Raw genomic sequence first — 72,089 nt, 5'->3', positions numbered from 1 at the left:
TGGCGGTTATATGTGCGGGGTGCTACGATCGTCGCGTTTGCTTGATCGTGTGTTTTTGTGTTTGCTGTTGTGAAGTAGGTCGCAGTTAGCGTGCACAGAAGTGCCTGAAGATACCTTGTGTCATGCTGCAAACTCGCCGTATGCGTGGCGCGCCAGGCAAATGTGGCCCAACGATTTTATGCCGTGGAGTGCGGTCTCTTTGTTCTCGTTCTGAAAAGTTAGGTGGACGTCGCAAAGAAATAATGTGTGTTGGCGTGCCTCAGCTCGTCCACTACGCAGCGGCATGTATGCGGGGAGTAACATCGTCGACGCAGCACCGGCAACTTGGAGAGCGCTTCGCAACCGCGTCGTACCATTCAAAATGTAAGTAATCATGCTGGCTAACTACACGCGTGTTGTGTGAGCTTCTCGTGTGTGCATAGCGTGCGCGAGCGTATGAAATAGAAGTCCCGCGACAACAGTAATACCTGTGCTGATGCTTGCTGAACGCTGGTTGTCAGCAATTAGTTACGCAAGTTTATTGCTTCGATGCGAAATTGAAAATCTTGATAAGCGTTTTCTTCCGATGAGAAATATAACGTTCGAAAATAATCGTGTTCATCATGTGCGTGCGGCGCGTGAGCCCCCGCTTTTCTGCTGAAGTTGCATAATAACGACTCATTTGCCTCTTCACCGATTCTTATTGCAATGATGTTTCCTTGCTTACATGGCAAGGAAACTTGTTTCATATCTATTTGTCCAAGGAAACTTGTTTCCTTGCCTCGACGTTGTAAATAATATCTGCTTACGAAGTTTTCGGTTTACGACAGTTTTAGAGAAAAAAAATTAAGCAATCACAGCTTGCTACTAGTCCAACTTACTTTTTAAGACAAGATGTTTTGACATACCTTATACGTAACTAAACATGACAGGGGAAAGTTAAACTGAGTCATGAAAAAAAATGAATTGTTTTGTAAACAAACATTTCTTTGCTATGTGCTGCTGCGTGTCAATAATTTTACTGTGATCAAAGGGTCCCCATTATCAAGACATTCATCAGTGACTTCTACTTTGTGCTCGGTTGCCACCCTGCAATAATGCAAACATTGTTTTTGTGACTATATTTAGATGCTCCATGCATGTCTAGACAATTTGACAGCTTTATAAAGCTGTGTGCCTCTGCTATAAGTTAACACAGAACTTATTTTATAGTGGCGAGGCTGTGACCCATAACAGTGCCCACATAACGGAGGAGCCACCAGACCCCTTGGCCATGCCTGCCGTAGTGCAACGTGTAATCTGGATGGTCGGGTCAGGTATGTATGTATGTAGTGTACGTGTTCCAAAAATAGCATCTTGGTATCATTGTGGATAATTTAATCGACATTAGTCAACACAGCTTACTAAATAGGCCAAATATTTATGCACCTTGCTGTTTATTTGTGTTCATAGCTGTTATGCACACCTTATTGTGTTCTATATAAAAGTAGACCTAACATGTCTTGATGTTAAGTATTTTTGCTTGCATCAATCGCTTGGCTGCAAGTTACATTTTAATTTTGCTTAGTACACACTATTTATCACTTTTCATTTTGGTTTTCTTGTTTTGAAACTGTTTCCTATGCTGTAGGATTTTATTTCCGAATTTTTAGTGTTTACACTACACTCTTGTGCAGCTTCTGCGCATATAAGAATTCAAAGTGTAATGGCCAAGTATGTCATAGGTGTAAGCACACAGTGTGCTTACCATTGTTTAACATTCAAATTCACGATTATTTCTGTCTTGTTCCAAGAATAACTGCCACTGGAAAATACACATTTGATGAGCTCAAACTTCTTGAAATGATACATTAAGACCAGTATTCACTGTGCTGCAGTTATTACAGTTCTGAAGTGTTTTCTAGTAAGCTTGCTTTTTTCTCTCCCATTTTTTAATATTCTTGGCAAGCTATCCCCATTCATGCAAGTAGGCATTGTAGCAGTTGCAAGTCTATGTCCAGTTACATTATTTTTCTCTTTTTTTCTAGTCAATACAGCATAGAACACATAGCTAACTGGTAGGTAGTTAATTGTATTGATGCTCTATTATTAAAAAAGCACACTATTTCGCACATGTCTGCTTGCTCTTGCCATGTTTGCTGGTTATTGCAATGTTGCTCGTCAAATGAATTTGATTTCAACTACACCATACAGAACAGTCTTATTGGCTTTAGTGTAATTTTAATAGTGACAATCAACCAACAAGCCCTAATTCTACAGCTGTCAAGAAGTATTTCTAATACTTTGGGGTCCCTTTCCATATTTTCTGTTTTATCCTGTGTATTTGGTCAGCACAGTGGGCATTCGGTCTATTCATTCTGCTTGGCGCTGCTCAGGTCAGAATATGTTCAACCTGCAAGTCCAAATTATAATGATATGTGTACGACTTCATTTACTGGCTGGATGAATTGAAAAAGCATTATATCTAATTCTAAGAGTATTTTTCTGAAAAATACCAGTGTCTAGAACAAGCATCATATGCACTGTAAGCTCTTATAGTTTTAAGTTAGGTAGGCAAATATCTATAGGTATGTATACTTGTGCATATACTTTCTACATATTGGCTAGTGTTTTAGCTACACGAAACAGCCTATGTTGTCACTACTCTCAAGTCAAATTTATGGTTGATGCGCCGCTTGTTTTTGTTGTGCACTTACACTTCTGTGGTGTCTTAAGCACTGTAGATGCCTGACAGCTGAAGTATTGCAGCAGTAGACAGTTTTAGTTTAGCGTACGCTATGTCATTGCGTATGATATAAAATAGCGGGTCATCACTGCGCATGTGCAGAACGCTATCCGACCGATAGCGTATGCATGCTATTTCTCAGATTTAGCATTACCGTCTGTGCGTGGTTTACGTTAAACATGGCGGTGGTCCCCTCTGCCCGCTTCGAATTGAATTTGGCTTGGCTTTTGCAGAATTCGCTTCGTTCGTAGCAAATGACTGTGTAAATAGCTTTCGCTTACCATCAGGCCGCTTTGACAACAGTGTAATATGGTTAACCTTGTGGAGTTTTCGAGATCGCTTCTCGCTTCGAACGACACGAAGCCTAACGAGGGAAACCGACATATATCAGCGCCACCTGTCAGTGAAGTCGAGAGATAGGTGCGACGATGGCATATGACCTCTGAGATCGGAAGATCTCGCAGGCTAACTAAAACTAATAAATGTGTGCTGTTTAGTGTACGCTGTACTATAGCGTATAGGCATACGCTATTAGTTGCATATGCTATACTCAAACTGTCTAGTGTCGAAGGTAACTGGCACTTACTATTGCTACAGTATGCCAACAGATACCTATCACCGTATTTGTGCATTTTCTAAGAACCAGCCGTGTTTGCTAGGTGAAATAATAGTGTACGTATGAGTTTGCCGGTCAGTTCATGTAACTTTTCAGGATAGAATTTACATGGGGAGGAAAAGGGTACCATACAACATGACTGCGGCTAACTGACCATTTATTTTGATGGAAGGATTAAAAATAGCAACACTGGATGTGTGCTTATTTTGTGCACAATTTCGTTCAGAGGGAAGGCATAAGTTGTAATATAAAAGCATAAAATCACAATAAATGGTATTTGTGTAAAAAGGAAAGTAAATATGGGGGGGGTGCAGACTAACTTCAATCACTTGTCATCTAGTAAGGACGCCTTTTATTTCATGAATTGATCATGGGGTCTAGCTCGCATGTCTTGTTTATGTGGCATGCCTCACTGATCTGTCGTGTGAATTTTTCACCGTAGGTGAAAACAGATGATCTTAATCCAGTCTGAAGTCCTTTCGCGGCAATGCACGGCCAAACTGGACGAGCAAGCTGGTCTCTTGAGTGAAATATGGGAATTTATTTGGCACCTTTAGTTACTGGCCAGTCTGCTCGTTATACATTTGACCAGGTGTGAAAGAAATACAGTGAGCTGCCTCTCATACACACTAGACAAATTTGGTGGTATCTTTAACCAAGCAAACCTCCCTTGCCTGCTCGCCTTTCTGAATTCACTTGTGAACTGTCGTGCATATCCTGCCTACTTTATTTTTCACTGGAAATGTGCATGCATAGCAGTCCACATGAGAATTGAGGCTTGCTGAGTTAAAGATGCAACCCAATTTGTCTTGTGTTCGTCAGGGGTAGCAGTCTGTTCCTTTGATCATGTATATATTCAGTCAAATGTACATGGGGCAGACTGGCTGGTGCCTCAACATGTGCCCAGGAGAGCACCATAATTCACTCAAGGGAGAAATATGTTCGTGCCACTTGATGATGCACTAACACGACTGGTGCTGCACGCCAAATTTCGATTGTTCATCTATGGCAACCAATTGACCATCAAAATCAGTGACGAATACCACATTAAGGAAATGGGACATGTGTCAGTTGTAGAGATACAAGCTCTACTTTGGCTATCACTAATTGCTGAGAGGGTGATTAGAGACAGTTACTAGGACAGCTCTTCATCTGGTTGGCTGGCACAAACTGTATCTGTTTCTGCACTGCAAAAAGCTGACTCTACTTGGGCTCACTGAAACTGCTCTTTAAAATAAGCTTGAAACAGGGTAAGCTATATAATTTTGTTTGCAGCCCCCCCACTAATGCCACTGGACATACCTGCCATTTCCGGTTACATTTATCGCACGGTTAGACATATTTATTTTTGCTAACAGCACTTATTGACATAAAACCGATAGCCTATTGCACAAGCAATAAAAGCACATCAAAACGCTTGAGTAATGTCAAATTTAGGTAGGTTCATGTAAACAAAGCAAATTAATTGCTTTAATAAGAAAGTTGTGCAGACTGGGTAGGAATAGAACCTGGAGTGTGAAAGGAGCATGCTTCCCTTACGCCATGGCAGCTCTTTGGTTCTGGCTGACTTAAGGTGTGCCTAGTGCGTGTCACACTGTGCACGTGACATTGCAGCCATTTGGTTGACTAAAGGTGCTTTCACGTTCCCACACGTAAGCAGTCTTAATGTGTCTCTGCCATCTTTTATTGCAGGTACACCTAGGAAATGTTGTATACATTGGCAACGATAACTGGGGCCTGCTCCAGTGCCATCGCCGGGATTCCCTGTTCTGCAAAGAACTGGCATAACTGATGTGGGGAGCCCTGGCGCTCGGCGTAGGAGCGTCACAGGGGCTCCTTGTCGGTGCTTGAAGGACGGCAGTGCTGTTGAGAAGCCGACATTGAGCCCCGATAAATTGTAAGCTGTGGGTAGTAAGTATCATTCACATTTTTTCAAGTTTTGTAATGTTTGTAACAATGCATGTATTGCACCGAAATGATTAACTTTTCAGATGCATTTGATGCATATCTTTCAAAATGTGGTGCCCCTGAGGAGAAAAAAATCATCTTCTCATGCTTGGTTTTGGCCGAGCGGTTCAATCGAGTGACAAAGTTTTTCGCGTTTAGGTAGCCCAAGAAAAAACAAAAGCAGAATTAACAAACCAGCTTATTTCTGGCTACTCATGAGTTGCATTTCTTTGTTTAAAATTGCCTGCGAAGTGGCGCTAACCTACTTATCAGGTCCAGAATTTTCTATTAACACCGCTTCCAAAAGCTCGCGTTCTAATTTGGTTTTTCCACGGCCAGAACTTCCGTATTCGTCATCCGCGGATAGCAACGACAACTTTTGCGGTGTAGAGCAATATTCAACCCTTCTCCCCATATGCAACACCTGTAGCGTAGTTGTAGCTGGTCGTTCAGGCACTGAATTGCAGTGCAGATGTAGGCAACAACAGAAGAGTCAAGACGAGAGACATGCGGCAACTCTTTAACAAAAAGCTTTATTTTTGCTGGCCCATGTTTATAGCCGTCAGTCACTGCATTGCACATGCGCAATTCGCACACTTAGGAAGAAAGTAAACTCTGTCTGACAAGTGTACAGAAGGTGTGCTGATACACACAGAGCCAAGTCGCGAAATATTTTCAGCCTCAATTATTTTACGTGTTAGTTGATCACTGCTTCTGCTGGAAACAGTACACTGAGCAAACGATGGTTCACAGTCACACGAACTGCAGTGACATTCAAGCCTACTGTCACGCACATTTTTCTTGACATTGTATAAGTGTTCTCTGAGCCGGTGATTGATACAGTGTCTCATTTGACGTATATACTGTTTACCACAAGGGGGATACAATAAACCACGTTGCTAACACAGGTGACAAACGGAATTTGGTGTTTTGTTGCATATGTGTGGCGTGCTGTGACATTGCCTTTGATTACACAACTTTAGAATGATATGCAATTTTCTTGATATTGTGAGAGCTTATGAATGTAGGGTATGACGGCCAGTTTTATGTCTGTCAGATGCAGTGAACACTTGACCTCTACTCTGAAAAGCGCATGCACCGAGTGGTTGCCATGTGATCACTCCATCTGACAGACTTAAAGTGGCTGTCATACCATACATTCATAAGCTGTCTCACAATATCGTGAAAACTGCAGATCGTTCCAAAGTTAAAGTTGTCTTCTTCGCACCTCAGAAGCTTATAAAGTTGTGTAATCAAAGGAAATGTTTCAGCGCAGCACACAAGTGTAACAAAAAGCACAAAAATATGTTCGTCACCTATGTTATCAACATGAATAACTGTACGCCTCTTTCTTGTGGTAAACAGTACATAGGCCAAACAGGACGCTGTATCAATGACCAGCTGAGAGAACACTCTACAATGTCAAGAAAAACGTGCATGACAGTTGGCTTGCATGTTGTTGCAGTTCATGTGCCTGTGAACCATTGTTTGCTCGGTGTACTGTTGTCAGCAGTAGCGGTGATCAACTAACACGTGAAATTATTGAAGCTGAAAAGATTGCGCGACTTGGCTCTGTGTGTGTCAGCATCTGTGCACTTATCAGACAGAGTTGACCTTCCTAAGGGTGTGAATTGCGCGTGTGCAATGTGATGAGTGACGGCTATAAACATGGGTCGCTGAAAATAAAGCTTTTTGTTGGAAGTCAGCACACGTCTATTGTCTCGTCTTTTCTGTCAATATCTGTGCTGCAATTGACCAATATGTTGTACCAACAAGTCAATTTTATCACTCACTCATTGGAACTTTCTTTCATCACGAATGAAATGTGTTTTGGTACCGTGGTAGAGCATTCACATCATTTGTTAATTTTTGTTTTCTTCAAAGACTGAACTGTATGTAACAAGCAGCCGTGGCATTGCAAGGAAGCTTTATGTGAAAGGAATATATTGATACTAACGTCTTAACTGCTTAGCGCAATAAAGGAAGTTGTGGGCATTGTTTTTTGTGCTTTCCTTGCTCTTGTGTCCAAACTTACAGCTATAATGGTTAGGTTTTACTGAAATTTTGCTTTTTGATGTTTTGCATTATTCTCCTGTGTAAAGTCACTATTGTTTGTTTCACAGTTATGCGAAGCTTAAGTTGTTTGTAAGCATTTTTACAGCCTGTTTTCACAGTAAACATGGCTTACTTCAGTGTTTCAGATGGCACTTTATAGTTTGATGTAATTGATGTCTCTGCAGGTTACCGCATTATTGGCTTGGAAACTAGTGAGGTCTGGATGCAAGTGAAGCTACCGAGGGAGGCATGTGTGCATCACTTGTGCTGCTGGCCATCCTCTGCAAAAGTGATGGCTGGCTGTCAGTGCTTGGATGACTTTCTGTTACTCTACGCCTTGGGCTGTGTTGACTACTTCACACTTGCTGCCATGTCTGCAAGTTACTGTGTTGTGTTACTTTGTTGTGTTGTTGGTATGTTACTGTGTTGTGTTGTACATTACAAAGTGAAGGAGGACAGTATTTGTGCTTTTATTAAGAAGTATAAATTGTGTTCTGCCATTTAAAATAAGGGAAACTCGACAAAAAGCAAAAAATTTCGAAGTCTGACCTACATGGGAAAGCAAAATATATTGTGTTGTAGTTGTAGCTGTTAGTAGAGTCTTAATATGCGATAGAAGACCTTGATGTTTAATAGAAAATATATTTAAGTGTGTTATCAGTGTGTTATCAGTTTTTAAGTTACTGTTATATAAGTGTCATTTGTTTGCCAGGATGATGTAAGCAGACAGTAAATAAATGCATGGTTTGACATTATAACGAGGTTTGTCTATGGCATTCACTATTATTTAAGTTGGACCAATGCATATTCATGGGTGCATATTCAACCACCACATATTCCTCCTGCACAAACAATTCCTACATACTAGCATTTGTTCTTAGCAGCTGATGTTGGCTATTATGCAATTTCTTGAAAGCACATGCAGCTACCGACACATGATTTTTAGAGCAGTAAGTCGGAAGCAAAGACTGATTTTTTTCTGTGGTCTAAGCTTAAATGATATGTTTAAGGAAATGAACATTTGTGGAATATATTTACTTTCCTGCTGCGAGAACCTTTATACGAGAACCTCTGCACATTGGACGTGCATGCTGCTTCTCTTGCTGTTATAGCCAAAATGAAAAATTGTTCTTATGAACCACTTCGCAGCTTTGCATTGTGCACTTTTACTTGCAGTTAGCATTTATATGCTTGCTATGGACAACAGCAAGACAAGTCAGGCAAACCACCATGTGAAACACTTTAAAGATTCTGGCTTAGGGCACGTTGGTACTATATATAGTGCAAGACAGATGAGCTGCCTGTACAGCAGTGCTGTCAGCATTACACGGCTGACAGCACCGCAATCCCTTAAATTTATAGTTGCTTGACAGATAATGCATTCTAGTAGTTTTCATGTCGTAAGCAAGAACTGGTGAAAACAGCATTATTTTACGTATATAGTGTATCTTACCACAAGGTAAGGTACACAGATATCTTGGTAAGCTACACAAGATATATACGTAATAGATGCTGTTTTTCACTAATTCTTGTTTCACATTTTCATGCATATGCAACATGAAAACTACTAGAGTAAATTATCTGTCAAGCAAATATAAATTTAAGGGTTTGCGGTGCTGTCAGCCATGTCATGCTGACAGCACTGCTGTTATGCATGTCTACAAATATTCTGCAATGTCAGTTGAGTGTTGCTTCGACGTCACATACGAACGTTGCCTGAAAGCTCAAGTGACAAAAGGCAACATCCACATTACGTTGCCAGGAAGTTCTGGTAACGTTATGTTAACGTCGTGAATGTGCTGCTCAACGCTGCCACAACGTTACGACCCAACGTTGTCTGGCGATCAAAAAAGAGGACATTAGCAGCATGTAGGCAACGTTATACGCCGACATTTGTGCACATTCAGAGAACGTTATGGCAACATTTTGCGTTACTTGGGCAGCCATGTCACCCTCACTGTCGCTCTGGCAAGCCTGTGTTATGCGCCCGTTCGTCGTCCGCTCAAGCTCTCGCCTGCGTTCTAACTGCGCCTCGGTAAGGCCCAATAAAAGCGCCCCAAGCATATAAACGTGCTTGCTCTCCCGCTAGGAGTTCTTAACTCGAAGGACGCTCAGCAGCGTTCAATTGTACATTGTGCCACCCCAAAATCTCAAGTTGGCCCACATCCAAATTTCAAGTTGCCTCACCACCAAATTAGAGTAGGGCTACACACAAACTTCAATTTGGCCCAACCCCACATTTCAGTTGTGCTGTCCCCTAATTTCTAGTTGGCCCATCCCCAAATGTTAACTTTGCCATGTCCAAATTTCAAGTTGACGCACCCGTAAATTTAAGTTGGCCCACCCCAAAATTTCAAGTTGGCCAATCCCAAATTTCAGTTTGCCTACCACATAGTAAAAGCAGCGGAAGAATTCTATACTGACCTGTACAGTACCCAAAACAGCCAAACTACTTTCATTCGAAATAGTGATGAACAGGATACAGAGGCTCCGTCTATAACTAGCGATGAAGTTAGAAGGGCCGTGAAAGACATGTCCAGGGGGAAATCTGCTGGAGAAGATGGAATAACAGTCGATTTAATCAAGGATGGAGGAGATATCATAATTGAAAAGCTTGCGACCCTTTATACGCAATGCCTCACAACTTCGAGTGTACCAGAGAGCTGGAAGAACGCCAACATTATACTAATCCATAAGAAGGGAGGCGTTAAATAATTGAAGAATTATAGACCCATTAGCTTGCTTTCAGTACTGCATAAAATATTCACCAAGATAATTTCTAATAGAATCAGGGCAACACTTGACTTCAGCCAACCAAGCGAAAAGGCTGGCTTCAGGAAGGGATATTCTACGATGGATCATATCCGTGTCATCAATCAGGTAATAGAGAAATCTGCAGAGTACAATCAACCTCGCTATATGGCTTTCATAGATAATGAAAAATCACTTGATTAGTGGACATACCAGCATTTATAGAGGCATTGCGCAATCAAGGAGTACAGCAGGCATACGTGAATTCCTTGGTAAATATTTACAAGGATTGCACAGCAACTTTGGTTCTCCACATGAAAAGTAGAAAGATACCTATGAAGAAAGGGGTCATACAAGGAGACACAATCTCTCCAATGCTATTCAGTGCATGCCAAGAAGAAGTATTCAAGCTCTTAGACTGGGAAAGCTTAGGAGTGAGCATCAACGGTGAATATCTCAGCAACCTCCGATTTGCTGATGACATTGTCCTATTCAGCAACAATGGAGACGAATTACAGCAAATGATTGAGGACCTTAACCGAGAAAGTGTAAGAGTGGGGTTGAAGATTAATATACAGAAGACAAAGATAGTGTTAAATAGCCTGGCAAGGGAACAAGAATTCAGGATCGCCAGTCAGCCTGTAAAGGAGTACGTTTATCTAGGTCAATTGCTCACAGGGGACCCTGATCACGAGAAAGAAATTTACAGAAGAATAAAATTGGGTTGGAGTGCATACGGCAGGCATTGCCAAATCCTAACTGGGAGCTTACCACTGTCGTTGAAAAGAAAAGTATACAATCATTGCATTCTACCGGTGCTAACATATGGGGCAGAAACTTGGAGGTTAACAAAGAAGCTCGAGAACAAGTTAAGGACCGCACAAAAAGCGATGGAACGAAAAATCTTAGGACTAACGTTAAGAGACAGGAAGAGAGCGGTGTGGATCAGAGAACAAACGGGGATAGCCGATATACTAGTTGGCATTAAGCGAAAGAAATGGAGCTGAGCAAGCCATGTAATGCGTAGGATGGATAACCGGTAAACCATTAGGGTTACAGAATATATACCAAGAGAAGGGAAGTGCAGTCGAGGTCGGCAGAAAACCAGATGGGATGATGAAGTTAGGAAATTTGCAGGCGCAAGTTGGAATACGCTAGCGCAAGACAGGGGTAATTGGAAATCGTAGGGAGAGGCCTTCGTCCTGCAGTGGACATAAAATAGGCTGATGATGATGATGACCCCCGCCCTCATATTTCAAGTTGGCGCACCCCTAACTTTCTGTTGGTGCGCCCATAAATTTTAAGTGGGCACACCCCCAATTTAAGTTGGCCCACGCCGAAATTTCAAGTTGTCGCACTGGAAAATTTCAGTTGGCACAACTCCAAATTTCAATTGGCGCAACCCTACTATAAGGTTCCCATGCATTTTCTACGGAGCCCTATGGGCATCTCTATGGGTATTGATTTTTTTTTCCTGTTTTTGTTTAGATTCTTCCTTATGTGCTTTGAAGCTACCAATCGTCTAAATTTACACTATTGTAACGAATAAATGTCTTAACTTTACGAATAAATATATTTGTGCAGATATAAGGCATTACACTTTTCGCGTGGCGGAGCAGGAGTACTCGCCAAAGAATGTTTACTGATTAATAGGAATGATAACGGTGACTGCCTTCATTCTACTAGCTCCGCTCCGCACATTGGGTCATCTGAGAGGGCGTCAGGTGTGATGAGCATGATTGCGCGAAATTGGGCGTCCTGCTCTGGTTTCCTGCCTTAGGGCCCTTATGTAGGAGGGCTTGATTGGGGCGCATCGAAAGAGCAAGGGGCCCCTCTTTTGTGTGCGTTTCCTGGTTCGCCTTTCTCTTTCATCCTTCACTATTTCTCATTCTTCTTCCGCGCGAGAACTGGCACGTTCCTTGGTACTTACTGGAAGTAGTCTGAGCATGGCCATCTGCTATGTTACATCAGCTGTAGGACGCAGGGGCACCGCACACGTGCTTTCTATGGAAAGGCCATTTTATCATGCCAATCTCAATCATCTGCTCGAGGTTCTTATTAGCGTGAGGCACCTTTTACAGGGATCTGCTAGCCTCTAGTTGGTCGTGATTTTTCATATCCCCGTGCGCGATGCTCACACAAAAATTGTGGGCCTATCCCGGAGACCGCACGAAGAAGCGGGAAGAGCACCGTGTGCTGCTTCTCCAAGAGGTATCCCATGACGTCATCAGGTGATAATACAAGTTGACAGAGACGTAATCGCGTGAAGTCACATTTGACGTGATGATGTTATCATACGTGATGATGTCATCACACGTGAAGATGTCATCACACGTGATGATGTCATCAACGTGACGATGCCGTTATTCTCGTTTATTCGATTTATAATACCAAGCAATCATGTCTGCAGTTTGTGTGTGAAATTCTTTGAGAAATTCGTTAATTTCTCAAATTCAATTATTTTAATAACGCACTTGCGCTTGGAGAAAGGCATAGGATAATGAAAATGTATGCTGCACTTCCGCACACGTGCATGCACGCGTGACGTACGTGTGCCCACAATGTATCTGTCTTCGATGCGTGGGCGGCCTGCCCGTTGCATCTGTCGCACAGCGCGTGTTGCGACTGTAATCGACATTATGGAAAACACTGCCCAAAAACCGTACCTCCACCTAGCGGTGGGGTCCACTCAGACAGACCTCCAACGGCAGCTGGAAAAGGGCTTTGCCTTTGAGATTCCGCGTAACGGAAATATGTTTTCTCGTATACTCGAAATGCAATCCGAAGCTATTAAGTCCGCAGCTTGTATGTAAGTCGTACTTGGAGAAAGCTCTCACACAATTTACTCTCAAAGGTTGAATTAGTTCAAATTAGGTCCATTTGCTCTTGGCGGAGGGCCTATAGAGGAATGAGCATGCATGCTGCACTTCCGCACACGTGCGTGCACGCGTGACGTACATCCCTTGTGCTGGTGGTGCTTGTCTAACGTCGTCTAACGTCAGGCGTGCTTGTCTAACGTCGGCCACTGCTTTGCTGTAGATTCACTTTCACAGGATGGAATGGAGGCTGACTTAATTTTTTGTATTGCATCAGAGGGTACAGAATATTCTATTAAACTGTGTTGCCACTGAGCTTCGAAATTACGGTTGGACTTCTTTGCCTCAAATACTGGGGTTTTATTCAAAGTGCATATGTCCTACCTCGGGCTAATAATATTCTCTTGTATAAAGTTAACTTGCGAATGTAATTCACCTGACATTACAATGCTCTCTAATGCAAAATTTGAGCACCGCTCTATAGGTGTTTTCGTTTTACGTTATATTTGATGGTGCGGACAATCTTTCCCGTGCGGCATGTTGCAAATGGAGGCGCGGCTGCCTCGCTAATCGGGAGATCTCGAGATCGCGAGAGGCAGCGCGATGGTGACGCCTGGGCGTCATCCACAGCAGCCGCCGAAGAAAGACCTCCACTCATGCAGCGCTTTGCTTCCATATGTGTGGCGTGTGTTACTTTGCGCCATCTCGTAGCCATCATCACTGCAGAGCCCGCCTTGCGCTGCACTACGCTTTTCATCTCACGCATTCGCCATACCCTCCTCCTCCGCTTTCCTCTTCGCGCTCTTTTCGCTACTGTCATCTTTCATCTCCCACTGCGCTCCGTTTTCGCTCTTTCATCCTTCGCTGTGCTCGTGCACTCGGTTGCGAGGGACGCTGACACTCGCTGGATGCACAGGCGTGTAAGAGCTGCGCTCTAAAATGTTGGTTGTAATGGAGACGAATTACAGCAAATGATTGAGGACCTTAACCGACAAAGTGTAAGGGTGGGGTTGAAGATCAATATGCAGAAGACAAAAACAATGTTCAATAGCCTGGCAAGGGAACAAAAATTCACGATCGCCAGTCAGCCTCAAGAGTGTGCAAAAGAGTACGTTTATCTAGATCAGTCACTCGCAGGGGACACTGATCACGAGAAAGAAATTTACAGATGAAAAATTAGAGGACGCTTAAGCTTCGCCTTTAAGAGTAGAACGCGATAGCGCTATCGCGACCCGTTCGCATTGCATCGTTCGCACCCAGCAAGCAGGCTTCATTCACTGCAACACAGAAATTAGGAAAACCTGCTTACACAGACGAAGCTTACACCAATCCCCTTAAAGTCGGCTTCACTTTTAAACAGAAATGCATTCCTGGGAAGCCGTTTCTTCAAGGGCAATATAAGTTGTGTTATATTAAAATGTGAAAGCCCTAGGACCCTTTTTAATCATTTAATATTTATTTGCCATTGCCCCGATGCGCGCGCGTATCCAAAACGCGTTTTTCACCTGCCAAGGACGCCAGCACCATCTGGATAATATTTTCGCATGTAGGCTACCCGAGTGAGCCGGTATTATTTTGGTAGAAATGCTGGCAAAAGATGTTTGTGTTTGTCTTTCCTCGTAAAAGAATTATGTTTTCTCGCACGTTAAAATAACAGTTCGACGCCACCATGTCTCTAGGTTGTGCTTAAGTTGGACTTTACCATTTTTCTGACGGATTTCACTGTGAGAAATGTAAATTTTTTCACCAAAAGCCCGCACCATAGCAAAGGCCCTCCGCGGTCGGGTTGGTTCGGAATGATTTTATCTTGCACTAACACCTTGCGCCACGCGGGGGCTTGCGCGGTCGGGGTGGTTGCGGTTAATTTATTCCGCCACGGACGACGCCGACACCAACGCCGGATTTTCTGCGACACGAGGCCCTTAACGCTGTCACGTTAATATAATTGGGTTGTAGTGCATATGGCAGGCATTACCAAATGCTGACTGGGTACTTACCACTGTCGTTGAAAAGAAAAGTGTACAATCATTGCATTCTACCGGTGCTAACATATGGGGCAGAAACTTGGAGGTTAACAAAAAAGCTCGATAACAAGTTAAGAACCGCACAAAGAGCGATGATACGAAAAATGTTAGGCCTACCGTTAAAACGCAGGAGGAGAGCGGTGTGGATCAGAGAGTAAACGGGGATAGCCGATAGTCTAGCTGACATTAAGAGAAAGAAATTGAGCTGAGCCGGCCATGTAATGCGTAGGATGGATAACCTGTGGACGATTAGACTTACAAAATGGACACCAAGAGAAGGAAAGTGCAGTCGAGGACCGCTGAAAACTAGTTGGGGAGATGAAGTTAGGAAATTTTCAGGCGCAAGTTGGAATCAGCTGGCGCAAGACAGAGGTAATTGGAGATCACTGGGAGAGGCCTTCGTCCTGCAGTGGACATAAATATGAGCTAATGATGATGATTATTGCAAGCCGTATGCACTCCAACCAACGTCTATTCTGTAAATTTCGTTTCCTGATGATGGTCCCCTGTGCGTAATTAACCTAGATACACGTACTCCTGTACAGACTCTAGAGGCCGACTAGCAATCATAAATTCTTGTTCCCTTGCCAGGCTATTGAACATTCTCTTTGTCTTGGGCATAATAATTTTCAACCCCACTCTTGTACTTTCTCGGTTAAGGTTCTCAATGATTTGCAATTCATCCCCAGTGAGGCAGAACAGGACAACGTCAACTGCAAAGCGAAGGTTCCTGAGATATTCGCCGTTGGTCCTCTCTTCCAATCATTTTCATTCTAATAGTTTGTATACTTGCTCTAAGGATGGAGTGAGAAGCATTGGATAGATTGTGTCTTCTTACCTGGCCTCTTTCTTGATAATATGGCTGCTATCGAGGCACCACCGTTAAAGCTCTGTAGAGATATTTCGGTGCATGCAATGGAATGAGTAGCTTAGCTGAGAACCCTACAGAAGAATATCCCTCTCATTTCTGATCGCGGCATCATTCGCATACCGCGGCGAACGGTTGCCTTGCAGGCTTGGATATGCGTCGTCTTTTTCTCAGTTTTTTTTTTTTTTAGAGAGCGAGCGTAAGTTGCTTTTCCGGGCGGTCATAGACAACAAGGACAACAGTTTTAGCACAGCGCCGCTTATGCTCCGCTCCGCTCCGCTCAGATTTCACGCTCTGAGATACTGCAGGGAACTGCGTAGATTTCGCATATGATAAGCGCGTCTTGCCGAGACGCGACCGGTGCGCTATCAACTCGGCTGCAAAACGACAAAGAGGCCAAGTAGACACGCTGTCACGCTCCGCTCAGTCGGCTTTCTAGCGGAGCAAGGGATGCGATCTTCGTTCCGCTGACGGTATGAGCGTTGTGTGCAAGCGCACTAGCGTTCCCGCTAAGCGGTTGTGTGGAATTTGCTAGCATTAGCCAGTCTTAGCGGAGCGGCCAGCAAGCGCTCAGCTAAAACACTCTAGTTTTAGCAGAGCGCCGCTTACGCTCCGTTCCGCTCAGATTTGACGCTCTGAGATACTGCAGGCAACTGCCTAGATTTCGCATTCGATAAGCGCGTCTGGCCGAGACGCGAGCAACGCGCTCTCAACTCGGCTGCAAAACGACGGAGAGGCCAAGTAGACACGCTGTCACGCTCCGCTCAGTCGGCTTTGTAGGGGAGCGAGGGATGCGGTCTTTGTTCCGATTCCGGTATGAGCGTTGTGCGCAAGCGCACTAGCGTTCCCGCTAAGCGGTTGTGTGGCATTTGCTAGCATATGCCGGTCTGAGCGGAGCGGACAGCAAGCGCTCAGCTAAAACACTCTAATGTGATCTTTCTTATCATGTAAAACCTGGAATATATTCAGCCACTTGAACCTGGCTTTCCCACTCGTGAAAACATCGCTGCAGAGAAACAAATCATTTTAAAATCAAAACTGGACAACAAGGATGGTCTTTTTATGAGCTGAGCAACAACGGCTATCTGATAGACTGAACCCAAGAAACTATCGCTGAGTTCATTCAGAGAAACGCACCCTTTCTTCCCATTCTTGAGACGAACAGCGCGAAAAGACAGACTTGTTACATGGCAAGGAAGAGGAACACAGCCTCTGCTGTATTTCTTCCGCACATGTGGTCAAAGTACATATGCGTAATTTTAGTAAAACCTCGGTTGATAGTCAGCCCTGTGTTTCTTTTTCTTGGCTTTGTATCAAGTCTTTTAGTCGCGCTCTTCGCCTCAAGAATTGAATACCAACTCGTCCAACAAACCATCCACCCTTGCCGCATGCGTCTGCATCTGATAATCGACTGCATCTTGCAAAACTTCGCATAATGGCCAATCCATGAAAGATTTCCATTAACTTAATCCTTCCGAGATTGCTTGGGGGAATTTTTTTGAACTAAAATTTAAACAAATTATGTCCGGATGTACACAAGAGGACGCAGTACGCGCCATTGTCGATTACAGAATGTGGACGCCGACGAAGAAAGGACCGACCTCAAAAAATATTTCCCTCGAATCACTGTATGCACAAAACTTCCGCAAGAGCACCAGTCACTAGAGGCGCAGCATCGCTCACTTCCAAGCACTCTTGTGAAAGGAAGTAGAAAATAAGCAGGTGGTGCACAAAAGTGCCTTGTGTCACCGCCCAAAATGCTGGACAAAATGTTCTTTTTCTTCCACAACCTGAAGATTTCCTGCCGTCGGACAGAGATTCGTCACGCATTACACTGCAAGGTTGTAATTTATTTTTTCTGCGTGTTTTATAACCGGAAGTCTGAACAACCTGCACTTATTTGCAGCGTGCAGATTTGAGGCTTCTTGAATCAAGCACTGATGAGGCCGCGTTGGCGACGCGTCAGGCTACGACGCGAATATGCGCGTTGCGTCTTGGAGGCGGCACTCAGTGAGACGGAACAGCAGCACCACCATACCAGCTGATGAGGCTCATAGGATCTTACATGTGTGCGCGAATTATTAAAGAGGGAGCGAACGGAACCCAGAGACGCGCGCCTCTTTATTTCCGCTGTTGCAGATGATACAGTCATAAAGTATTATGTTATAATTTGCTTTACATCCGTGTATTTCGCGTTTTACCATTACCTACTCGTTAAATATAAGATAGCTCAAGGTGCTCAAGCCATTTTATTATTTGCCATGCTTCATATTTGGTTTGTGCTGCATGAGCGTAAACTACGTTATCTCCATCACTAAACTAGAGAAGCAGCCGCTTCGTGAGATACAAATGGCCTTTTTATTCACTCGTTTACGCAGTACATATGAAAACGCTAGTGTTGCTTACCAGCTTCTTTTTGCAACCGGCAGTAGAAAACATGACGTTATTCTGACTACCTCACTGTACAGCGTAAAGCAATGAAAAAGAAGCAGAGCGCTAATATTATCAACACAATAACAAAAAAGGGCCAGATCGTGTTCTCAATTGATTCGGTTGTTATACGGGCGTTTGCCGAGCAAGAAAGTATCCAAAGTTCACTGCCTCATACGGGCATCAGCGCACGATAGACGGCTGGCTATGCACCCGCCACTCGGAATTAACGAGCCGAGTTAGGGATACCGGAAGTTGCCCGTCCACCGTATTCATTCGGGCGTAATCTCGGTTGAAATAAAAAATTACAAGAAAAGAAAGACAAATGCGACCGCAACCCTCGCTCTCCTCCTGGAAATGGGTTCCCCTGGTGATGGGTCATCGCTGGGGGCATCAGGTGTGACGGGCATGATTGCGCGAGATTGCGTAGCCACCTCCAGTGCTCCCCACTGAATCGCCGTTGGGAAGCAAGGTTGGGGGAGGCCATAATATCCTCGATTTTTTTAACACGAAAGTGTTTTATGCCGGGGTCCACCAAGACTTCACTGACGTATTTCCGTCACGGAAATACGTCATAGAACATAATACAAAGAAAGAAACCAGAAGAAAAAGTTCCACAAACATGCAAAATTTGGAAATCGAACCCACGACCTCTCGGTCCGCGACGATAGATCGCCGAGCGTTTAACCCATTGCGCCACAAACGCATTTGCAGAGAGCTACACAGACGCGCCTTATATATCTAACACTAGCCGCGTTTACATGAACGCGACAACTGGCGCATCGCATCGCATCACATTAATTTTCTAGTGCATCGCATCCATGTAAACGGGGATAATGCGCTAGGAAAGCGCGTCGCATTAATGCGTCAGGCAGGGGTGGATTGAGACGCGTAAGTCGACTTTCGCAATGCATGTAAACGCGATTACAGCGCATTAGGAATTATAGGAAATACAATTTGCTGTGGATCTGCTGGGCGCTCGCCGAGCTGCTTCGTGGCGTGACGCCGGAAGCGTCTGCAAGCGCTGCTTTGCGTTCAATGTGCGTGTGCCACCACCAGCGCACCAGGGGTGATGCGCTACATGTAAACGCTAGCGCATCGCATTACACGTGATGCGCTAGGAAATGTGATGCGCTACTGTCGCATTCTGTCGCATTCATGTAAACGCTGCTACTCCTCCGTGTACCCGCGCTCTTGCTCGGGGCGGTGCCGCCGCCTACGAGCAGAAAAGAGAAGTACTGCATTATGACACTAACGCGCACCGACAGTGAACGCTTCGGTGGTCTCAGCACTACGACGCCTCGATGCCAGCATTCGAAGGGACGCTGGCATCAAGAAGCACTACCAACGCCACCTAGGTGGCGTTCACCGTACTCAGCACAGCGGAGCGCGGCCTCCGCAATTAGCTCTGAAAATGTTTCTGAAGTTGATCGCGGAGGCTGCAATTACGACGCGCTGTACGCGCTGATTTGACTCGGTGACGATTCAGTTACGTGCTTTGTCTTGCGCGTTGTATTAGTGTGTCAGTTACGTGCTTCGTCTTTCGCGTTGTGCTAGCGTGTGCAGCGTAGTGCAGCTTCCATATGCACGACGGTTGCTCATGGTCATCGACGTTGGTAGTCTTTATTTGTGCCGACACTGGGTTGGACCAAGGGGATAAGATGCGAGACGCGGCGAAAATTGGCGTGCAGTCGTTTTTTGTTGTGCCAAGCGTACACAGGCTGTGTGATCGGTAATTCAAACGTGTGGATTTCTCGTTATATTGCACCTGCGTACATCGGTCCAGTCTTATAACTTTCCTCAAAAGTCCAAGTTATTGCAATGCTGTTCAGTTATACATCGGTTGCTGTGAGAGACAGGTAGAGAGTACCTGAGCTACTATATTTCTCTTTGTTTTAGAGCAGAACGTGAGTAACTTAGCGATTATAATAAAAACATAGAATGAAAATGGAAATAAAGATAATCACGATAATGATAACAATACCACTTTATAGATTCGGCTCAGCAGCTAAGGTCCGCGCACAACCTAAATCTTCTATACAGTTTGTTATCTGCTGGTGCAAGAATAATCCGCGTACTAACATCAGTAGTATACGTCCAAAAATACAGTGCAGTTCAATTTCAGTTCACAGTACAAAGCACAAGTGCGCCTCTTTGTGCATAGCTGCTCAACACCACCTAGCACAAATGCTGATCTAACACTATAGTTACTAAAGCGTGTATTAAGGAAATGTTCGATCTTTTGCTGCGGAAGACTCGCTGCATTTCTTATTGCTTTTCTTAGCAAACACTGCTACGAAAATATTCGCACAAGGACCTCATTTCAAGCCTTGAACTGATTGTTTTAATCACGTGAATTATCACTTGTATATGGGTGTTCTTTATTAGTCAAGAATTATGCAGTTTTTTGCTCATGGCTAAACACCCAGACAGACGCAAGGAAATGATCTTCTAGGCGTCTTTACTCTGCCGCACCCTCCAGTCTACCCCCTAAATGCGTCACCATCAACTTCGTGACAAGCTCAGGAACTGGTCACGGAGATCTAATAAGGTGGCGTGGCGACGACTGCATGACAGCTCAGACTAGTAGGATTAGTGACAGCTGATTCAGCTGAGGCATGCGGAGTGGCGTGAGCCAATTGGGCATAGGACTAAATCTTCAATCGTATCGTGTTAGGAAGATACCCAACACTATTACAAATAAAAGTTTCTTTCTCTCTCTGTGTCTCTATCTGTTCAAAAGCAGGGCAGCCAGTATGAATTGACACAACATTTTACTATCGTTTGTATTTCCAAATACAATGTTTGGTGATTTCTGTATTCGTGGTTATATTCAAACGAACCATTTGCACTTAGTTCGCTAGGCCCGTCGATACAGTCGTTTTGTAAGATAATTTTATGCACGGAAATTTGTATGCGTATTCTCAGTTACTGTATACAATTGTTTTCAGTTTTTAGTCCAGAAACATGTTTCGCTCAAGCAAGCTCAGTACATCCTTTTCTTACAATAGATTAAGAACCAGAAGAAAAGTAACTGCCCATAATGTCTCTAGATTTTTATTTTCCATGCAGTTCATGTTGTATTGTAACGCTCAGATAACAAAACAGTGGTAGTCATTTTATGCCGGCCTAAGTAAAGAAAGAGTAGCTCTTAATATAAATTGTGTACGCACAGCAATGCGAGAAATGAAGTGTGACTGTTGCAGTTCACTAAGGCGGAAGCACAATAACTGCTAATGCCAGTAGTCATTACGCAAAGCCATTACCGGCGCAATGGGTCCTAGAAGAAGGAAACGTTTAATAGAAATGCACCAGAATTTCTTTATACCTTTCCTCAGTTTATGTTTCACAGCTTTATCAGCAATAGGACTGAAAGTAATTCTAAAATCTGCATGAACAGAGCATTTCTAGGATTCACAGAAGGGCGCTCGTTGAGCCGCACAATACTATTTTACATAACGTCTAACAATTGAAGCGGCACGGATGGGTGAACCACTGATATTCCTTTTTTTGTTATTTTCTCTGCCCGCCCAACTGATGCTTCTTTTTCTATTACGAGCGCAGCTTCGACGGCGGCCGCACCACATTGAAGGGAAACTTTGGTGAAAGCGTGCAATAAGATGAGTTTGTTGGATTATGAGGGCTGCTGAAGTGGCTGCCAAATCTCCTAGTAAGAAGCCGGGTTATTTCAGCGCTCGTTTCAAAGCCCACGTTTCTGGAGCAGCTTGAGAATGTCGATTCGTCGTTGTCTGTTATGACAAATTTTCTTGTCTACTTACTTCAATTTGTATAAACAGCATTCAAAACACGTGGTTTCTTTTTGTAAACGTATTACGCAGACCTGTATTCACTGGTTCTTGGCAACTCTTTTTCTTGCTTGAAGCACGTATTTACCGAAACATTAAAAGTCTTATAACAATTTATTTTTGAAGCTGAGGGAGGCCATTTGCTTCAGGTTTGTAGTATTTCTTAGCGCTTTCTACCTCTGATAGGGTCGCCGCGTTCCGTAGTTAGAAGGATGGTGTCTTTCATTCATCTTTATTTCTCGAAGTAATAAAAGTTTATTCAAAACAAATCTCGTCACGCACCATTGAAATTTTCAAAGTGTCTAACGAAATGCATGGACATTCCAGTTAACTTAGTGCTTCAATGCATAAAACAGCGCTTTCCTCAAAAAGTTAACTGGAACGCCCATGCCTTTCGTCGGACACTTTGAAAATTAATATCACGAAGCTGGTTCAATCCTGAGAATTCGTTCCTAGTGAATACGCCTTGCGAACTCAGCGGCTATAATTCGTCGATTGAAAGATGTGCCGTAAAATAATTAGTTAAAAAGTGAATTAGAGTAACGCCTTGCGAACTCAGCGGCTATAATTCGTCGATTGAAAGATGTGCCATAAAATAATTGGTTAATAAGTTAATTAGAGTAATTAAGTTAATTATTCGATTTGGCGTTTTGATTTCTCGTGGAAGTATTGGCCGCCTCATCGAGGAGTTTACATCAAGGATTGTAGTTGTGCTATCTGCCACAGGCAATTTTAAAAAATTTGGTGCAGCTAAAATGAAACACCCTGTATAGCGGAGACTATGGACACGATTATAATGGTCAGAATTAGGTAGACAAAATAAGCCTCAGCATTCAAAAATTGCATCTTGAAAACGTTTTAAATTCCCATTTTGTGTAGGCACCGTAAGCCCACCTTGCACTTTCTTGAATTTGCACTTTCACTTGAGGAAGCAGCATTATGATCAGTCAACATACGTTCTGCTTATCCAAAGCAATTGCGCCTTATGTAATTGTAAAACACGCCAGTGTAACGACAAAGGTTAGCGATGCATAGAAAAAAAGAGAAAAGCTAAATTTACGTACTATTCTATGCGCGATTCCGAAATAACGTGAACTTTTTATGCATTTTGTGCTGCGGACCGCCTTATAGTTTCTTCTCATGACCGTGCTTCGTCCTCGATGACTGAAAATTCAGGTTTCAACAGCGACTGCTGTAATTTGTCAAGCTTTTCAGCTGCTCGCCTTTAATAATTGAAACGTGCCGCGAACGGATGTTTTCATCTTGCTATTTAGGATAACACATACGAGGGTCGTACAAATAGCAATTCTAAAGTTTTTCGTACGCAAATCTGACAGAACACGAGAATGAGTGATTGGCGCTATTTTTTCTGCAGTCATGAATGGACACATGGCGTCTTAATCAATTTATGCAGGCTGCAGGACGAAGGCCTCTCCCAGCGATCTCCAAATTAGCCCTGTCTTGCGCAATCTCACGTATTCTTATGACTGCAAGTTTTCTAATTTCATCACACCACCTAGTTCCCTGCCACTCTCGATTGCGCTTCCCTTCTCATAGCATCCATTCTGTAGCTTTGAATACTACCGGTTATCCCTACACATAACGTTGCCTACCCGCTCCATTTTTATGGCGCTAATACCTTGCGACATTATGTTTCTCAAGGAGCACACCGAAGGTCGGCCTCCCGCAACCGGAAGCTGAGGTGTCTCCAGAACCGTGAGAATAATAAAAACCGATCTAAAAGGACGTAATGGTTCAAGTTAAGGGTTGTATATAATAGATACGATATAGGAGCATAAGTTTAGTTAATTAAAGGGGCAATGTGCCGTCAAGTCTTTCTGATGATTATGATCATCAGCAATGGCTGGATCGTCGTCTTCTACCACAGCCGGCTCATTGGCGCGAACGCGCTCGTGCCACTGCTCACGCGTTCGTCGCCTCCTTCCGCAGCTGGCCCCGTTGCCGCTCATCATTCCAGCGTAGAATTTCACTTCTCTTCTGTCGTCGTGTTGGGGAGGCCGTGTTTACGGGGGTATGAGCCATTGCTTAAGGGAGTATGAGCCATTCACTGTACATGTCCTAAGGCACGCTCCGCCGGCGCCTAGGACACGTTGTCAGTTGCTCCTCCAGGTGTGGTAGATGGATTTGCGTTAACCTAAGGTCTAGGGGCTAGCCCGATTAAAGGACACTTAAAGGGAACATTAAGGTCACATTAAGATTTTTCTCTTACGGTTCTCACTGCCGCAGGTCAGTGAAGATGTTCACTGAGGAGTGAAACAAATGCGATGCCCACGGCCCTCCATTTCGTACCTTCTTTCGTCTTTTTTTAAAACAAGTTACTACTGCTACCTAATGGCAACTAGAATGTCCGTTACCACCATTCTCTTATCTACACCGCAGTCTTTCTGAATCTTGACGTTATGCCTATAATTTTATTGCGATAGCCATTATATGGACACTCAAAGCAAATTTTCACCGCCGTCGTCGCCGTCACCAGAGGGCTCCGCATATATGTACATATATCTATGTTATATACTTATGCTATATCTCATATCCTTACGCTACCTGCGCGTTACATTGCTACCGTATTCAATCAATGAAGCTGCTCATACGAGCCCTTACGTTCATGAGGAAATTATTCCTCACAGTTTTCAGAATGGCAGCCCGCAAACAAATTTCGTGATACATAATATTCACAGCGCATGTCTTTTGCATTGGATTTGCACTACTATAATTAAAATTGCAATACATATCAGTGCTAAAACCTGAAAGAGAAGCCATTTTACTGGCGCGGCTCTTTTGGGGGCAGCGTAGTGGCGCCTCTGCGATGTCCTTACAGGCCCTATATAGCGTGTTAAAGCATGGAGGAGTGCCGGATTCTTTTTTTTTTTTTTACGTAACCGCGTATGTCGCGTGTGCGTTAGTGGGATCCATAGTTAGAATACCGTCCGAGAAGTTCAAGCGCTACGCTAATCTTGCTGTCAAATAAGTGTTTCGCTCTTCGGGGGAAACTGCCAGGTTCTTCGCTGCATCGCTCGTCTTACGGTGCTTTTGTTCTCGAACTTCTTTGTTTACGTTGAAGTTTCTGTCCCACATCCTAGTACTGTTAGAATGCAATATTTGTAGTTTTCTTTCCAGAGGTTGCGGTAAACGGCTGACCATGTTTTTTATAATGCGTGCTCTGTGTGCTGCAACCACTTTTTAACGCGAATTTGTCTTATGCTGGGGTCGGCGATGAACTTCCTTCACAGGATGTAACGGATGTCAAATCCGTTACGTTGACACAACGCCAACAAGGCGCGAAGGAGTAAAATAAGTTTTAAGGCAAAAGCATTAGATCTCTGTTTCAACGTAGCGTTGTGAGGTATAGAAAATATCACGTGACGATTAGAAAAGTTATTTATGATACATTAGTAATTTGATTAAGGTGAAATAGGGTGGATTAAGGAGGATTAGGAAGGATTAAGGTGAATTATAGTGGGCTCTAACAAACTTCACAGAGGCTGTTGCATGTTTGCTTCCTGAACTCCGGGTCCGCTGCATTGAAAGGCACACGATTTGCGGGCCGGCGACCGTATTGCAGGTTTGCTTGGCGCGCGACGTCCTGTTGGCGAGCGGCGTGTCGCTTCGGCGACGGTACGAGCATTTTGGTCCGACTGCGTAGTGTATTGAGCAACCAGTTGAGTTGCGACGCCCTCAGCTTTAGGAATGCGAGTGACTGATTTCGCAGCGTGCGCCCCGAACACGCAAAGGCGTTCTGCTTCACGCTGGCGTGTCTCTCGCCGGACAAAAGCGAGATTGGCCCATCGACGCCGTTGCTTTTCTGTGTCGCTTAGCGCAGCACTTTTCTTAGTAGTTGCCATCGCAAACGAAGCAATAGGCGGCATGTAAGTACTGGTGATGCATGTTGAAGCTGCACTCCATAGGTGACGAGATGCCACAGGCTAATTCGACGCGAAAGACAAACCATGTGCAGTAAGTGCGAACACCAGGCTATACCGCGTTTGAGCCCCCGCTGCGCTTTGACTACTGTAGCGCTCCCTGTCGGTGCTAGTTAGTGTCACGGTGCACTACTTCGCTTCAGCGCAACTAGATGGCGGCGCCATCGCTGTCAACAAAAGTCCAAGGTGTCCTTAGCTATCGCTTAAGAGACGCGGAGGCGAAAGCCTTGTAAAGCCTACGGTTATCCACCTTAATCCTCCTGAATTCTGCCTAATCCTCCTCATCCACCCTAATCTACCTGAATCGTCCTTCACCTTAATCGGCCCTAATTTACCTAATGCAACCTAATACAACTTAATGTTTATTCCATCTTATCCCACCCTAATCCACCTTATTCCTCCTTCATCCACCTTAATCGACCTTAATCCACCTTAAATCATCCCAATCCTCCTTAATATAATCACTAAGCAATCATAAATAACTTTGCTCATCGTAACGTGACATTTTCTATACCTCACAACACTACCTTGAAACCGAGATCTTAGGCTTCCGCCATAAAACTAGTTTTACTCGTTGGTGCCGAATGTCACATTCATTACATCCTGTGAAGGAAGTTCATCGCCAACCCCGGAATATAACACTTCCATGATAAAATGAACAAGTGTCCTAAAAATGGATTAACAAAGCATGGCTTTGAGTAATGCACCTCATGGCAGTTGGGTGTCACCTCGTGAACCTGAATGATACCGAAGCCAAACCGTGAGCGCTTGTCACTTGAAGTCTACAACTGTCCGTCAGCTCGGATCACTGTGCCAGCCATTGTGTGTGATATGTACGCAGCTGCTGAGCCTGAACGCCAGTAATTCCCCGCACAACGCTCATACCAGCATGGGAGGCAGAACGCTACCCCTGTTCCGCTTCAGAGTCGACTGAGTTGTACACGAGGGTTGGGTCCTTGTTTTTATTGCGATAGCAATTATATGGACACTCAAAAGCAGATTTCTGCCGTCGGCGTCGCCGTCGCCGTCGCCGTGAGGTTCCGTATGACGTCAATGGAGATGAAATCGTGACCGCGCGCCGCTGAACGCTGTATGTGCGAGTGAAAGGGCGCGAGGGACGCGCTCTTTCACGGGGAGTGAACGCACGGCGGAGAACAAACGCGCGTTCTGCGCCGTGCTTCCTTAAGGGCTGCAAAAGTAGGCGTCTCTTTCCTCCTTTACAATCACCATATATGTAGAGCAAACGCGCCTTCTTCCGATGCGCGAGAGGTCGTGGGGGAGGGGGGGAAGGGGGAGGGAAGGGAGGCGACGTTTAGCTGTGGCACCAAGTGCCTATTTATATCAGAGGCTCTGGCGCTGAGCCGTGCTCCCTCAAGGGCTGCAGAAGATAGCGCCAACCTTTCCCTTTCCCTCAAGAACCACTTACCTATATCAGAGGCTCCGGCAATTGGCGCTGAGCCGTGCTCCCTCAAGGGCTGCAGAAGATAGCGCCAACCCTTTCCCTTTCCCTCAAGAACCACTTATCATCATCATCCGGCAATAGTCACCAACGCCGCACGCATTTTGAGCGAACGCGGGCAAAACGCCGACGGCGTCGACAACAGTTCTGCGCGTTGCCGGTGCTGCTGCATGTCCAAGTTTATACAGCTGATAAAGCTAACATCATTACTCCGTATAGCTCTCTACAAATTTGCTATCGCAATTGATGCTTCACCTTTCAGGTGAAACTGCGACAACTTTTTGTGGCGAAACGCGCAGCGTGTCTCCGACGTATGTTGAGCGCTTCTAACCCTCCACGCCCGAGCCTCGCATGCACTGCAAGGCCGTGACAGCAAGACCGGCGGTGGTGACAACGACAGTGCGAACGACGGCGGTGCGAACGCACCTCATGATTGCCTATAAATAAACTATCGCAATTAAACACATAGGAACTAACGCCTACTGTTAGTTTGGGTGTTCTTTGCGGCGTGTAAGCACCAGTTCACCTAACAAGCTTTGCAAGAACGACCTTTTGTTTTAACAAATTGGCAATAAGCAAATAAACTGCATGTTCTATAGTTTTTCAACATATGCTGCTATTGAAAATGCCACAACTTAAGCAGAACCCCCCTCGAGTTTGCTCTTTTTACTTTCGGAATTTCTATAGCAATGACCTCGTAGTTGTGTCCGGTAATTGTGTCGACTGATTCAGCTGCTAAGGCCGCTCCTAATGGTTTCACATGCGCTATTCGGTGCCACCCACTACATAATACTAAATGATGCAACAGCGGCGGCATTCACACAGAGCAAAAACGAAAAAGAAAATATAGCCAGTCGTGTTATTAAATTAAGAGTTTCGTTAATAAACCACTGGTAGTCAAAGTTCATGCCGAGCTCTTCACTACTACGTCTCTCGTTGCCAAAGTGCTGCTTACGACGTTATCGCAACGAGAAAAGAGGCATTGCTTTTTATGGTCGTGCCCGAAATTCCAAGGTGAAAGGGACGCAGTCCTGGAGAATCTGCAAGAAAAGTGACTCCGCATGCGTCCCTACAACGCCTTGTATTCCCAGAAGGATCAGTTATAGCCCGCAAAGAAACGTCACGTCTCCTTATCGCATTGTTAAGAAAGACTGGTTTGATAGACATATGGCTGAAACACTGCAGTGATATTGTAACAGAAGTTCGGGCGGAACAATGGCCGCCTCATGTTGCGCAGTAGAATGGAAATAAGGTAGACATATAGTGAATCTACCTTATTTCCGTTCTACTGCTCAACTTTTTTAGAAATACAGCATAATACGAGTAACTAATTTCTGCGAATACACGCTACTGCATTCTTTTTCCTTCGGCTCTGAAAATCGTAGAACCTTTTTAAAACATCCTTCACGACTTCAACAAGAAAAAAATCACAGTATATCCACGAAGTGAATGATGATGAGTGGGCGAAGCACCGAGGGATCATTCGGGTAAACCACAGCTACGGACGAGAGATAAAGAGAGCGCGCGTCGGGAACGAGAGACTCAAGGTAGTTTTATCAGCTGTATAAACTTGGACATGCCGCAGCACCAGCAACGCGCAGAACTGTTGTCGACGCCGTCGGCGTTTTGCCCGCGTTCGCACCGAACGCGTGCAAAGTGGAACCGGAAGTGGAACCGGAACCAGAAGTGGAACCTGAAGTGGAACCGGAACGCCATCTAGTGAACACTTCATAAAACTACAGGTGGCTACATACTACTACTACTACTACTACTACTACTACTACTACTACTACTACTACTACTACTACAGAGGAGGGAACGACCCACACCCTAAGGAGCTTCGCCCCTAAAAAGTGACACGCGTACTCGCAGCCAAGACAGGTGGTTTGTACCATACAGGCGCACAAGGTATATCATGGAGTCGTTAAGACACATCCTACCTTAACTGTTAATTAAGTTAAGGAAATAAAATTTCACCGTAAGTACCTTGACTCGAAAGCAAATTAGAGCGTATTTTTGTAGACAGGACTAATTACACAATAAATGAATAGAAACATAATTTACATTTCCCATTCGTTATTATTTACAGTATCTGTTTCCACTCAGTGTGTCACAATCCAATCTATCATAGTATTGTGCATTCTAGGTATGTTGACTATAGCGCTTAATTTGGAAATGTGATAGAGATCTTTTGAGATGAATAATACAAAATGCATCACTAAGCGTAATTGACTTTTTTTATAAAAAGTATATAATTATCTGAAAAGATAAATGTTTCTATAGATGTTTGAACTTTTATTCTGCTACATTGTAATTGTATTTCCTAACAGATGAGTGTTTCATACGTTGTACATATGCCGATAGGAGACCTTATGCTGCCATGTGTGGGCCATCAGGCACAATCAGACTGCATGTCGCAGCTTTTCGCCTGGAGGACCTTCAAGAAAGGTTGTTGGAAATAAAAACATTTCTGACTCTTCTTGATCGCCAGACTAAACCCACCTGCAGCTACAAAGCACCGCCACCACTACCACGACATTAAGCCCCACCAATTAATTATAGTCACATCACATATATTACTGAAAGAGCTCTTTAGTGTTTGCCCGAAGAGTCATATCAAAATGCACACGCAAGTTTTCTTGCAAAAAACTGACTCGTCAATCAAACCGAGAAGCTATCACCTTGGTGGACAATTGTGAAGGTTCAAGTTAGGAAAACTAAAATACTAAGTGCTCGAAAGTCAGAAAGATTCAAAGTGCTGAGTTCCATAAGGCGCAAAAGGAAAATTCACATAGCCATTGCAGGGACCTCATAGCTTGTTGCCTAAGTTTTTTTTAAAGCTATAGCCGATATATTTTGAATATGAAAGGAAAGCCTAGCAGCATGCGAAGCTTATGGTTCAGATGGGGGAAGCAGTGTAATATTTTAAGCTATAACCTTCGCTCGATAATTGCATTGTTATGTGCTTCAATCAACCATACTCGGCTCAAAAATACACCCATTCATAAATAACATTTATATTCAGTCCTGCTGCTTGCTTCGAGACGCGTGGAATGACCCCCTGGCGTTGTGTATGCTGGTAATGCGTCAAGAGACACGGGAAAGCACTTTTCTTTGGCACACCTGGAGACACCTGATAACTTATAGGGGGCTGCGCTCTGCTTCTCTGGTAATTTATTCGGTTCCAGACCGCTGAATTAAAATCTTTTGGTTTATATCTAAGTTTTCTGCGCCCTCCTCATTATTCCGTCCCGTAAAAGCACCATCTACCCGTGCGCTTTGAACTTTACGAGCGTGACACGGCCACGCCAAAGAGAGCTTTTTGCAGCCTGTGGTCCTGCTCATCCAGCAGGAAACACACCGCTGCACGCTGAATACTGTATTACGTTTTGCCCGGCATGCTCAGGAGGGAGGCTCAACCGTGCCTGGACGGAAGTTGTGGCAGCAATTAGGTGACTTGACTTGGTCATAAATTCCTGTTAACTGTCCCCCTGGGAAACGTATTAGTGATGCGAGAGGTTCATATAGGGCCACAGTACGGCGGCGTCTGGAAGCCGTAAAACGGGGCGTTCACCGTGCATGCAGGGTTCGCGAACTTTCACGCTACCATGCAGGGGCCCTATAACGTAAAACTATCCCCCAATCTGGTTTTCTTCCATTCGCCAGACGTCAAATTTACGTAACCACCGATGCAAGCATCGGGCAGTGGCTCGACTTGTTTGAACAGTTCCATCGAAAGATTTTCTCGTTTATCGGAGGTAACATGTGTTTGTCTTCAAAGAGAATAGCACTGCCTACCTTGAAGGTGTCTTCTTATCTAATTGGCTTACAAAAGGCGAGGAGCACGCATAAGTGGAGAGAGTTTCGGTGGAGCTGAGCTAGCGCTTACAATGTAGATAACGACACGGTGAGAGAAAAAAATGTGGGCAGGTTGCACAAGTGGTGCAAGGCTGGTTTAAACAGCGGAGCTGCTGATCGACCTAGCTACTTCTTTATCGGTTTTAATAGGTTTGGCGAAGTTTTGCTAGGAAATGCTAAGTGCTGCTAGGCACGGTATTCCGAATCGGCTCGCCACCGACGCACAGATTCTTGCTTGACCGTGCGACGCGCTTCAAGTTGAGCGGCTTCTTCTTCGGGTGTCTGGATCTTCTTTGGTCGTCCCATGTCAATGTTACATGTACTCGCCACAGAGTCAATGAGAGTTCTGCCGCCACCGCGGCGGCTCCGAGCTTTATCTCCCCGGTGACGTCACGGCCAGGCTGCGCCTCCATACTTGCCGGGGCGTGGCTCCGTGGAGGAAGGAAAAATATAGCTGTGAGATTTACGTCACGCAACCAGCCTTGGCAAGCGAATGCTGCGTGTAGCCAGCAGTGGTGGCCTAACACGCGACCTCTTGTGTCAATATAACGAGAGAATAGAGAATTGCCGAGACGTATGGTTACCGGTAGGTTTTATGTGGTGTGCGCTCGGCCGGCAGCTGCTCAAATGGAGGAGGAAAAAACATCTTTTTCCTTGTTTTTTTTCCCTTGGTTTTGTTTTTGTTTCTTTGAATAGTTTCAAATGGTTTCGAATGGGCATTCAAAAAAATGAACCAGGAGTACTAAAGCCTACCGCGCACTCTGTTATCCTTCATTCTGTTACGTTTTCACCACGTGTTGGGCCACCACACTCGGCGTCAATCGCGTTGCGGTATGCTCCCTCCTATCTTCTTCCTTCCTCCATGCGTGGTTGGTCGAAACCTGCCGAGCCGCCGCCAGAGGAAGCTGCTGCAGTCACGGACACCCAGCCCGTTTGGCGCGAACGCAGGGAGTTGGGGAAACGCGGGCGGCGTCGGTAGCAGCTCTGTGCGTAGCCTCGTTGGTGCTGCTACAATTTGTTTCTCTCTCTATCTCGCTCTCATTTTCTCTTTCTCTCTCCCGAGCATTCTGCGCGCCGCGCGCATGCTCTCCTTCCTCTCCTTAACGTTCCATGTCAAGGCAACATGAGCACGGCACGAAGAGGAGGCGAAGCACACGCCTCTGCTCGAGGTGGTTGCTAGGCAAAGCAGTGACGTCTTAGGTCGGCGAGGTTTTCCGGCTCGCGGCACAACTTACGGCCGGCTTTAACTGCTCCGCTATTAAAAAGGAGATCAAATTAGGTCACAGCAACTTGACTTCCTTCGCATTTACTGGAGACCGTTTTTTTGCCTGAGCAGACATTCAAAATAATGACCAACCCTTCTGCATGAGTCAGTTGACTGGCATTGGCTTGCGAAGAGTCGTCGTAAAAGATAGCGACTCCGTTGTGACTCGAGATGAGTCTTGGCGAGAGAAGGATTATAAATCAGGAAAAGAGATACCATGTATTTCTTCTGGCTTAGGCAGACCCTCAGGGTTTATGAACTGCGTGTAATGCAGTGTCTCACTCTTTCGTCCTTGCCATGTTCCGCAGTGACTTCAAACGTTAAATCTTAATTTTCCTTGACCATGTCTGTTCATAACTCACGCGTTTAAGCGAGAGCACGTTTCCGGTGCAAAGGAAGACCTGGATTTATTATAACGGATTCTGACCATAAGTAAACTTCAAAAAACGCTTGCCTACTAAACATAGCACAACAATGCGATAACAATTCAAGTTCAATAGAGGCACTCCACAGTGCCGATTGTAAATGTACCTACGCGAGAAAAAATTAAAATCTGGAGGTTTACGCGCCCAAACCAATTTCTTATTACGAAGCACACCGTAATGGTAAACTGCGGATTAATTTTCTGTACCCCGAGTTCTTTAGCGTTCATCGAATGCACGGTACTTGAGCATTTTTGCATACCGCCCCCATTGGAATGCGGCCTCCGCGGCTTGTGATTAGACCCGTGACCATCAGCTCAGCATTGTAACGCCACAGCCAGTGGGCAACCGCGGCGCCTTGCGTTCCGCGACAGGAAAGAAACGTTAGCGCACAAAACAGTGACTTTGAGCCGCCTTAATAATATAAAAACGAAGATTTCGCAGTTTGACCCGAAAGGCGAAGCCTTCATAGCCATAACGATGTATTGCCACGGCCACGAAGCAAGGTTCGCAGTTTCATCGACTATATAAATTACAGGAAACATTCGCTACAAATTCAATTAGCAAGCATGGTAGTGCAAGCCTGAACAGAGCTCACTCAATGACCGCGAACACTCGGGGTGACAACGTTGCCGTGATGAAGAGCGAACACAGAGGAGACCGAACGCTTCTGCTGCCTCTTCCATCAACGCATCTCCGAAGCTTGAAATTACGCGACCTCGGCTCACCCTGCCTTGGCCCCCATCGGAGATTACCTCAAAGACAGGGCGAGGGTGGCGCGAGACCAGGCTACAGCAACCGTTAGAGGAAGAGAAGCATTTATGCTTTGTGAACTCATGGGTTGCGTGTGGACACTTCCGTTTTCTGAGTATTTATGTTATGTGAACTTTTCTGTTGCGCGAACATTTATTTATATTGCAGTTAAGACTTCGTACGTGAATGTTCGCACATGTGGTTATTAGTCCATTTGTGTGATTTTTGACAACTTTCTGAGGACAACTATCATGTAAGAGAAGAGGAGTAGCCGGCGCCACATGTAGGCACCAACATCTCCTTAAATACATTTATTAAAAAAAGAGAAGCGTGCTAAGGGCCGAAACAGTCAATCAGCTCGTCCGCTCCGCCAACATGCGAATGGCTCTCCGGTCGTGCTCTGTACGAACGTTCGTCACTTCGATCATCGGCTCACCTGCTCCTCTCTCATTGGCTGGTCCGAGGCGGACGGCGTGGCGCGTCTTTACGGCAAACAAGGCGCTTGCTCGAAACGGAGCCAAGCGGGGACGCGAGGCCAAAGCTACAGCAGCGTCAGAATATTTAAATACATTCAAATAGTCAAATTTTCAACCGCCTGAAACAAGCAAAGTAACGAATAAAATAGCATACACTTTTGGCAAGACAACTCCCATAAACATCGAAGCAAATCCAACCTACTTGGCGATGGGGAGTGTGCGAGTGTTAAAGTCTGTTCGGGTATTTAGAATTACTCGTAGTGCATTATCATGCATTATGAGCAATTACATTATATTATGCATCATGAGTAAATGCATTACATTTGCATATGAATAAACGGATTACAAAAAGGAAGTTTCGTTCATCACAAAAAAGATGACTTCACAACTTACCTAAACAACCCTTTTGTTTTTGAAATATATATGATATAGAATAAAATTGAAAAATAGCAATAGACAAAATATCACGCGCTGTCGAACTGCTGTGAAGATGGATTACCAGCGAAGCAGTTTAGCGCACGAAATAGAGGTGACACAGAATTTAGATCAAAGGTATTATCAAATTTTACTTGTCTTGAGCGTGAACCGAGAACACCGAAATTAAATATGCCAAAAGTTCTTAAACGGCAGTTTTATGCTATTATTGCAGGCCTGCAGCGCGGAAACGCAGGGCGTACTATCTCGTGGTTTAAAAGAAAACGAATACCCATCCCTGCAAGCTTGCTGGGTATGAAGTCTTTACTATTTAAAGCCAGCATCCTATGGTGTCACTTCTCCGGCGCCGCAGTAATGTTGCGTGCACAGCCGAATAGCACTCCACACAAGCACAAGCCTCTTGTCTCTACGTGAACGTCGATCGCAGGGCTCCCTGCATGGGCAGCTTTCTCGTTCGCTGGTTGTTAGTGCAGCCAGCGCCAGCATAATGCCGCTGGCACGACTAACCTTTGCACAGTCGGCGTCACCCTTGTGCAGAGTGCGGAAACGGCGGCTGCCAGGGGCCTCCGGAGCCAGCCAGCGACAGCCAGCTGCGGCGTCCGACGTCTAACGGTAGCTGGTGGGCGCGTTGGGGCTCAGCAACTACCGTTAGACGTCGCTGGCTGGCTCCGGAGCGTCCCGGCAGCCGCCGTTCCCGCTGTTTATCCAGCGGCCGTGACACAAGGGTGACGCCGACTAAACATCCCGCTCAGTAGGAGCAGTAAGAACGCGTCTAAAGCAAGGAGCTGAGCAGATGCGGCAAGACCACCTCTAAAAACACAACAACATGCTAACACGCAGCGCGAATGCAACCATTTTCTTCCGTCTTCAGCAGTCGTCACAGCCCTCAGGTGTCGCGGCCAGCGGCGCAGCTGAATCTCGCGCTACGAGGCTACAAAAATCTGGTCAGCACCTAGCTGTTGCTGAAATATACGACCGAAACGGCACTGTGAACGTGTATAGAAGGCACCGAATTTTGCCGACTGCGCCACCTTGGTAATATTTACGCTTGAGTCACAGATGTTCATTTCTATTGCGACCGATGGTGCACAATGTAGTAGTTCTAAAATGGTAAACAAGTACCGGTGATTTGCTAAAAAATTCAATTTTTGTTTTCTGAGACTCTCGTTTCCGTAAGAGCAACATGCAGCATCATGAAGCTGCGTAGCGAGACTTCCCTAGATCTTCGTTACTATGAGAACATAAATGCCAATACATTCCTTTCTTGCATATACGGTTTCAACCGATGTATCACTTGAAACTTTTCAACAGCAACATATAAGGAAATGTACCTACACCCCGAAGCCCTTGAAGAAGAAGGAGAAAAGAAGGGTTGGGGAGTGGGGGAGGGGGTCAGTCGGGGGCAGTATCTCTGTCTGCAAAACACAGTATAAGTGGCAAGGAAGGATGCTCGGTCTATCGACGGCACCCAGCAGAGAAAGAAAGTGACGTCATGCCATTCGCTCCATGATCCCCAAATCATAGGCTCTATTACAAGGCTACCTGCTGTGGGCACCCTGTTGCTCACAGCATCAAGGCCCCAAACGGATACCAAACATACAAAGATAAACTACACAGTCCACGTCGCATATACGCAGTGTGGACCCCTCTCTGTGCACCGTAAGCGTTGCTTGGCGCGGCGTCACCGTTCCCGCGTATTGCTGCGTTTCAATAAGGCGGCAACAAGGCACCTTTCCCCTGCCCTACAGCGGCACGGTTGAGATACCCTGCCCCAACGCGCCAAGCTTCCTCCCCATGAACGGCCGCTCCAGACGTCTTTAATGCTTCCCTTCTCCCCCACAGCTCTTCGGTAGTCGAACAGTTGTAAGGCCCGGTGACGCAGGAACAAGAGCATATAACGAATGACGAGCGTACTCGCAGCCCTAAGCTTCTTTTACATCGCTTTCCCTTTATGGCATTCATTTGGTCCGCTTCCTTTTTTCATCTGTTCTTGTTATTTGCCCGAATATTTTCTGCAGTTATGGTAATGCAGTTCTCTTAGACCTCATTCCGGGCTAGGTTACGGCAAGCCGTGAAACTAGGCGTACAGAATACTGAGTCATCAGCTCTGGCAGCAATTGCCTCTGACTTGCCAGGTACTCGTGCTTCAAAAAAACTAAAAAGAGAGAAAGGTAGAAAAGCAAAGTTCCAAGTTACGCAGATACGACACTGACACTACACGCTGGCACGACACATGCGATTATACGAATTCATACTGTGAGACAGTTGTCTCGCCCATCTGTCACTTCTGGGTTCCATTTACAGTGTATGTTCTGTCCTTTTCTGTTTGATGTTTTTTATACATCTCACGAAAATTATCGACAGTGATGCGATTATCATTCGAGAAATGAAGCAACACACCATATTGCCGCCCTCACATTTATTTAAAATCAGCAGTGGTCATTCTGAGATGAGTGAGTTGTAACGCGGACAAAGAACAAGGAGACGAGAACGCATATAAAGAAGACATGCACATGTGTTTTCACGTGTCCATGTTACTTGTCCGTGCAACAAGTTTCAAGGTGCATAACCAATTAGCCTACATTGCCACTCTATTATTCTGATGCTTCGATTGCTTCGCCTTTACTGTGTGACATACACCGCTATCGGCCCACTTTGCTGTGACGCTCGCTTGCCGAGGTTCCGCATTAGAATGGCAGCATGACGACGATGCAGTGACGACGATGGAATGACGAAGAAGGAAAGACGTCGATGAAACGACACACGCGGTATGACGACGTCGGCATGACGACCATGATATGAGGATTGTGAAATGCGGACCATGATATAACGAACACTGTGTTACGACAACGGCATGAGGACAACGGGATGACCACGAATATGTGACTATGATGTCCTGACGAAGACGCCATGACCAGGGTAACATGACGATGACGCTATGAGAATCGATCCATGACTACCACTGTCTGAGTGAGTAAAAACTGTATTGAACGACAGCAGCATATAATCACGAGTGCATGACGGCTTGATTACGATAAAATGACAAAGAAAGAATGACTTCGATGGCACGGTGAAGGCAGTTTGGTGACGGCATGACGACGTCGCAATGACTACCACGGCAGAACGACCACGAGCACATCCGTGCCTAGTGGCCCGAGTTGGTAAATAACTTGGGCCACTGGGCCGGCGTAAGATAATTGATATAGATAGATAGATAGATAGATAGATAGATAGATAGATAGATATGTAGATCGACAGATAGTCAAAATACACCGGATGTAGGAAAACAAGGCTAATTGAATTTAAAAAAAAGCGTGCTAAGTAGCACAGATGTGGCAGTGCGCTGGTCACGACACATGCGAAGGATACGGAATGGCGTTCACCTCTGGCCATCTTCAACTTGGGGGTTTACTTTACAGTGAGGTCCCTTTCCTTTGCTGTTTTGTTGCTTTCTTTACAAGCTCATGCGTCCTGGTATTGGTATGGTAATGTCATGCTGTTTTTTTATGCACAGTGTTCTCACCAATGCTCTGTTCTCGGTGGTGAAATATCCAATTTAACCTCAACGTCAACGCCGCTCATTCAGGTTTGCAGACGCAGACATAAAGCCAGGAAGCGTTTAGAATACAAACAAGAATTATTGTCACCGTGTGTGGCTTTTCAGTTCATTAGTACCATGTACACATACGAGGTCTGTTAGAAAGGAGTCCGAATTTTGGCCGAAGAAAAAAAAACTGGCATAACTGGGGCGTTGGAAACCTAATCACCCTCAAAGTAGTCTACTTGAGACTCCACACACTTCTACCAGCGGTGCTGCCATTGTTGGAAGCATTCCGAGAAGGGCTCTTTCGGAATGATGTTTAGCTCAGCTGTCGTTGCAGCCATAATGTCATCTCTTGTCTGCAATCGCACTCCTTTCAATGGCCTCTTGATTTTACGAAACAGCCAGAAGTCGCAGAAGTCCTTATCGGGAGAGTAAAGGAGCCTGTAGAACTACACGAGTCTGGTTTTTCGCCCCCAAAAAAAGTCTGAATCAAGTGCGAGGAATGTGCAGGAGCATTGTCGTCATGGATGCGCCAATTTCTTTTAGACCACAACTCCGGTTTCTTGTGCCGCAAAGCATCACGTAGGCGACGGAGGACATCCCTGTAGTACTCTTTGGTGATTGTTTGACCCTGTGGAGTGTACTCGTGGTGTACCACATCGCGGGAGTCAGAGAAAGCAATCATCATCACTTTGACGTTGCTGCTCACTTGGCGGGCCTTCTTTGGTGTTGGTGACGTGGAATGCTTCCACTGTGACGACTAGGATTTGATTTCTGGGTCGTACCCGCACACACAAGATTCGTCACCAGTGATTATGGTGTTCATGAAGTAGGGGTCACTGTTTGCGGAATCCGGCATGTCCTGTGAGACTTCAACACGAAGTTGCTTTTGGTCCACCGTGAGCAGCTTCGGGACGAGTTTCGCCGCAACTCTATTCATGGCCAAATCTGCGGTCATAATGTAATGTGCAGAAAAAGTGATGATGCCCACCTCTTCCGCCATTTCTCGGATAGTCACACGACGGTCCCGCATCACCACAGCACTCACTTCGGCAATGACCTGGTCATTTCGGCGTGCTGATGGCCGACCGGAGCGTGGCACACTCTCCACCAATGTGCGGCCGCCTTTACACCGGTTGTACAACTCCTTAATCTGTGTGCTGCTCATAGCATCGTCACCGAAAGCTGTCTGAATCTTCCGATTAGTTTCCACTTGGCTGTCGCCCAATTTCTGGCAAAATTTCATGCAGTAGCCCTACTCCAGTCGCTCTGTCATTTTCCTTGCAATAGAAAAAAAAACATACAAGAGCACTGCGCACCACATCACTCAAACGCTGAGATTCAGCGACTGACGCTATCGGCAGGCGGGAAAAAATTCGCGCATGCGCACGAAGGTTCAAAGTTGGCTGATGATATCCATAAGCTGTTCGCAAAAGGAAATAAGGTAGGATACTTATCTAACAGACCTCGTAATACGTAAGAGTCATGACAATAAGGTTTAATGAAAGGAAATAATCCTAAATGGCTGAACCTTTCGCCTCGGATAATTAACATAATCTTGAACGTAATCGGGGAAAAGGAAACGCGACATTATTCGCAATGTGCACATTTCAGGTTAGACACAACCTAAAAAAAAAGATGTTCTACAGTTAAACGCGACGTTCTACTGGAAAGAACAACCAGCAGCAATGATTGTTCTGTGAGTCAGTATGTTAAAGATATTTTAAGTTTGACTGTGCGAACGAAAAAGGCCATGCAACGGTGTCAGGACACGAGCACTACCATACCCGCGTCGAGCTTGTGGAAACTTCAAACAATGGCGGTGACAGCGAGCAAGGCAGCCACAGAGGTTCTGAGCACCAGCAGTCTATCAAACGATTATCGTTTAGAGATTGAAATCTTCGAATTATGCAGGTAGTGATTAGCAGGAAATGCCGGCTACTCTCCCCTACTTCTTCAGAGGTAAGAACAGCTATCTTACGCGCACCACAAAGATTCCCCCAAACCTGTGAATCTTGCTATCAAGGTGAAAGCCGTCACATTTCTTCCGGAATTTCGCGGCAGAACGGTCAGCTATCCAAGCTCCTTTCTCCTTCGTTCAGCAACGTTGACGCGCCCGTACAAGCCTCTTCGCCAACGCGCTGACAGGTGAGTGAGGGGAAATTCAGTGACCGTTAAGGTCTCCTTTAATGCCGGCGACCCTCCTTAACGTGAAGGCTGTAGCGTTCGTCTACCAGGGCTCAGTGACCAATGACCAGCGATGTGCGAAATAGACGGGTGGGCGGTCAGCTACGCGTGGCTATATTCATTGTTTCATCGTCCCCTCCACCCGCTATCTCATGGGAAAACCAATCCTGGAGTGAAGTCGAGCCTGAGAGAGGTTCCCGAGAGGAATGGACGCCTGGTGTGGCCGTTCTTGCGTCACGCGCATGCTATTCATCACCACCCTGCTTTTGCATAGGTCTGATATTTCTGACATTTCTATATTTTTTTTTTGTAAAAGCTTCCAGCAGCAAAGTCATAAGCTCCAGCTGTGTTCCATCACTTCTTGCGACTTCCTTCAGTCTGTACATTTTTCGTGAGTCAGGCATAATTCCGCCGTTGGTTCCAATTATCTGGAGGAATGAAAAGTTCCGAACATACGTTCACAAAAAGCTCTTCCGCTTGAGTTGTTTCTACCAACAAATTCCTACCAATCCTCATTACCTGGGGAGGATGCATTCGACCAGTTTTATTTGTTTTTTTTTCTGTGTCTGTGGGGCGGTGCATGATTAAAACAAAACAAAAAAGGTTATGTCATACAATATCTTGAAAAGCAAGTTTAGTGCCGGAGCAATTGGGCCGCAAATCGCACGTTCGCATTACACGCATTGATCTCGAGAGAACCCGTGGTTCAGCAATATACGCCTCCCATTAGGAAACCCGTCCTTATATACAGGGTGTTTCACTTAACTTTAGCCAAACTTTCAAAATATGCTAATGCCACGTACCTGGACAGAACAAAGGGAATGTTGTTTGCAGCTCAGATTATTTTTGGCATTCCGCCTAGTTAGATTTTTAGTTCTAATTTATTATCAACTTCTCAATCATTATAGTTAGATGAAAAGTCTCAATTAGAAGCTTCTAGAGCAACATAAGAAACTCCCGGTACAGCTTTTTGTTGCTCAGTACGTGCTACATAAAATGTTTTCTTCCCGAGTTTGAAAGATGCCCGCGAATACACGCAAACTGCCTCGAGCGGCCAGTCACGCGGCAGTATTGCGTGTATTCGCGGGCATCTTTCACGCTCGGAAAAACACTTTAATGTAGCATGTATTGAGCAACAGAAAGTTGTATCGGAAGTTTACGTGTTGCTCTACATTCTTATAATTTTTTCCATTCTCATTTCCACACCAGTTCGGAACTTCCACTGATGTGGCCTTCTTTTGATACGGCCCCGATGGCAGTGACGTGGGCGAGTGTTTCCAGCTGTCTGGAAACAGGCTGTCTGAGTTAACAGACTAAACTTTGCTCTAGCAGAAAAAAGACATACATACCATTGAAGAGAAGAGGACAGGGCACACACTCTTCACACGTGCGCGTCTTTTTGTGATTGCAGAAAGCTTGTAGTTTCAGTTAGAATTGATTAACCCAACTGTTCCTTTGTACGGCTGTCTTGCACTCCAGTGCAGGCACTTCATAATTTCGACGGCAGTGCTGCGCTCTTCCATGAGTTTGGCTTAACAGCCTCGATATTGCGCTCGATCCTTCCCTCAATATCAGATCTACAGTGCGCTCGCTGTCTAAGCATAAGCGGTGGAATTGAATTCTCGACTCCCCCGTCATTTCCTTATTCTCCTGCATACCTCGAGTCAGGTTTGTTCTTTGTGTGCAAGCATGATGGAAGTAGTACGACGAAACGAAAAACGAGAACGAACAAGCTACACTCGCAATCTTTGCTTTTGTGTGTTTCTGTGTGTGCGGGGGAATGGATGACGTCACCTTATTGTGTTAACAAATTTGGTTGCGGTAAGTCTCTTGTGTCTAACATAACATTGGCTGGATCGATGCCTCTGTGCGTACCTGCTCTACGATCCTATGTATCGACGAGTGATAACGACATGAGCCGGCAGAAAACTCAATGCGCTTAGTGGGGTCTACGCAATTTAAAGGACCATGAAGTTGGGGAACCGTGTTCATTGCACGTAGACTCACCTTCAATGTGGAAGAGAAAGAAGTGTGCGTCGCGTTGAAGCAGAGGTGATAATAAATGGCGGCTCGGAAACAGAATATTCATAGTTTTATCCTTTTCTGTTTTGTTTCGCGTGATCTAAACGAGTTTTTTCATTGTCACGAGAAAACACTGCTTCTATTGTGCGTGCAGTGACCACTCTAATGTCCACAGAAGGTACGACGTCAAGAGGTACTTTGCAGTCGCAACACACAGCCAATTCGTGTGCCGGTTCATTCGCGACATAGTTCAAAGTGGCACGGAGGGGTGCATGGTCGACCTCCCCAGAGGGGGTTATTACAGTACAAAAAACAAGGACAATACGGTGAACACAGGCGCTCTATCTTCTGTTATTCGCAACCATGCGAAGAAAAAGGCAATAAAACCAGACGAAAAGGGGTAAATATAAACTGTCCACTTTATTTGAAAGGTAGAAATGACACGGTAAAAGGAAATATAGAGTCGAGAAAAAAGACAATTTGCCGCAGGTGGCAGTCTAACCAAGATCTTCCGCAGTACACGTGCGGTGCTTTGCCAATTAGGCTACCACGATCCCATCCTTCCTGCCGCTTTCTTGGGAATTTGTGTGTGCGTGTGCTTGATTAGCACGGGGAGTGTTTGATAGTGCCTCTCGCGGCGGTATGGAACAGGCATGTAAGCACTTGTGTCCCGCACTGGGTGAACTTAGGAACTGGCAAATGGCCAATAAACCCTCTTATGCGATATCACAACACCAATACTGCAAAATTCAAAGCCCATACTTTCCAATCAACGAGAAGAATAAGGGTGTAGAAAACGATAAAGTCAAATAAGGTGCTACGCCATGGCTCCCGTTCGAGGTTTTTTTTTTTAATCTGTTGCCGTCTCGGCAACAATAAAAGGCATCCTACGGGCACCCATACGTCACACACGCATACGAACAACAAGGCAATGAAGTACAAGGGAAATTAGTTGCTATGTTCAGTTGGAAAGCAAATATGGTAGGGAAAATGGAAATTAAAGTGCATGTGTTACATTGGCTGACTCCTCTACCTTTCATACAATCTCGCTCTTTCAACGAAATGGCGAGCTATATATGTATCTGTACTATGATGTACTATGGCGATGATCAACTGTGAACCATGGTGTCTAATATTGCACTGCTATTGTGCATATTTTCAATATAGTTCATTGTCGAGTGCCGTTCACCATTCGTTAACACGGGCACGACACTTCGCAATCTTACTCGTTCATTCGACCAGCAGCTGTATCGTCCTTTGTTGTTACTCTTGTAACTAAATTTTTACCGTTATATTCTAGCGAAATACTGTGCTGCTGCTCCAAGTTCAGCTGGGTGAACAGCGATGCGTCGACGGAATGCGATTGCTTTCAGATTTCTGGATTTCTCGTCGTAGCATATATAAGACACAAGATAGCTTCATTCCGCATTCGCTACTTACAAAGTCGAGTATCGTTTACTGAATGCTCCTAAGTATTTCTTTTGTGTTTCTGGAGTGCGAGTCTAAGTAGAAAGTATTCAGAAGGGTTCTGAATAAGTGTTACAACTTCAGGTTATATTTTTTATTAAGTACGTGCGGAATGAGGGAAAGACTAGTTCTTTTAATATATAGCGAGCCGAGAGGGAGTGTATTCATCCCAAAAGCACGAGTAAAAGTAAGGAAATCACCGTGTGCATATTAAGCCCTAGCGCCGGATTGGAGTCCTGTTCGAACTTCTCATATAAGTGCCATCACAGTGGCTCTGATATGGCACACTCATGTGCGTAATGATACTGCGTTCACGAAACAAGAAGTGACTGCCTTCCGTTTACATTCTACGCCTTGTTCTGCGTTCATCCGGCAGGTTATGTCGAAAGAGGCCTGTTCAGTGCCGTATACGATAGGACGAGGATCGCAGGACATCGCACGGTGAGGCGGTATGGGGCGTATGGAAGAGGAATTAGAGAGACGAGTCGACAGAGAGAATTGCTAGGGAGAGATCTTGCTTTCAGTAAAGGGCCTGCATGTGGAAGGCCGAAGAAGCAGTACTGCAGAGATGTCGGCAGTATCCGCATCTCAGAGAAACGTGCTTTCGTGATGTGCCTCGTTCACTCAGGACTTCCCTCCGGCACGCAGCAGAATACGATGCCGTAACAAGACAACAAAATGAAAGCAAAAGTTTGTCTGCGCATGAAGAACATCGCTAGGGAGGGATCGCCTTACGATCGCCGCGTTCCTTTTATTAGCGTCGCTTGTACCAATGATTCGGATCGCTGCAAGACGGTGCCTCAGGAGTGGCTCTTCAGTTGCAGTCTCGCGTTTTTATTACACCAGAAAGGTTCTTTTGGTTATTATGTGCTCAGGCTGCACGAATACACTGTTTTCGTAGGCACTGGTGAGGAATGACTCGTATTGCACTTCTCATATAAGAATATTTTTGTATGTACACTCTCAACATTTTTTTGAGAAAACGACGAAGTATGGAAATTTTAATGACATACACGTTTCCTTTTCTTTCTTCTCTTTCTCATTTTGTCTGTAGTTACACTATTTTTATCTATTCGTGGCTTTTGGTATATTTTACAGAAAAAAAACATAGGTTGCTCCCTTACGGAATTATATATATTTTTTACTCATCTCCGGACTGCCGCTTTCCAGTAGTACGAAAATGTAAAATGCTGGGATGCGGTTGTAACACATCATAGAAATACAGATAAACGCGCCCCTTAGAACGTATGAGGTCTGACAAGATGCGCGGCCACAAGACGCCTGGCACTAAGCGACACGTTGAAGCATCAACTCTGCCAGCCATGCTCCAATTGGCATGGCTCGCCCGAAGAGCACATCTAGCTTTCTTTTTCGGAAGTTAAGACCGATAGCCTCGGGCGTATGAGGCTGACGTGGCTGGAGAGGCTACACACAAATGGTAATTGAGGATAGTAAAGGGACTAACAAATCTCACTTCGCTCACAGTTTTCATGACATAAAGTGTGTATTTGCCATATAGGTTCCAATTCTGGTAAAATAGAGAAAGAAAACTGTCTGTCTGCGTAAACAGAAAAAAAATCAGTTTAAAAATGAACAAGATCAGTTTTTTTTTCATTCAAAATAATTTTCGGTAGTAAAGTGAACTTTCTTTGTTGTCTCACGGGTTATTTTCACATTCTTTTTTTTACATTTTATGGAATCACCTGCTGGAAAGAGAACATATACATACCGGGTGTTCCAGCGAACAGTTTAAAATGTTTAAAGGCTGCCTGTGGCAGATAGCTAAATTGTAGTTAATGAGCTGGTCTACTCGAAGAGGCGGACATTACTTGCCCAAAATATTGAAATGCATAAAAAACTAAGAAATAAAAACTGACTAATTAAGCTTTCAACTAATTACCTTATTGCCCATATGAGCAATAAGGATTATAAACAGGGATAAGGTGCCTCAGAAAGGCTGGCCAACGTTTCGATAGGAGGACCTATCTTCGTGAAAGGCGGCCTCGTCATCCTCGGCGGGTTAGTTTTAAAGGGTTAGTGGAGTGACGTCACGTCGATGTCCGCTGTGGCTTGCTGTAAAGGGAGAAACTGAAAATAAAATGAGCGCTGGCGCTTGACTGGCTAGGCGCGGTTTCTAAGACGAGGGGACAAGAGCGGGAGAGCGAAAAAGTTGTCGCAGTTTCACCTGAAAGGTGAAGCATCAATTGCGATAGCAAATTTGAAGACAGCTATACGGAGTAATGATAGCAGCTTTATCAGCTGTATAAACTTGGACATGCAGCAGCACCGGCAACACACACAACTGTTGTCGACGCCGTCGGCGTTTTGCCCGCGTTCGCTCAAAATGCTTGCGGCGTTGGTGACTGTTGCCGGAGCCTCTGATATAAATAGGCACTTGGTGCCGCAGCTAAACGTCGCCTCCCTTCCCTCCCCCTCCCCCGCACGGCGTTTCGTGCGTCGGAAGAAGGCACGTTTGAGAGACGCCTACTTCTGCAGCCCTTAAGGGAGCACAGAGCAGAACGCGCGTTTGTTCTCCGCCGTGCCTTCACTCCCCGTGAAAGCGCGCGTCCCTCGCGCCCTTTCACTCGCACATACAGCGTTCGGCGCGCGGCGACGATTTCATCTCCATTGACGTCATACGGAACCTCACGGCGACGGCGACGGCGACGGCTACGGCGACGGCGACGGCGACGCCGACGGCAGAAATCTGCTTTTGAGTGTCCATATAATTGCTATCGCAATAAAAGCGGCAAAAAAATTATAGAAAAGAAAAAAGACCGTCAGAGGGGGTTGGGGGAGCGAGAGGCGAGTGAGCGTTCGGAGGCGTCGCGGTCGGCGTGCGTTTGGGGTCCCTGAAGAGCCGGTCAGTGTGCAGGTCACAAAACGAGTTGAAAGCATGACTTGAGTAGCGTAGCATCAAGGCATCGGGTAATTTTGTGGTTGACAGGGAGCAGCTTGGTCCGTCAAGGGACGTTAGCCTCACTAGTTCGCCCTAGGCGTCGTCGCGGCGGTATACAGAATTGGCGAGACCTTGTGTGGTCAAGGCGCCGAAAAAGGTATCCTGGCGTCTGGTATTTTGGAATCTTGTGTGGAGAAAAAAAACCGGCACAGGAGGGTGACAGTGAAGAAAAAATATAATTAGAAGTTTAAACTTGGGGGGGGGGGGGGGGGGGGGGGTGAGACAGGTGTACCTAGAAAAGCGCTCGTATGGTTGATCAATGCCTAAAACCATGGAGGACAATAATAAATTGAGTGGTAGGGGAGATGCAGGGAAGAACTGGAAATGGAATAATAGGTGAGGTTGAGGAGAAAAAGAACAAAAGAAAAAAAAGAAAAGAAGAAAAAAAATATAAAGAAGAAAAAAATAACGGCACAGGAGAGTGACAGCGGAAGAAATATAATTTGAAACATGAACACTGAGGGGACAGGTGTACCTGGAAAAGCGTTCCTATGGTTTATCAATGAGCAAAAGCATGGAGGAGGATAATAAATTGAGTGGTAGGGGAGATGTAGTGAAGAACTGGAAATGGAAGAATAGGTGAGGTTGAGCATCGAGATTAGCTGGAGGTTTAACTTGTTTTGCGCCTTTGTTAATGGTATAACAATTTAAGGTTTATGTTGCAGCTTTTAGCGATTCTAAGTTGCCACGCGATAAATTCATCCCCGTGGGGTGCAGGCATTTAAACTTGTGTATGAGGTATGTTTCTGTATATTTTCTCTCGCGAGGTGAACGAAAATTTGTTTGTAGTATATAGAGTCTTGCTTCATCAAATATATGGCCGTGCTCATTGAAGTGGCTGGCTACTGCTTTAGGTAAATTGTGTTTTTTATCTGCGCGATGGCCGTTGAGTCTCGTGTGCATTTCTTGTCCAGTCTCACCTATGTATTGCTTGTTACAAGCGGCACAATCTAGACATTAGACTACGTTGCTTGACGTGCAGGTGAAATTCGAAGTTACCTTGTGAATGTAATCTGACGCTGTACTTTTTACTGTAGTAGTAGATTGAATATGTTTGCATGTGGAACACCTGGAGCGGCCACAGGGACCGGATGTTGGCTTCGTCTTTGACTAACGACTCCATTAGTCAGCCATCTTTTTTGATTTTGTATTGCCCATATTGCAATTTACAAATTCTAGCCGTGAAGTTCGCAAGGCGAATCGCCTTGGAACGAATTCTCAGCATGGCACCAGTTTCGAGATATTAATTTCCTAACTTTGCGGAGAAATCTATCGCCGTTACAGATACTTTCGTGCTTCAATTCATGAAACGACGTTTTGTTGAAAACAACTCCATGGCTATAGGGCTAGATAGAGAAAAGTTTAATGATACGAAATGCAGAGTGGTTGGCCTGAGGTACGTTACTCTAGCCAGCTACTCTGCGTTGGGGAAAGGGCAAGAGGGAAAGAAAGAGGCGCATGAGGGTTGACCATAACAAGAGAAAGAGCAACACACCAAGAATATATTTTTTTCTATTAAAGGCAAGGCCGAAGGCAGTGAGTGATATTCACTCGCTATGCCGACGAGTCATCGCAGCTGGCGCATATGCGTCGTCGGGTTCATGCGGTCTCGAGCACAGAATTACCACACGTACGCCCTACAGAGGCACAATAATCCAGGGAGTCTCGCGTCTTAGTCACCGCCGACCCCAGCCGCAACACGTGTCGCTATGCGCCATAAACACAGCCGCCAAGCGAAATGCTGATGGATGATCATCGGGGGATCAATGGGACCCGCCAACCCCTACTCAGCACCAGAGGTGCTGCTCCCTCTCCACTTTGGAACAAGATCCTGGCGTTAATTTTCTCTCTACGCTCTCCTGACTATCCTTTCTTCCATGATCCACCCACGTCCCTGCGCTGGCTTTCTTTCGCAAAGTTCTGCTCACCGGTTCACGTCCAGGGTACTGCAATTTAGTGCAGCTCTACGCAAAGGGTCGACACTACAATGTACTTTTCTAGTCTAGAAGAACTCTGCTTCACAACACCTGCATGTTTTTTTTTTATTAGAGGAGGACTCCGTTACATAATAGTAAGGAAATACAATAAATAAACTTACAAGCCCGAATGCGACCATGCATCGTGCGGAAAGTTCTGTAAGGCTCTTCAATTACAGTAATCTTGGCTCCACTTGCAGAAGTCCTTGGTGCTTGAGCATCCTGAATGAGCGACACCATGGGTTGTCGAGCTGGCTTCTGAATAAAAAAAAATATGACACCATCTTCCCGTAGGGGAACCCTGAGTAGTGTGCGAAGCAGCCTTGGGGTCGACTCAAGGTAGTTTTATCAGCTGTATAAACTTGGACATGCAGCAGCACCAGCAACGCGCAGAACTGCTGTCGACGCCGTCGGCGTTTTGCCCGCGTTCGCACCGAACGCGCGCGGCGTTGGTGACTGTTGCCGGTTAAAGTCCCTATATAAGAAAAGTACCGCCATCTACTCTTTCCTCCGCCGCCTCCTCTCCTATAGCGCTTGCTTTTTTCTTTACTTTTTGCTTGCGAAAGCTAAGTCGACGGTGGCGCACCTAGAAAGTCCACGTTGAAGATTTCAGGCCGGGCGCGCGCCGTCGCCGCCGCCGGCGACTGCGGCTGCGCAGAGGACTTTCAAATGGCTCTGAGGCGGAAAAAAAGAAAATATAAAGAAGTGAAAAGCGCGGGCTATCATCGTCCAATCAGAGATACAGGAGAGAGAGAAGCGGCGTTTATCAAAGGATGGCGGTACTTTTCTTATATAGGGATTTATTGCCGGTGCCTCTGGGGCGCCTACCGTCGCCTCTCTAACCTAAGCTGCTTCGCATTATCGCGCACGGAGCGGCAGGTTTTGCCATTCGTTGCGCTGTCGGGAGAGTAGAGGAGCGTCGGAGAGGAGAGGAGGAATGCCGAGAGGAGAGGAGATGAGACAAAGAGAGGAGAGGAGGGGGAGGAGGATGCGCATGCGCAGTGCGGGTGTGGACGCGCACGGCGGAGGGAGGGATGGAGTGACAGCCCCGACCATAAGATGCATCGCATCTAAAACTGTCAAAACGCAGCAACCTTGCTTTCTCTCGCAGGATAAATGAGAGTGTATTGTTTTTCTTTGTTTTTTTTTCCGGTATGTATGACTGACGTCGCTTGCCTTGTCTTGTTGCAGCGTGCACCTGGCATTGTTCAATTTTTCTAAAGGGCCGTATTCTGTTTCCTTCTCCTATATTTGGGTCATTCTGCGCTCTGCACTTATAGTGCGTTTCGCTGGTCAACTGCATTTGATGATGGCAGCCGAACTCGTCGTAGGGGAAGTTTGTGCTAGCTGAAATACGTCTTGTAAGGCACTAAACACCACTCTCCGGAAACAGATGCTTATTGCTGTATTTTATTACCTGATAAGTTCTTACACGTGCTTACCCAAGATGAATGACGTGCTGTCATTGCGAGCTCATTATTTGGGGTTCAAATAAAGGTGTGCAAATAAAAAAATCTCAGCGCACGTCTGGGACAAATGTCATCGGTACAAGTCATATATATCTAGGCCGACCAGCCGCCGACTCACTGGTTAATCTCATCGTAGTCCCGCTCTAGTGAAGGCAGTGCTAGTAGTGTTTCTTGTCATACGGACAGCTGGTAGCCTCGGGCATTGGCCGAACGAACAATTCGTGTCCCACAGTAAATTTTCACATCGAATGCAAGTGACTCTGTTGTATGTATTGGCTTATGTATGACTGCAAATGGCTATGTTCCTTAGCCCATGACAGATCGCTAATAGTGAGAGGAAAGGTTCCGTGCACTAACACTGCTGAAATGAAGTAGAAAAACCTAATATAAATACATAAGATGAAAGCCCTCTGAAATACGTGCTTGCGGCCTCGCATACGGTGTGCATACGACTCGACTTTCTTAACACAGCACTAGCTCTTCGATGAAATGGAGATGAATGACGCACGTCCTTCTCTAGTTGCTTCATCTCTTATGTTTTTGTCTTTCACGTGATTGCCTGTAGTATAGCAGCGCATAATTATCTCAATGCTGTTCTAAACAGGACAACGTCCGCAAAGAGTAAGCATATAAAGAAAAATGACAAGTGAAGCAAGAAAAAAAAGAAGCATGGGAAAAATTCCTAGTTACGCCTAATTGGCGTGTAGAAATATTAAGAAAAACCGGAATGAAAGTTGACGAGAAGAAGGCTTTGTAAATTATTTTTACGCTTGAATGAAACCGAAAATTAAGGCCCTCAGGTCCCCAAATCTTTTCGCTCATACAAACGTAAATGAGATAGGGTTGAGACGCAGCCTTCGATTTAGGCGTCGCGTTCCGCAGATTTTAACCTCCCTATATGTCCCGAGGCCATATCAAAGGCGTTGAAGCCTTTCAATTAGCGACGCAGTTGTAGTAGTAGTAGTAGAGGTTGCAAGAGAAAAGATGCATGTTTCTGCAGCCCTTATAGGGAGCACGGCTCAGCATCTCAGGGACGGGGAAAGCGGGATAGAAAGTAGGAAAAGTGGAAGAAGGGGAGGGAGAGGGTAGTCGTCATCGTCTCGGGCAAAGGTCAGAGGCTGCGCGTGAACATCTTTCATGAACTATAGCGGCAGTTGCGTCGAGGAGGCGCTGGCCGACTATGAAATGGAGACTTGATGCATCTCTTTATGAAGACAAACAAGAGCAGACCAAAAGGAAATAGGCGCACGCAGCAGCTTAAGAGCTACCTTATAGCATCCATCCATAACGTATATTTGCATTGTCTCTGTTACTTTTAAAAAAAGTTACCTGGATCTGGGAATATAGGCCGCCGAAGTGGCGAATATTGTGCAGAACATCAAAAGTAAACTGCAGTGAGATAGGCATGCCAGAAATAAAAAAATGGCATGAATACACGAATAAAGCACCAAAGAAATAGAACACGTGAATCAAGCGTAGCCTGCCGCTCCATGTTTGCTCGAAGGGAATAGCGCGTACGTCCTCGAAACCGCTGCTCCATGCTCTCTTCCTCAAAAACGAAGAATCCACAGTGCTTGTCACTGTGTGTCACTGTGTTCTCCAAAGCCTCAAGTTACTGAAAGCGACAGGAATTTTCAGAAATAATTGACCTAAATTATTAAGTATAACGTGTCGAAACTGCACAGTGGGTCATAATGCATGGCGTGGTGAAGGGCTTCAGGTAAATTTTTACTGCTTGAAGTTCTTTAAAAGAGTGCTGATACAAAAATTTTGTATCTCCAATTTTCGTTCCTTATTTTTAAGTAGCTGTCGACTCCCTAATCATCAGACGAAGCCTCAGTTCTCTGAGTGCGACACAAATATTCATTACAGCACCTTTAAACGATCCGTTCAAAACACGCATAGCGCCGGCGCTGCTTCGGACGTGAGGAACACGACTCATCACGTAACGGAAAGCGGGGTTGGTGATCACGTGGCAACGCAAACAACTTAAGAGACCGCTTGTCAGTCGGGTGCAGTAGTTGAAGGCCGTACAATGACCGTGTCGCCGACAGCTGACAAATGAGCCAATTCTATTGCTCACCTTTTCTTGGAAACGCAGGGGATACGCTTTCGTTTGTCACAACGAGTGCTGAATGGACTCTGCTTTTAGAAGCACTGCAATACTGTGTGTGTGTGTGTGTGTGTGTGTGCGTGTGTGTGTGCGTGCGTGCGTGCGTCCGTGCGTGTGCGTGTGCGTGCGTGCGTGCGTGCGTCCGTGCGTGTGTGCGTGCGTGCGTGCGTGCGTGCGTGCGTGCGTGCGTGTGTGTGTGTGTGTGTGTGTGTGTGTGTGTGTGTGTGTGTGTGTGTGTGTGTGTGTGTGTGTGTGTGTGTGTGTGTGTGTGCGTCGTAAAACGAGACCGCCATATCAGGTGTCGATGACGTAATGGGTCGTCTGTTTGACATCTGAAGCCGTGCTGCACCCAGCGTGTGTTTCAAGGTCGCCACATTAATAGGTAACGGAATGAATTATTCGTTTTGTGAGAATTCAGGCTCCGTTGTGCAATTATTGGGTCAACGGCTATCCCATCAAAATAACAAAACGAGACAATCTTTCTTCTATCGGTACTCCTTTAACGTGCACACGAAATGCCGTTCTTGATCTTGCACACAAAACACCCTCTCAATCAAGTCCAACTCTGAACCTCGTCCTCAGCAGCGCAATGCTATAGCCACTGACCCACGCAGATTATATCCTTTAATTCAACGTCACCTGTAGGCACGATAATGAGCTATCCCTCTCTTAACGAAATTTTCCTAACGTAAGCAGATACCTATTTCTGTAGCACTCGAATATATATACATATATTTAACACTTTCAGAATGCAGGCCTACGTGAGTAGAAGTTATAAAGCAATGCTTCTCTATTCTTGAACTGAACCCGAAGCAATCAGAAACCAAAGCAATTCGCTTCGACGCCCTGCGTGTAAGAAATCTGTGCGTTCGCCAATGAGAAATAGCTGCCACAGCACGTAAATTTTATCCTATAAAATTTCCCAGTGGAATATTTGCGAAAACCGTTTCTATGCTCAGACGCTGCCAGTCTGGCTCAACCCTGTCGTTACAATGTGAAATGCCCCTCTTTCACTATAGTATATCTAAAAATAGGTGTTGCTATTACCACACGGCGAGAGTAAGACGAAGATACTAAAATAAACTACAACAACAATAATAAAAACTAAGATATCAAGTATGATATGTTGCTTACAATGCTCAAAAGCTGACTTTTACCCATACGAAAAAAAAATGTACTTCGGAAAGCAATGTAAAACGATGGCTTGTGTTTAGCCGCCTTTCATTTCTCGCTTAAGCATTCCTTGATGCCGTCAGAGACATCAGTAAAGCCTATTCAAAACTGCATAGAGCTTTCTTGTTGATATAGTGGATATTGACATTTTCACCACAGTAATCGAAGCTGTACCTTTTGTTTTCCTGCACGACTGATAGCTTTATGTAAAGACCAGTGTAGCTGTATCTACAGAAATTTGGACGCTTCACTTCGGCGCGCTGTGTTAGAAATGGGAATATTTTTATGTAATTAATAGGTCCTGGGAAATTAGGCCGCTAGAAGTGCCAGCAATTGCCACGAAAGATTTAGTCTGTCACTTTTCGTGCATCTCCATGCGCACACTAATGCCCGAACCACTCTTGATGACCTTATTCACGAGCGTCCTCACCCGTGTAGAACGCCTCGGCTCGGCATCAGTGTTCCAGCTAGTTCCACACAAGCTACATACACTGTTCTTGCTTCCCAGCCAGGATGATTTGTGCGTCTCGTGTGTAAAGCCCACATGCACGGAAAGCCAGCATCGCTAGTCACTGAGCTGTTCTCGCTACAGACAGTGCTTAGGGACCTGACGCGAGCGAACTGGCAGCGAGAACGACTGTGGCAAGCAGTAGGTAAGCTCGTGTATAACGTGTAAACAACTTGTGGATATGTGCGAAAGCAAATGTGACAGCGCTGCTGGCGGGCGCGCAGGCCGCTAGTGGTAGAGCGCGCGATAATTGAAATTAAAGGGCGAGCGCCGACTCGACAAGGAAGGCCTCGTTGCTCGCTTACTGGTCCGTACACGCGTTGCGTACTATACCACAATAGTGGAGGTCACGGCTGTCTCATACGGTTAAGTTGAACCGCATTAGTCATGACGCAACCTTAGGATATGGTTTTCTGTGTTGCACTTTTTTGTTGGGCTATGCAGTCTTCGGATACACGGGTGGCAGCAGTTGGGCATCTGATACCGCCGGCCTTGCCTGAACAGGCATGATAAAATGATAATACGGTGACAATTCCGGGGACACGAAACAGAGATACAAAAAGCGGGAACGCAGGGTGGTCAACGAGAATGGTGATAAAAATAATGGAAGCGTAAAATAGCAATAGCAAATACATGTAAGAGAACGAGAGAGAGGATGCGTGTTGATATCTCAAGCCGCAGCTCAAATTTGTCAGGTTAGTGCTGAGATGCCAGCGCGCATGACTATATTAATTAAGTCTCCATGGCGCTCCATCCTTACCTGGTCTAAAATCTTCGTTCTCGGAAGAAACAACACCATGCTCAAGATGCTGGATGTTTTTGATACCGGTGAAAACAGTTAGCCGGTGTAATGTTTCAGTGTCCACGATTCCATTAAACTGCTAAAATCGACGAATTGAAGAAACATCGCTAGAAGCATAGACAACGGTTTATGTCAGGCTCGACAAGTGCGCATGATGTCCACAACCTTGTTCAGCGCCCGTTCGCTTAGTCTATAACGAATTGTATAAATAATCACTGTTTGTGTTTTATTAACAAACTTATCAGGTCTGTATAGATGCCAGAGAGATACGTCGAGCGGATGTGCCGTGGTGGCTCAATGGATATGACGTTAAGCTGTTCAGCACAGGGCCGTACGTCTGATTCTCCGCCGCGGCGGCTGCTTTTGCATAGAAAAGTGGCGTGAAAACGCTCGTGTGCTTTGATTTAGGCCAGTGGTCAAGAAACACAGATGGTAAAAATTGCGGCATCCCGAATAGCCCCAGGGGTGCTTTGGGACCATAAACCCAACACAAAAGAAATAAAAAGGAGAAAGAAGGAGAGAATACCCGCCGTGGTTGCTCAGTGGCTATGGTGTTGGGCTGCTGCGGGATCGAATCCCGCCCACGGCGGCCGCATTTCGACGGGGGCGAAATGCGAAAAAAACCCGTGTACTTAGATTTAGGTGCACGTTAAAGAACCCCAGGTGGTCCAAATTTCCGGAGTTCCCCACTACGGCGTGCCTCATAATCAGATAGGGGTTTTGCCACGTAAAACCCCACAATTTAATTTTTTTAAGAAAGGGAGAAATAAAGAAGGCGAGCAAACATCATGAGTCATTCAACTCTACGAAGGTGGACGGCCAGCGAAGCTGTTTAGCGCGTGGGCGCGTTGCTCTTCGGGAGTCCGGACTATACCTAAGCGGCCTCCCCATTATGACAGAAGGGAAGTGAAATTCAAAATGCAGAACGCAACTTCTCTTTTTGTATATACTGACACGTATACATGTTTATCTTTCACCGGTGGCCACTTTCCACCGGCTAACAAATGTTAAACGTTATCGCCCGGCGCAGGACGCGCCTGTATCGGAAGTTTCTAGAACGTTATCGATGCTTCTTTCCGTTGCCTGTTTTCACCGACGCTTATGTTATCCGATTGTATGAACGACGCGAATTGTCTAGAACTTTCTGGAAGACCCGCGGGCATCATGGATTAATCTGGAACCTTCGATGACTCAGGTATAAAAGCCGACGCGTTTCGCCGCTGATCAGATTTTCGACGATCGCTGACTGTGTTCGCCGCTATCGTTGTGCTATGAGTGTAGCTTGCTTTTGTGGGCGCTAAAGTCCCTGTATAAGAAAAGTACCGCCATCCTTTGATAAACGCCGCTTCTCTCTCTCCTGTATCTCCGATGGCATGATGATAGCGCGCGCTTTTCACTTCTTTATATTTTGCTTTTTTCCGCCTCAGAGCCATGTTGAAAGTCCTCTGCGCAGCCGCAGTCGCCGGCGGCGGCGGCGGCGCGCGCCCGGCCTGAAAGCTTCAGCGTGGACTTTCTAGGTGCGCCACCGTCGACTTGGCTTTCGCAAGCAAAAAGTAAAGAAAAAAGCAAGCGCTTTAGCAGAGGAGGCTGCGGAGGAAAGAGTAGATGGCGGTACTTTTCTTATATAGGGACTTTAGTGACGTTTGGACAGCACCGCCACTACGGGAGAGCGGAAGGAAAGGAAGATGGATACGCAAGCGCTTGGAACTCCAACAAAGAGAGGGCAGTGCGAATACCCGCTGCGGTGGCTGTGTGAGTTAAGGCAGTGAAACCGCCTTAGCGATCTTTTGCTGCTGAGCACGAGATCGCGGGATCGAATCCTGGCCGCGGCGGCCGCATTTCGATGGAGGCAAAATGCAAAAACGCCCATGTGGTTGCATTGTAGTGCACGTTAAAGAACCACAGGTGGTCAAAATTAATCCGGAGCCCTACACTACGACGTGCCTAATAATCGGAACTGGCTTTTGCACGTAAAACCCCAGAAAGAAGAAGAAGACAGGCGGTGCGAACATAGACGTGGCCGACGCGGGTCGCACATCGGCAAGTCCTTGAGAAACCTTTATTATCTACCTGGATGTCTACTGATAGTCAAAATAGTGCCTGTTGATAACTAATCTACTCAAAATGCATATCAGAGGGACGCCGACGAGCCAGCTGTGGAAAAAGACGACGACGAACGTGCGAGCAGTGGCACGAGCGCAGCCGCGCGGTACCTGAGTATTTGTTGACGCAGAAGGAAAATGCGTGGAACCCTAGCCATAAACAGCTTTGCTATAATAACAAAATTAGAGGCAGCTTCCCTCTCAGTGATGCGAAGACTGGGCAAACAGCGAAACTGGTGGCCCTTCCCTAAATTTAACTTCCTTTGATTTCCTTTGATTAACTTGGTTTGGCTTTGCTGGTTCTTAGCTTTAAATTTGCGTAACTCTGTTCGGCTTGGTTGGTTCTTGGCTTTGTCTGTGCTGTCCTTTGCTTGACTTGGTTTGGCTTGGCTGGATCTTAAACAAACTTAGCCGAATCCGAGTATCGGGTGATATTCGGGATACTCGGGGTTACATGCGCTACAGAGCACATGTAAAAACAGAGGAATAAATGGTTGATTCGGCCTGGCTGTCGAGTGGCCGTGAGGACGCGTTGCTTGCTGTCATTTGCGATTTTTATTTCTATGTGGCGAAGGTGTATTCGCCACATCAGATACACTGCTGAAAAACGAAATAAAGAGAAAAAAAAACGAAGAGCGATGTAAGTTTCATCGTAGGATAGAACCCTCATCCGCAATGTGCCAGGCAGACACGTTACCTCATCACCACCCCTGAAACTTGCCAACTGGTTTCTCCATTCCTCATACTAACCATTACCTTAAAATTGTTAGTCTTTGCCACATTAGTTTGTTGATTTCGACGTGAGGATGCCCGATTCTTGGCGTTTTACGTACATTCTGCTGTAACCTTTTATATTATACGCTATTTAACGCCTATAACCGCTTTGTGTAGACATCGACCATTCTTCGACGAATCTATTTCTCGCTGACATGGGTTACTATAGATGCGTGACTGGGTACTATTCAGTCCCAAAACTGCAATTCGCATTCTTTGGGTGCTTCCCACGAGCCAGCCCCTTCACCAGCACCCGTCGGGACGGCGACGGTGCATCACGCCGACTTTGACGGGCAAAGAGGCGGCCACAACCGCCGCACTCTGCCGAAGCGGTAACGACCGCGAAGGCCAGTCTCCTGACTCTGACAAGCTGATCGTCACGGAGAACAGTCAGCCAGTGTCGACGACTTCCGTGGAAACAGCGTGGACCCCTGTTTACAAATTTCCTCAACATTAGAGGTGGTGTCCAGCAAGGTGGTGCGACCATGGGCGGAGTGCTGTCAACAGTATTACCTCTCTGATTGGCCGCAACAAGGTCATCAAATTGCCTTGTGTAGGAAACTATGGAAAAAGAACTGCTTAAGAAAAGACATCTCATGTGTGCTACATGTAATGTGCTCCGACATCAAGTGCACGCATACATGTGCTCCCATATCTGTAGCCAGTTGTATAATAAGTAAAATAAACCCGTTTCTCGTTTACTTTAAACTCCCGACCTCATTACCTAACAAGCAAGCAGTTCTCGGCACAGAGACGGACGAGCGTGGGAATCCGCTTAGTCGGCTTAATGCGACATGCAGGTATAGTGCAGGCCAAGTACCTTGTTTTAGGCGCCCTGGCATCGTAAACAAGCGATACTCTGCGGGGCGCCTGAATCTGCACCACAAACCCCAGACCCGGATAAAAACAGTATGTACCGCTCTCCAACGAAACTCTTGACGCCGACCTATAGCACTGGCTATGTGCGACACGGTCTGTGCTGGTCTTCAGTGAGCTTCTTTGACACGAACTAGGGTCACTGAGTATGTGCCAATAGGTGTGCCTCTCTACAATAACAAAGAGATCCTTTAAATTTATTCGATGCTAGGAGGAATCGAACGCACGTCAGCAGGGGTTACTTAAGGGCAGCAACCTGACGCTTTAGCAGGCTGCCCCACAAATATCGCACTCCGTGTGTGCCGCTTTTCGCTAAACGTCTTTCCCGCAAACGCTTTACCGAGCTGTGCTGTGAATGCACACGATATGTGCGGCTCTTCGATGAACCTCTCGCCAACTTTGGTTATTGTGTGTGGGACATTGGGCGTGCGGAAAGCGAGGGTACAATTATCAGCTTTCGCACACACCGGCGCAGAACGCTTCTCGTCTCGGAGAGCACTCGTGGATTTCTCCGCCGCACCACTAGATGACGCAGCGTGTTTAAAAAAAATTGGCTGTGGCTTAACTCACTTGTGCTTGGGTGTGCGTAGCGAGAGGTACGGTTAAACTTATTGTTTAGCTTGGTTCTCTCTACGATTACATCTTTATCGTTTAGCTTCGTCCATCTGAGTGTTTTTTGGTTGTTACCTCTCGTTAAGTTAGGGTTACATTAAAGACTAGACATTTTTAAAGTGTAACGCATTTACATTGAAAGTGTTCATCTTTTTGTTTCTCAATTGCCACAAAGCCGGCCCGATGGTCGGTGAGGCGGGAGGGTAAGAGGTTGTCGTCCAGTGACTTGAACATGTTTCGGGTGCTGTCCTCATCTGAATCCACTCGCCTGGCCGCTTCGTACTTACGACGCTTCTCGAGGCGTGCGGCTCGTTCTTCCTCCCTCTCCTCGGCTCGCTGCCTCCTCTTGGTTTCGTTCCGACGACGAAGCCTGGCTTCTTTCAGTCTCTCCGACTCACTTTCCCATATCTGCCGACGAATCCCACCGAGCCACCCCTTCTATACATACGATGCAACGCCGGCTGCTTCTCTGTGGTTGCAACCGGGTTTCACCAGCTCCTCCTCCTACGTCATGCCAGATGACGTGGAGAGCGGCAGTGCCAGCTGCGGCGGTTGCTAGGCAACGGCCCAGCTCGCGGTGCGGCCACAGCGAAACGGTGAGAATACGGCCAATGTAGCTCTCGCTACAAAAGCAGCGCGAAAGAAGAGCCCGGCTTCCGCATGACGCGTTCCTCAGCGTGAGCGCACGCGCCGGCGCATCGTGCATTTTGATGTCATGCGCAAGCTTCGTGGCGGCGCTGCTGGGTGGTACCGAGTGTTTTAGGGAACCGCGAAAGTGGAGGGCCGCTGCGTTGCACGGCTCAATTGCATGGATTTCTTGGTATTTCCGTGCCAAATCACCATTTCATCATGGCGCACGCAGTATAGTCAGGGACTCCGGCATAATTCTGACCACCAGGGTATCTTAGCGTGCCCCAAGGTGCGGGACACGGGCGTTTTTGCATTTCGCCCTGATCTAGAATGCGGCCGCCGTGGCCACAATTGCATCCCGCGATCTCCTGATTCGCAGCTTCAACACCGTAGCCGCTGAGCCACGATGGCTGGTAGTAGACACCTCATAAATAACTCGTTTCGAGGGCGGCAATACGTCGTGTCGGTATATTGGTTGAAGGCTCAACGCATTACCATCGACAGTCATCATGAGGTGGATTCTGCCAAAATTTTCTTCCTCGTGTTTGGCACTCGCTTTCAGAGCAATTCTATGCAGCCTCCTAAAATACATGCATCTTAGATACTGTCTTAGATACGCTTCGGATATCTTGTATCTTTATCATGATACGTCTGGCAAGAAGTGTATTGGTATCGGTACTATCGATACATCAAAGAATGTATGATGTATCTTAAGATACAAGATACTGCCATCGCAACATTACCGTGCGAAACTATAAATGCTTGGCTGAACTCCGCTTCTCAAGCGCAGACTACTGCCACTAAGCGACCTGAATAAAACAAACGGAGTGACATTCTTGTACTCTCCCGCCAGAGCTTTCCAGCGAGGGCAGTCGATGAGTTCTGCGCGTCCCGATTGGTGGAGAAGAGGCATGCGGTGGCGCTCGCACCGTCTCGACAGAACAAGCGCGAATGTCTGCGCGCAGCCAACCATTTATTTTCTTCAATTTGAGTTCTACAGCGGAGCTGTTAAGGTCGAGCTTGGTCCGTGCGCAGCGATGTTCGCAGCGTAGCCAAGTCGGGAGAGGGGCAGGTGTACAGCGAGACGGAAAGCTTTCGAGAGAGAAGAGAGTGTGGCGAGGGGGGAGGAGGGAGGTGAGTGAAGAGGAAGACCGGCGGCACAGGTGGCAGGGCGGAGATTGAGCGGGAGCGGAGCCAATGCGCAGCCGCGCCGAGCGCACGTGGTATAACTTTAGTAATGAAGTCAGCGCTCCCTAGTAACAGGCGCCCTCTCACATCGGCGGGCCTCTCTCTCGCCCTGGACTTTCTCGACGTAGTGCAATGGCGAAGCGGACCGCTAGAACATCATTAAACCTTGAACTCCATTAAACCTTGCTTAGCTTTGATCCTGCTTTGCTAAACCACGCTCTTCTTCGCGTAGCTTTGCACAAATTTGCTCAGGCTTCCCCTCAGCTCCACTGGTCATTGGTGTTTGCGATAGCAAAGCCACGCCTTATTTTTTAGTTGCATAGGTGCCATGACGCTTGCTCGCAGTCACCGTACTGTGCTGCGTTCACCAATGCGTGCGGCGTCTTTCGTTCGTGCTAATTCTGATGCCGCTATAGTGTCGTTAACGAAGTTTCTCTTGCGTGGTGCTTTGTTACGAAGTCTGCAAGAATGGGGTTCTCTTGCTTCTAGTGGCTTTCAGAAATCAGCGATTTGAGGATCTGGTTGATGCAAGTTTAACTGTTGTCAACCATAGCGTGGATGACGCTGCTTCCGGTACATTTGTGCATAAGGCGAGTATTTTGTGTACGTGATTGTTGCTCGCAAGCACCAAAAGCACTTTTACTTTACTTAAAGCAGAGCAGCGATTCCCATCAATTACAATAGCGACGAGCAATAACCGCTGACAGCGCAGCGTATAAGGAACTTTCACGTTAAGCAGCTAAGCAACGCCAATAAATTATATCGGAATGAAAGTATTGTACTTTGAGCTATAAAGACAAACAATTTGAGATACTAACAGATATTTAATTCAAATGAAACAAGGTTGGTCGGAGCTAAGAAATTTTCAAGCAAACATTTTTTGCGTATGCGTTCGCTGCTACATATTAGAGATCAATAATGAGAAATTTGCGAATACATCGAAGTATGTTATCATACAAATGGAAAGTATTGCATCGGGAACAATAATTGCATTCATATCTTGTATCTATCTCAAATACTTGTTGCCAGAATATCTTGTATCGTATCATGATACAATTACAAAATATCGTTGCCGAGCCCTGGTTCAGCGTGATTGACGTGATTGAGTTCTGGAACTGCGCATCTGCGCCTATGGTACCTAGCGTCATAGACAAATCTACTGTGCCTACTATGGACCGACCAAAGTGATCCAAATATTTTTATGAAGAAACATATGGTTACAGACTGCACAATAATTAGATACCTAATCACTCTGTAATTATGGTGACTCATCATAAAATGCAGAAAGTCATTCTACAACTTTGACTTGCTCATAATGGAGTCTGCAGCACTTTGTCATAAAATTGGGTAAATTTCATACGTTTATCGACAGTGGATCATAATTCGTGACTCAATAAGCGTTTGTAATACTTCTACGTGTGCTATATATTCGATGTGTTCAATTCAGGAGAAAGCCTGAGCGAGTGAGAGTCAGGCGTGGGTCTGATGAATGAGTTCGAATGAGCCCGCTGTGAAAAATTTTGGTGAGTATGAGTCCAGATTGAGCCCCGCTGAGTAAAGTTTTGGTAAGTATGAGTCCGAGTGAATCCTCAGCAGATTTTAATTTTGAGTGAAGCTGAGTGAGCTCCGTTCACATTGCAGGCCTTTGTTGCCCAGCAACAAGCGCTCCTCGATAGTGTACGCTAGAAGCTGCCAAGTTACGAACGGATCGGACAGTAGTTACAGACCTTGGCTTATAAAGGCATTACTGAGATTTTAACATAAGAGTCTCTACGATTTTCTTTAAATTCACATATATCTCGGAGACAAGCCGCACGAAAAATGCTAAAAACGCCTCCAAGGTAGGTAAATATGTTTAAGGAGCTATGCAGGTTATCTTCAGTTGCGCTCTTGCACTCTGACGTGAAACATTTAGAATAGGTGAGAGGGGGTCGTTTGCTAAAATCGCACGTCACGCAAACATGTCAGAGCATTGTCCTTTATATCTTCGCAACCATACCAGCCACACGCCTTACTTTGGTATCGTTATTCAGAAGAAAGAAGAAATTACTCGGTAATGCACGTGTCATGTACACAGATGCCGCCATTCTCGCGCCGCGCATGGCGCGATTGGAACTAAATTTTTAGCCTCTCGCTCAGCATTCACAGAGTTGTAGCTCGGCAGTACAATGGTACATCCGAGCGCAGAGTGGTATCGTTTAAGTTAACTTATTTCGTCAATGCAGGTATAATTAATCGAACTCAATACTGTGCTCTTCGGGATTTATAAGGTCTAAAAGTATCCAATTTTTGTAGGAATTTCACGCTGACTCGGTTGTGACACATCCGCGGTTCACACGCAGGGTCCAGAAACGCCGTGAGGAGACTCGGGCAGCAAGACCGAGGGATATCCAACCCCTTTGACTACGGCGGAACGTGTCCGTGTAGATAGGGAGCGCAAGAGCCAGAGATTGAAACAAGCACAGGAGTCCCAACCATCTACGAGTGATATGGGCTCGAGTGGTGCAGGGCAGTCTCGAAAGTAACCAGAAGCGGGTTCATTTCTGTGCTCTAGTGCCCAAATACCCTCTGCAAAATAAACGGCCCGCAGTGAATAGGGAGCGAGCACGATTGCGAAATTAGAGAGTGATGGTACGCCAACTAGCTGTACCATAGGTTAGGCTTGTGAGCTTTCGAATGCGTCCATAATTCTAACTTGTGCATTTGTTCGCGTTATTTCTGAAGCCTAGTGCCTATACAACATCTGTAGCACGCACAAGACTTTTCACGTACCCCCCTGGGCTTCATTAATGGACGAACATGAGATCTTGTACAAAGCAGGACTCGATGCAAACTGCCTTCATCTCACTTCGCTAGTCGCTGTAGTTTCTCACGTCATGAATAAACAGCTTTGAAATTTTGAACATTCAGCGGTGAACGGGGGCCCTTCGGACACGAACGTGTATTTCTATCAAATTCTGCTGCCTATCATCATCATCACACCTCGTGTGCCGCTTTTTCTCGTCTTCCCCTTCCCTCTGAATAGAGTAGTCGGCTATAGAGGAATATTATCCCAGATCACCCTCACTGCGTTTTTTCAATGAGTTTCCCTCTCCGTATCGCTTTCTGGTATCCCTGCCGACGTTCCTGCGTACCGCGTTTCAAAAGAGCTGTTCCCTGAACCACCATCCAGGCGCTACTGAACTTTTAAAACAGTACGGGCCTGGACTGTAGGCTTTGAGCATGCCAAATTGCTTGCCATGTTTTACATCCTCCTTCTCTCGTCATCATCACCCATCATGCGCCTCTTTCTTCCCTCTTTCTTTGCCTCTTCCCCTTCATCCGACGCCGAGTAGCTGGCTAGAGGAATTTACCTCAGGCCGACCTCTCTGCATTTCCCATCATTAAACTTCCTCTCTCTCTCTCTGAACCACCATGGTTCGCTCTCTCAGAGGAGGCTGATGCGAGCGCTCAAAGCACAGAATGCCTGCGCCATCTGTTATCGAACGCGTACGTTTTCAGAAGCTTCCAGTGCGCTGGGCACGCCATTGCACATTGATGAAAGCTCGGAGGCCATGCTCTCGCCCGGCTTCCTCGGCACTTGCTGGGTAGATGGCGATAGCGGTACGCTATGTAGGAGGCCACTCAGTGTTTTAGCATGCTTTCGTGTTGCAATGCTATTTTGTGTCCTGGAAAAATTAATGTTTCAATCGGAAAAGTCATCATCACCCCCTCTTAAAAAATGGATATATAGCGTATAGACGCGGAAACTTCCCTTTAAACCGCACCTATTGAGGGATAACAAAACGGATAGCATTACAAAAACATTGACCGTGAGGCATCAAAAATATCGAGACCAAGAAAATAAGCGCTACAAATACTGTTGCGTCGACGGTTGAGCGTTTGCTATGACGGGCAGGAACATAGAAAGGTCTATGTTCCGTGGTTATCTTGCGTGGAATACGAAACATGATAGGACGGGTTCAGGGCAGGTGACTGAGGATGCCATGTAGGAACTTGAAATGAAACAGAAGGTCACCACGATTACGTTGGCAGCGAAGCAAAGGCAGTGACGATAACCCAACTGTACTAGAACAATGTACAGTATCGGTTTAAGCAATTCATGATGATGTATGCTTATAAACTTTTTCTGGACCAATTCTAGACTGTTCGACTTGAAAATCCCACTCGAGATGACGGACGCGTATTCGAGTTGAGGAGGATGGATTGTTGTGTTGAACTTGTGTTGACGCAGCGCATACCCCTAATTGCAGTGCATTTAGTCTTAGCAGAACAGTGCAATTTTGCATCAAAGATTACACAGAGATCATTGTACTCACAGACCTTACACAATGGCACAGAATCTACAAATTTAGAAAAAGAAACGCTTGCTTATTTGAGAGCGAAAGTCATGACTTTAGCTTTAGCACCATTGAAGGTGAAATTATTTTCTACAGGATGCGACATTCCTGAACAGCATGAAATTCTGTTATACTCTTGATGCAATCAGCACATAGAGCGAAAGAAGAATTATGAATACCGAAAAAGAATTGCCTGTAGTTTAGCTCTGGTTAAACCTAGTCGAGTAGCGATAGCTACAGAACCCCGGCTGCGCTTAGGCTTCGCTTGTAGTTAGACATGTAGTTAGCGACTTGCGGGAAAATCGAGGCCCGTGGTGTGTCGTCACACAGAGGGCGCGGCGAGCGCGCCAGCTGTGGCGGTTGCCAGGCAACGGCGGACGCGCGCCTGTACAAGCGGTGGCCGCGCGGCGACCGCAACGAGCCTAAAGAACGAGCCGAGTCGCCGGAGAATCGAGGCCCGTGGTGAGACGTCACACAGAGGGCGCGGCGAGCCCCAAACAGCAGGAGCGGAGGGTGCGCGGCGACCGCGACAAGCCGAGTTGCTGGAGAATCGAGGTCCGTGGAGTGACGTCACAGTGCTGCCACGGCTCAAAGTGCAGCGACGGAGAAGAGGCGAGAACCTGGCGTAATGCAGCTCTCGCTACAAAACGTCATTATGAAATTTTTAAATGCATCGTCCATATACCGATGCTTGAGTGACGCTGCTAGTTTCAATGTAAACAGAAAACATTTGACCCAACGACGTTAGCATAACGTGATCTCCTAAGACAACTGCGCAAGAGACTGCGCGGTGACGAGTTCACACCAAAGTGCGTGAACTTCACGAGAGGGAATGAGTGTGTGTAGACAGATTCCTCGACTGCGAGTTGTTAAAGGGACCCTGAAACGATTTTGACGATTTTGTACAAACGTACTGAGTCGTTAGAGTAGGTCCTTCTGATCATTAATTGACGCATTAAGCGCTCCACGTAAAGCGTATAATTTATTATAAGGTTTTAAAAATGTACATCGCTACCGATTGCAGCACTCCAAGCGGCTGATTTTTGTGCCCAGATGACGTGATTTGCCCAGAATACGTCATTGGGCCAGCTATCCGATTGGCTGCCCGGGGCGCGTCATCGGTAATTTTTCCAACATTATGGTGAACAAATGTTGTTCATAATAGTTTAGATGCTAGTTAATTTGCTTCTATGAAAAGAAAGTAGCAGAAAGACAATGCACAAGGACATGTATCACTACAGAAAAAGCACTTCCGGCCCACAGCAAGTGTCGTCTGCTTGTGTTACAACGTGCTCCGTGTTGACGAGAGCTGCCCGGTCAGTGTTGGTCTTGTTCTTTCTTTTCGCGAACAACACGGTTCGCCCTTGTTGCGTTGTGGGCTACAAACGTAGCGACTGGCGACATGTCAAGCTGCGACATCGTGCCCCGCTGCAAGGCAGAAGACGAGCGGAGTAGCTGCAGCGCATCGTACTTACGGTATCCAAACCAATCCAAACGGCGCCAGCATCTACGCGTTTGCGGCAGGCGCTTCGCGTCGAAGGTTTGCCACAATAGAGTTTAGCGTGTCCGGTGTTCAAGTAAACGCTAGCGCAAGTGTACTGGCCGCTTTACCACGTTTTACGTGATGAACGGAGGTTCCAACTAGAGTGTACTAGACAATGGTCGAGTGGGCCGAACGGCGCTCTGCCGCTGAGGCGCCCGGTGTGGAAAAATAGTGCGAGGGCGCTGCGAGCGAACTGGATTGGTGCGGAGACGCGCTCCTCGGCATATTCAACGTACTTTCGCTGCGGGCTCCGAGGCCGATTGCGCATAGTACGCTCTTAAAATAGCGCTTTATTTCTACTGCAACTTTATGTTTACACCATTTTGCCAAACATATATATTTGAGGCATGGATTATACAACGCGACGTCTTCAATTTTGCTGTCGTTGTCAAGCGCGTCGTCTGCTAGCGAGCGCGGGACGCCCAGTTTTTCTCGCAGAACATCTGTGCAGTTATTTTTTATTATGTTTTAGTTGCTTCCGTGTGCCCATGACTCTTGACGGACGGTACCAAATGTAGTTTCAGCCAGGTGAACTGCTGTTTTTACCACTGTCCTCTAAAAGCAACTGGTATCTCCGCACCATGAATTAAGGCTACGTTGAAAATTTTATTACTGATACCGTGTCATTTTACGCGCGCTTCTTGTTGCTGGATATTGATCAGGGACAATGATCCAAGAAAACAATATTAGAGTGAAATAAACCAGGTTTATTAACTGCGTGGCGCGAAGAATGACCAATGTGTTTCTAGGTAATTAAATCAAAGGTTACATAGACAGATATATTCACGATAGATATATAAGGGAAAAATAACAAATCTTCTAAATGCAATAATTGAAAAAGTGAGAACTCCCGACCGGGAATAAGCGCGCGTGTTTGCAGTAAAAAACACACTTACTAGTGAATACTGCAAATAAAACTCGCATTCGCAGAAATAATATTCATATCAGGCAAAACCATCTTATATATATATATATATATATATATATATATATATATGTGTGTGCGTGCGTGCGTGCGTGTGTGTGTGTGTGTGTGTGTGTGTGTGTGTGTGTGTGTGTGTGTGTGTGTGTGTGTGTGTGTGTGTGTGTGAGCAAGCAAGTGTGTACTACGCCGAATAGTCGTTTCCGTTCGAATGTAACGCATAACAGCACTATTGAAGTCTCAAAGGTGAGTGACTGCATGTACGTGAGGACTGTTATTCCGAATGATTTTGCTTCCGGAGAGTCGTGGCTGTTGCGCAGAGGCGCAGTTCCTGAGAGAATTAACGGACGGGTGCTAATAAGCCCTGCTTAACAAGTTCCTAGCTCTCAATCAATATAAACGCCCCGTTTTAGGGAAGCCTGTAAATCTGCTAACTTGATTCAGACAAGGATTTTTGACAGTCTCACCATGTTTTCAACCCATTAAAACTGAGTGCCCCGTGTGGTGCCACACTTATCTTCTTCAACGAACGCAACAGATCTGCACATATCTCTACGTGTATGTGAGACATGCCGTTCCTTTAATTGTTTCATTATGGTCGTTATGATAGTGCACCGAATAACTGAAAGCAGCCGTTTATAATATTCAAGCTGCTGAGTTAAGCGGTCATACATTTGGGAATGGCATTACATTTATGCATGAAATGTACGATAAGCGTAACATGTTTTTCTCGGAAATCAGACTCGAGAATAATTTATGTTGTTGACACCCCCAGAAATAAGCCGAAGAACGCAGCCACCTGCTTTTTTCTTTTTTTTAATATAAGCAAATTCTTCGGTTTTACGTGGCAAAACCATGATACGATTAAGGCACCCGGTTTATATAGTTTTTGCCACCTGGGGTTCTTTAACGTGCACCTAAATAGAAGTACACGAGTCTTTTTCCATTTCGTTCCCATCGAATTACGCGACCTGGATTGAACCCGCGAGCTCAAGACCGTATCCACTATACTATATAGCCACTACTTAGGCTACCGCGCAGGCTTTCTTTTCTTTTTTTGAAATATCGACTGGGAAAAAAATTCCACATACGGCTTACGGCCAAAGATTAGCATGTAGAATGGCCGCTTTAGGCTATGGGACCAAATATTTTTGTACGCATTTTTTATATTATTGTCTAATAAAATACCCCTTTGATTTGATTTAATTAACTCAAACCGTTTTCGGCGCTCGAGGTCCGACTGCAATAAATGACCCCGTACCAATTACTACGCATTCTGTTACACGAGAAAGGCGGGAATTTGAATGAAATGTTGTGCTGCAGCTTTTTTTTTTCTTTTTCAATAACAATACTTCCCGTAAATCTGAGGACAAGGCGCCGGATGGGGCAGCTATGTCTTATTTGTTTGAAGCGGCAAGCAGGAAGGTTGCATATGTTTCTCCTTCTGCGTTTCGCAGGACCTACTGATGAAAAACTTTATGCGCAACAATACACACGAGAGGTACATGCTGCTTGAAGAACGAGAAAAATATTTTTTCTCCGATGCCGACACTGCGGCCGCAATGCACGCGCAATCACCGAACGGTATTAAAAAATAATAAAAAATAACTAAAGAAGAGAAAGAAAGGAATATATTCTTAAGGCATAAATACATGTCATATGCAATTATGAACCCCATTTGAGCGGTCCGAACGCAAGTACCAGCGCGCGAAGTTGTACGAATGACCCTGCCGAGCAGCATCGCCAGCAGTTTCCAACGGCGCGACCTTGATGCGGCCCAATCCACTTCGACCGCAGCGCCGCCCCAGTATTTTTCCACGTCGGGCGCCTCACTGCAAAGCATGCTCCGCCCCAGCCGCTCGTCCCACTCGACCATATTCTAGTAAACTCTAATCACAGCGGCATGGAGGGCCTTTAGTTTACGCCTCTGGCTATCCGTCAAAACACCCAACTCGCCTTTAGTTACCGGAATAATGGACACGCTCGGCGCTGCGACAGAACGCTGGCAACGCAAGCTGCTTGATCGCTCTCGCTGGGGATCGACGGCCGGGCGGCTAGCGGAGAGGTTGGCGAGCCTTCGCGCGCTGGCTCCAAGACAACCGGAAATAGACGACAACGTACGCCACAACATGACGTAGAGCCAGCGCAGGCGGAGCTTAGCCCCGATCACTCGGCGAGCAAGTTGTCCTAGGAGGAAATGCACGGCTAAGGAGGAGGGTAACTTGTAATCGTCCGTAGCTCTCTTAATATTAGACGCTTCACTGAAATTGTGACGCGAATGTTTTACCGTAGCTGCACCCTACGCGTCTACAAAATTTGTCCGAACCGTTTCAGGGACCCTTTAAGGATCAGTTCAGGAGAGACGAATCCATTTTTATCCAAAAGAAACTTAACATTTCATTACAAGAAAAACAAAACCACAAAAGAAAAGTACAGTTAGCCGCGTTGGTCCATGCAAGAAGTTCAAATCACTCTCGGTCGGAAACAAGAAAAAAAAAGAGAAAAAAGCTCGGACTACCGAAGTAGTAGATACTCGGGTGGCGATGCGTTGACGGCGGTAGTGGCGTGGCGGGCAATGGCACACTAGGGACGTGGACGCACGGTAGAACCAACCTCGGTCGTTGGAGTCCAAAGCCCAAGTCCAAGGCTGTCGGAGTCCAAGGCCCTACAAGTGCGAGGGCTATTGCTGAGTGGCACCGGTACTGGTCCCTTGGCTGGCAGTTCTGCCCGGGTGCCTGTTACGAGCGTCGCTTGAGGACTCTGGTTGTCCCCAGGCAATGCTCTCGGCACGGCAGGGGGTGAAAGGTGAGCGTCGAAGTGAGCGGACGCACTCACATCGGCTCCGTCATCGAATGACCACCACAGCGGCCAAAATCGTCGGACCACCACGGAATTTGACGCAGAGGCATCAGAAGACGCCAGGAACTCGCTGATACCAAGATTTTGGCAAGGCAAGTCCTGGTTTTCCCAAAATTTCCATCTTTCGCCCGACCACGCTGAACCGCCACGCCAGCACTGCCGGCTGGAGGGGAACGCGGGGCCCCGGGAGCCCGTACGCGGTCTAACCGCTACGAGGTGAAGTGAAAACCATCGGACAAAGGCCCGGACCACCCAGTGACCGTTATGGACACGGACCACGAAAACGAAGACCAAATGGAGGATGCCTCGGGCGTCGAAGAGGATTTCCTATTGCCTGACGGGGTGATCAACGGGGGATCCGCCACCGACGCCGGGAACAGCGCCAAAGAAGGTCAGTGGAAAATCGCTCTATCGTTACGAACGCGAAAGCAGCTCAAAAGGCAGGCGCGAGACGCCCAAATCGCCGACGAGGAGAAAAACCTGAGCCACGAGGGGCAGCTACGGTTAGCGCGGCGACAAGGCGTAGAAAAAGATAACATGGCGTCCTCTGTCAGCGTGGCGAGGCACGGCGCACATGCGCAGGAAAACTATAGGGGACGCTCCGACAAGGATTTCGTAAAACCACCTGTGCAGAACGGCACTATGCTTGGAAGCAAGGCTGAAAGGAGCCGCCCGCGCCGCCGCCCGCCGCCCCTCCCGCGCAACGACATGAAAATCGTGATACGGCCAAAGCCTGGGCTCGCCGTAAAGGATCTGCAAACCCATCAAGTGGCTCGGGCGATCTCACAAGCCAGCGGAAGCCCGCAAGAGTGCCGAGGAGAAGATTTCCTCCTGCGACTGAGGCCGGGGTCCAATATCATAGTGGTCAGTACACCCTATGAAAGGACTGCCGAACTGGTCATGAAGATTACGAGCCTGAATATCCAAGGCAAGCAACACCCAGTAAATGCCTACATATCGACTCCCGAACACCTCCTCAAGGGAGTTATCCACGGCATCGACGAAGGGACGACCGAAGACGAGCTGATGGCAAACCTGCGAGTCCGCACTCAGGGCGTCAAAATAATGCACGCCCGCATGTTCGGCAAGACCAGGACCGCAATCATCCTGTTCGACGGCCCGATTGTTCCTCGGTATGTCTACTATTACGGAGGAGAGATCCCCTGCCGAATCTATCAGCCAACTCGCCAGTTCTGCTACACGTGTCGAAATGCGGGACATCGGGCCGATGTTTGCCCGGAACCCACAGTCAAGGCCTGCAAGAACTGCAACTTACAAAATCCAGAGGAAGGACACAAGTGTGAACCCGAGTGTGCCCTGTGCGGGGGGGTTCATGTGACCGCCGCTCCCGAGTGTCGCAACAAACTTAAGCGTGTGCCACCACGAGGCCGACCACCT

This window comes from Dermacentor silvarum, chromosome 3, assembly GCF_013339745.2.
Source record: "Dermacentor silvarum isolate Dsil-2018 chromosome 3, BIME_Dsil_1.4, whole genome shotgun sequence".
NCBI lineage: Eukaryota > Metazoa > Arthropoda > Arachnida > Ixodida > Ixodidae > Dermacentor > Dermacentor silvarum.
This window is presented reverse-complemented; position numbering follows the sequence as displayed.